Source organism: Sciurus carolinensis, chromosome 15 (genome assembly GCF_902686445.1).
Source record: "Sciurus carolinensis chromosome 15, mSciCar1.2, whole genome shotgun sequence".
Lineage (NCBI taxonomy): Eukaryota > Metazoa > Chordata > Mammalia > Rodentia > Sciuridae > Sciurus > Sciurus carolinensis.
Genome location: NC_062227.1, coordinates 1,025,162 through 1,095,785, shown reverse-complemented (window position 1 = coordinate 1,095,785; position 70,624 = coordinate 1,025,162). Strand labels below are relative to the sequence as shown.

Here is a 70,624-nt window from a genome sequence, read left to right as displayed (position 1 = left end):
CCTAAGTGCCTGGCACAGAGAATTTTCTTAGAACATTGTACTATCTAATTAATTACCACAATGCCTTACAGAGGATAGAGACCTGGACATGACATTGCTGAAGGCCCCCGTTACAGGAATGCAGGTTTCATTCAGCTGACCAGGGAGATTTCTGAGCAGGAAGAGTGGAATCCTAGTGTCTGGGTTTTCTCTGTCCCAAGGTCTTTCTCGGTGTGGCTGCATAGTCAGAGTGCTGCAGGAGGAGGCTGGCGGGGTGTGCACCATGTTGGTTGGGAAGGTAGAATAGCATCGGCGTTGCCTTGGACAGGGGACCCGGGGGCCATGGACAGACCCAGCAGGACTTCATTCTGAAGGCACTGGGCTCGTTCACCAGGGCCGGTGAGCAGACAGAAAGCAGCAGGAAGCTCCCACTGCTGACCCGGGAGTCCAGTGGGGACAGAGCTGGAGCCGGAGTAGGATCTGGTGACCAGAGCAGGCCAGGCCAACCTGCAGCAGCAAGACTGGCCTGTGAGGGCAACTGTGTCTGGGTCTCCCCTGGCGTGAGGGGTGCCCTCCCTGCCCTGGTGCTCCCGGGATCCCATGCTGTGCTGGGGCCCACGGTCGCCTAGTCACGGCCTCACAGAATGAGCATCTTGCGAGAGCCCAGAGCTCCCTGGGGGGAGAGCCTGGCACCACCACCTGCGGGGCTCCAGGGCCTGGCTCTGAGCTGCACGGGGGGACACGCAGCCTGGCACTGAGCACTCCGTGTGCTTGCTGCGGGTGACGCCCCGCCACAGGAGCAGCACGTGTGCTCAGTGTTGCTGAGAAGGGGCATCCGAGGCTCTCTGGAAGGGAGAGGGCCCCAGAGGCTTAAGCACACTGTGGAGGTCTTAGAAAGGAGCAGAGGGCGTCACAGTGACTTGCCACGGCTGGCGCAGGGCCCTTCTGACAAGTGTCGCTGCTGAGACTCTGGTGGAGGCTGCAATTTGGACCCAGGGTCTGACTCAAGACAGGCCTAAAGCCGCCTGGCTCCAGGGTCACTTCTGCTCTTTCCTGTGTGCTCTGCCCTGGGCTCTCCCAAGATGGGCCCCAGCCCTGGAGTGAACTTTCAATGACTTTTTCTGAACAGAGACACAGGGCTGTCATACACGCCCAGGTCCCTGGGGCACACCAGCACCAGGGGATGCACATCTCCCGGCTGGAGACTGGCCAGAGGAGGAGGGATTGGGGGCCTAAGGATCCCAAGGGGAGGCAAGACCTGGGCATGAGCGATGACTTAGGTGCTGTGTCCCAGGGACAAACCAATGCCCTTTCTCAAAGGGGGCTTGCCTTTTCGGTTAAGGTAAAAATCTCAATTTGTTCTTAAACACACACACACACATACACAAAAAAGTGGCGGGGAGGGAAGGAGGAGGAAAAGGGTTAGAAAACTAAAAAACAATTTTTTCTACCAAAGAGGAAGAAGGCAGGAGGTTGGGGTGTATGGGAGCAGACTGGGGGTCGGGCACGTCCGGCAAGCGAGTCCCCAGAGGGACAGCAGCATGGCGTGGTTCCTGGGCCGTGGGGACGTGCAGCCTGGCCCACTGACCACACGCACTATTCCTGAGGCGCGGCGTCACCCACAGCACGCTGAGTGCTCAGTGCCAGGCTGTGTGTCCCCACCCCATGCAGCTCAGACCCCAGGCCCTGGAGCCCCTGTGGGTGTCATGCAAGGCCGTCTGGGGGTCCCGCTCTCGGGGAGCTCTGGGGTCACTCCCTGCCAACCCCCGACTCCAGGACCGTGTGCTCCAGCACAGCACAGGGGCCCCAGGCACACGGAGGAGCACCCCAAACCACCCACCCCACACACTCCACCAGACGGGCAGCCCTGTGGCCCTTACCTGGGGACTCAAAGGAGAAAGGGCCTGTGCCAAGCTGAAGTGGACTCTGAGAACATAGAGTCCCACAGAAGGCAGACCGTGCAGAGACCAGGATCCACGGGACAAGGAAGCAGAGTGAGAGGCACAACATCAAAAGCCCTCAGGACGCCCAGGACTGTGGGGAGACGAACCTCACTTCCTGCTGAGCCCCGCAGCGGGGAGTGCAGAGTGGTTGCCTTGGTGACGTTTCCCGTGCCAGTCTTGCTAAACCGCTTCAAATTGAATTTTCTACTCGGAGAAGCCAGCGAGGTAGTTTAGGCCAGTGGTGTTGCGAGTGAACTCTTAAGAGCCTCAAATGATTGTCCAGCCCTCCCTCCAGAACACCGTGCCCAGCCCGTGCCCAGCCCTTCCCTTCCAGGCAGAGGGAGCTGTGCCTGCGGTGGTCTGGAGGGAGGCAGCAGCCTGGCAGCAGCTGGGAGGCCTGTGGGCAGAGCCTCCAGGGCCCAGAGGCCAGGTTCACAGCCTAGGTTCTGGTGGGCACACGGCCTGGTTCAGGACCCCTTGCCTGGGAGAGGGTCGAAGCCAGAGGACACCACAGTGGGGCCAGGAGTGGAGGGGTCTGGGGTCAAGTTCTAGCTCCTGGTCCTCTGCATGGGCAGCTTTTCTCCCAGGAGCATGTTTGGAAAAGCTTGCTGTTAGCCAGGCCTGGCAGGTGGGTATGCGTACCCCTCCACAGGTTGCCCACATCTCCAGCAAGAGGGTGCCCTGCGTTCCAAGGAGCCTTTGCCTCTGTTTGCATGTCGCAACCCCAACGAGCTTCCCTCAGCGTAAAGCTGACCTCTCTCAATGCTTCTCCACATCGCCCAGCCTACAGGGGCCCCTTGGCTCCAGACTCCTGATGCCGGCTGCCCACCCAGGTGACGGGTTCCCTGTGCACGCCCCACTCCACCCTGCTTCTAACCCTGGGCTCGAGCTGCACCCACAGCCAGGAGCCCCCGTGTCTCCACTGCCCTGTCCTCCCACCCGGCTCAGGGTCCCCTGGCCCCTCCCAGCAGAGACACTCTGCCTCAGGAGCCGCCCCAACGCCCACCCACTCACCCCTCGGTCCATTCTCCCTCGGGCCTGGAGTATCCAGCAGAGAGCATCCAAGGGACAGGCCCTCCGGGAGGTGGGCTGCATGGTGCAGACCAGGACACAGAACCTGGGCTTCACAGAGACGCTTCCTCAGAGAAGAGCATCTCTCTGAGGGACGTGGACAGCCGCCCATGCCCGTGGAGACCTCTCACGCTGTGGTGCTGCGTCCACCAGGTGAATCTCTGCAGGTAGGTCTGATGCGCTGGACGTGTAAGGACCTCTGTGCAGCCCTCGGGGCCCTTCCGGGCGCACAGACCTCCTGCAGCTCCTGCGCACCTTTTCCTGCACCTGGAGACGTGGATCTGAGTGCCTGTGCATTGGGCCCCAGATGGCAGGCAACTAACCCCCAGGACCCCCAGGAGCTGTGACCGGATCCCCAGGCGACAGGAGGGATGCCTGGGGGCAAGGTTTCGAGGTTTCCCCAAGTCTTCAGTCCCCGGGCTTCATGCCGTTGGCCCACAGTGGCAGTGACTGCGTAGTGCATCCTCCGTTGGCCCGCGGTCACGGTAGAGACTTGGCAGCCTCCCTGGGGATCAACAGACAAGGCGACAACCGTCGGCAAGTAGGCTGCAGATGCTTTGAGCAATAAAAGCTTGACCTAATGTTATAAATAAATGTGGATATCACTTACCCAAGAGGAGAAAATCCATTCTTTTCAAGCATACATCAAAGAGCTGCAGAAAAGGAGAAAAAGGCCACACAGGAAGTGCCAGCAAGTGTTAAGAGATGCCAGAGAATTTTCTCTGACAAACCGGTGATTTATATTAGAAATCCACAATTAAAGGTTGTTTAAATAAATTGGTTTGGAAACATTAAAATTTTCCAAAAATTTCCCTATACCACAGGTTAAGAGAAATCTCTACTAGAGATGGCAAAATATTTGGAATGGAAACAAAATTACTTCAGTACCAGCACAAGTGACACTCAGGAAATTTGATTGCTTTCAAATATTTATGTTAAAAAAAAAATTAATTCCCTTGAGCGGACTAGCTGCTCAATTCCAAAGGTCTGAAAAGGGAACAATAAACCTGAAGAAGGCGCAGGAGTAAATAATAAAGATAAGAGCAGATGCCGAGGAACTGTGAAACTATGACTTGAAAGAAGAAAATCTGCAAAAACAAAAGATGAACTTTTGGAAAAAATTCAGTAGGACAAACGTCCAGATGGGCAGGTGGTAGGCGAGGGGCGTACGGCTAATGGTACTAATTTAAGTTAATACCATGAAAATTTTTCCAACTCACAAGAAGATACCATGGACAACTTTCTGCCAACCAATTTTTAAAAATTGGAATTAAATGGATACTTTTCTAGAAAAATATAAAGTTGAATTTAAATGAAATATAAACGTTGGTGTAAAGTTCATTCAAGAAAATACAGAAAACCCAAATAAGCATAACCATTCCAGAGACTGAGCTAGAAATGCAAAGTCTCACACCCTGAAGATACCAGGCTCCAGTGACTTTAGAGGGAAGAAGAGTATTTTTAAATCAATCTAACCTGATTTATGAAAATGTGCAAAAGTCTCAAAGTATTGACAAATTGAGTCCAAAAGTATGAAAAAAAAAACAGAATATGTCGTAATAATGTTGCAGGAATGCAAGGAAGGCTTGAACTCCGTCTTGAAGGGGCCTCAAAGCTGCCACCTGCCCCTGGCCTCTGCGGGGAGCAGCACAGCACCCTGACAGCTCGCCAAGGGGCTGCCCACTTCCCCCAGGGCCCAGAGCCCCCAGGGGAGCCACTGCAGCCCCAGGCAGCACCCACTGACCGCCATGGCGCCTTGGCTGGTTGGCCATCAGGAGGAGGCACCCCCTGCTCCTGGGCTGGAAGAAGAGCCAGGTCCTGGTGGCTGGCACTCTGCCTCGGCCTCTGTGCCAGCTGGAGAAGAAGCACAGCCCCCGCGAGGGCTCTCTGGAGAGTTCCTAGGCCTGGAACCACCACCCGCTGCACCTGCGGACAAGAAGTCCGCCCAGTGATGGCTGGCGGCCTTGTGCCGATTTCTCACGTTGTTGACAAGCTTTAATGCCCTCGCGTCCCTGCAATACTTAACTGGCAGGATGGCTCCTGTGCCCTGGTCTCTGTGGCCCTTGGCACCTGACACACTCAGCCCTCGACACGACTCCCCCACCGTGCATTCCTGTCGACGCTAGAAATGGAGGCGAAATGGAGACGTTGAACACGTGAGCTGCTGATGTCCACCACTACTGGGGCTGGCCACACCGACGTCCTCCCCAGGGGCAGGGTCCCAGAGTGGCCTCCCACAGCTGGGGTCGCTGAGCTGCAGCAAGGGAGCTGGTGTGGCCGGCAGGAAGGAGGCAGCCAGGGATCCTGATGTGTCTGGAAATCCACGGGCACAGCCCCTCCTGGCCTCACACCTGAGGTGGGTCAGGCCACAGGCTCTGGAGGAGCCCCAGCCTGGCTCTCTCTCCAGGGCACGCCTGGCTCTCTCTCCAGGGCACGCCTGGCTCTCTCCCGGGGCACGCCTGGCTCTCTCTCCAGGGCACGCCTGGCTGTCTCTCCAGGGCACGCCTGGCTCTCTTTCTCCAGGGCACGCCTGGCTGTCTCTCCAGAGCACGCCTGGCTCTCTCTCCAGGGCACGCCTGGCTCTCTCTCCAGAGCACGCCTGGCTCTCTCTCCAGGGCACGCCTGGCTCTCTCTCTCCAGGGCACGCCTGGCTGTCTCTCCAGGGCACGCCTGGCTCTCTCTCCAGGGCACGCCTGGCTCTCTCCCGGGGCACGCCTGGCTCTCTCTCCAGGGCACGCCTGGCTGTCTCTCCAGGGCACGCCTGGCTCTCTTTCTCCAGGGCACGCCTGGCTGTCTCTCCAGAGCACGCCTGGCTCTCTCTCCAGGGCACGCCTGGCTGTCTCTCCAGGGCACGCCTGGCTCTCTCTCCAGGGCACGCCTGGCTCTCTCTCTCCAGGGCACGCCTGGCTGTCTCTCCAGGGCACGCCTGGCTCTCTTTCTCCAGGGCACGCCTGGCTGTCTCTCCAGAGCACGCCTGGCTCTCTCTCCAGGGCACGCCTGGCTCTCTCTCCAGAGCACGCCTGGCTCTCTCTCCAGGGCACGCCTGGCTCTCTCTCTCCAGGGCACGCCTGGCTGTCTCTCCAGGGCACGCCTGGCTCTCTCTCCAGGGCACGCCTGGCTCTCTCCCGGGGCACGCCTGGCTCTCTCTCCAGGGCACGCCTGGCTGTCTCTCCAGGGCACGCCTGGCTCTCTTTCTCCAGGGCACGCCTGGCTGTCTCTCCAGAGCACGCCTGGCTCTCTCTCCAGGGCACGCCTGGCTGTCTCTCCAGGGCACGCCTGGCTCTCTCTCCAGGGCACGCCTGGCTCTCTCTCTCCAGGGCACGCCTGGCTGTCTCTCCAGGGCACGCCTGGCTCTCTTTCTCCAGGGCACGCCTGGCTGTCTCTCCAGAGCACGCCTGGCTCTCTCTCCAGGGCACGCCTGGCTCTCTCTCTCCAGGGCACGCCTGGCTGTCTCTCCAGGGCACGCCTGGCTCTCTCTCCAGGGCACACCTGGCTCTCTCTCCAGAGCACGCCTGGCTCTCTCTCCAGGGCACGCCTGGCTCTCTCTCCAGAGCACGCCTGGCTCTCTCTCCAGGGCACGCCTGGCTCTCTCTCTCCAGGGCACGCCTGGCTGTCTCTCCAGGGCACGCCTGGCTCTCTTTCTCCAGGGCACGCCTGGCTGTCTCTCCAGAGCACGCCTGGCTCTCTCTCCAGGGCACGCCTGACTCTCTCTCTCCAGGGCACACCGGGCTCTCTCTCTCCAGGGCACGCCTGGCTCTCTCTCCAGGGCACGCCTGGCTCTCTCTCTCCAGGGCACGCCTGGCTGTCTCTCCAGGGCACGCCTGGCTGTCTCTCCAGGGCACGCCTGGCTGTCTCTCCAGGGCACGCCTGGCTCTCTCTCCCGGGGCACGCCTGGCTCTCTCTCCCGGGGTACGCCTGGCTCTCTCTCCCGGGGCACGCCTGGCTCTCTCTCCAGGGCACGCCTGGCTGTCTCTCCAGGGCACGCCGGGCTCTCTCTCCCGGGGCACGCCTGGCTCTCTCTCCCGGGGTACGCCTGGCTCTCTCTCCTGGGGCACGCCTGGCTCTCTCTCCAGGGAACGCCTGACTCTCTCTCTCCCGGGGCACGCCTGACTCTTTCTCCCAGGGCACGCCTGACTCTCTCTCTCCAGGGCACGCCTGGCTCTCTTTCTCCAGGGCCCGCCTGGCTGTCTCTCCCGGGGCACGCCTGGCTCTCTCTCCCGGGGCACGCCTGGCTCTCTCTCCCGGGGCACGCCTGGCTGTCTCTCCAGGGCCCGCCTGGCTGTCTCTCCAGGGCCCGCCTGGCTGTCTCTCCCGGGGCACGCCTGGCTCTCTCTCCCGGGGCACGCCTGGCTCTCTCTCCCGGGGCACGCCTGGCTGTCTCTCCCAGGGCACGCCTGGCTCTCTCTCCCAGGGCACGCCTGGCTCTCTCTCCCAGGGCACGCCCTCCATGCACACCAGGATTTTGGCTTGGCTGGTTATGCTTGAGGAGGCCACCTCTGCTACTTCTAAACACCTACTGGTAAGCGTAACAATAAGAAAGATTTTTAAATGCAAGGTGCCAAGGCCATGTCTATCACCACAGAAGCATCAAGTTCGGAAAGCCTTGTCACCAGGTGCAAAGCTGCAGCCTAATGCAGAACCCATCTGGTCCCGGGCCCAGATGCCAGTGCAGAGCTTCAGAGCCCTTGGAATTTTCTAAGAGTGTCTGGTGGCATTCATTAGGACCCGCTTCTTCCTGAGTCGATGTTGACGAGGTGGCTTGCGTGGGCCCTCAGGTGGCTCCAGGGAGGTGCCGGTGGCCCTGGGGATATGGAGTGAGACCAACTGGGTCCCACGGCAGTCACGTCACCAGCACACCTGCACAGTGGGGCCTGCCCTGCACCTGGGCTGGAACTCCGGAGCTCCTGGGCAGAGGCCCACGGGTGTGCAGGGCGGGGGTGCGGCCGACCTGGCACGGAGCACCTGCAGGCAGGCCTCCTGGACCTCGCCGTCCTGCCTACCCTCATCTGTGTGTCTCTTGTGTCCTGTGTAACCAGATGGCAGCCGTGATCCTAGGGCTTCCTGAGCCCTACGGGGCGTCCCTGCAGGAAGACGTCTGTCCTGACCATCCTGGGCCCCATGTAGAGCTAACACCCAGGTAAGGACTCCGCTGGGGACCTTCTGCTGAGCTCGGGGGTCTGAGGCCAAGTCCCGCACCTGGAGTCAGAATTGTACCAAACTGTAGGACCCCTGCTCTCATCAGAGAGTTGGTTGACATGCCAGAAAGGAAATTGAAAAGAAGTCTGAGGAGCTTCCAGAATACTTATGACAGCAGCCACCAACCTGAAAATAAGTCACACCGCCAGGTAGCAGCCATGCGGGGCCAGTGCTTCCTGGACACCCCGACCCCAGCCCCTAAGGATGATCCTTAGTCCTGAGGTGCGTCTGACCACTCCCACGCCTGAGCCCCTGCCGGCTTTTCAGATGGTTCCAGGCACCTCGCTGAGGATGCAGGATACTCCTGTCACGGACATGACCGAAGACCCCGAAGACCGTGCACCTGACAGAAGGAGGCTGAGACCCTGTGGGCACCTGGTGACCCCACCCTGCCTGGGGAGGATACGGGGAGTGTGAGTGTCTGAAGTCAGAGGCAGCCAGGGAAGGGCGTGGGACGTCATGGAGCCACATCCTGAGGCCTACCGAGCGGCCCCACTTCACCTCTCCCTCAGTAGTCAAGTCCCGTCCTGGCTACTATGGGGACAGTAAATGTCCCCAAAAGTCCATTGTGAAATCATGGTCCCCAGGTGGCACCACTGGGTGGTGGTGGAACCTTTGCTCCATCATGTGACACTCCTTGCCATGAGCCCTGGAGAGCCCCTGAGCAATAGGTCCACTGGATCCTGGACTATAATCTTCAAAACCATGAGCTCATATAGACCTTTTCTCTTTATAAGTTACTTGTCTCAGGTATTTCATTATAGTGAGGGGAAGTAACAAACAGAACTTTCAAAATGAAGTGCACCTTCCTGGGACCTGGATGGAATCATGAGGCCAATGGCCTGTGTTCTGTGGACAGCTCCTCAGGACCTTTCTTAGGAGACTCTTGCCATGCCTTTGGTTTCCTTTCCCTCCTCACGCTGCCCACATGAAGGTGCCATCTCAGACGTGAGGGCAGAGTCCACACCCTGAGGAGGGCGGAGCCTGGTGCTGGAGGCCTTCATGAATGGAGCAGCCTTCTGGTCCTCCTGAGCTGCTCTCCTTTGGTTTCTCTTTGAGAGAACGACACGCTTTGCCTTTTGAAACCACTTGCTCTGTGTCATTGTGTCCAGTCCGATCCCTCCTCCTACACATTCTGAAGTGCTTCGGTTCTGTTCGCGCTGATACTGGAGGCAATAGCTTCCCATCCGTTCCCTGACTGCACTGTATAAGCCCATGTTAGCTCGTCTCCCGCTAAAGAGCTTCAGGGGATTCACAAACTGGCTGTCCAGTCTGCGGGGCTGTTTTTAATGTTCTGAGAAACCGTTGCAAGTCCCGCCTTGCCAAGGCTCGGGAGGTCTTTGACGCTGTGCGCGTGGCATTGTTATCTTTGACTGGCTCTTCCCACTGCAGGAGGAAGCAGCCCAGGCCCGTTGCTGTGGAGCCCCACAAGCTCGCAGCTCAGCCTGCCTTGGGGACGTGAGAGGCGCGAGGCCTTTGAGAGGTCTGTAGGCACGCGGTGCCTTTCTGCCACTCATGATTAACGCCATCCTCTCCGGAGTGAGTTCCCTACCATGGGAGTGAGGCCTTATAAGACTCAAGCTTGACCCCTCTTGCTTCCTCCCCGGCCCTGCGACGTCATCCGCCATATTCTGAGGTAGCAGGAAGGCCCACCCCCAGCGAGCTCCCCAGACTTTCTGGCCTCCGGAGTCACAGCAGACAACTTCCTGCTCATGACAATCACAGCCTGTGGCTCCCTGTCACAGTAGCCATTCATGGACCAGGCGTGGACCACCGACCAGGACCCTGACTCCCTGACGTGGCTTGGGCAAGAGCCTTCCCCTGGCCGGTGACCTGCGAGTGGGTGGGATGGAGCCCTCTAGGCCACCACGTGGGTCACCATTGCTTTTCCTCCCCCATCCCAAGACCAGGCTAGGGGCTGACTCTTCATCCTGGTGGAGAGGACCTGGATCAAAGCACAGAGCCTCCCAGCCCCAGCGTAGGTGGAGGCAAACTTCTGCGGTTGGAAGTCACAGACCTGTGGGGACTCGGGCTGGCCCAGCCTGCCTGGTGGGAGCTCTGCAGCTCAGTTAGCACACCAGGTGGAAGGAACACAGGAATGACCAGCTCCGACGGGTCCAGCCTGGAGCTACGCAGCGCCGGGTGGCTGAGTCAGTGGCCAGGTGGACCCCCACCGGACGGGAGCTGAGAGTTTGTTAAAAAATTAATCACCTCCCAAATGTTTACTGGAGTTTCCAGTTCTAGCACGATCCTGGAGACGATCTACACGCCCTTCGTGGTCAAGAAAATTGTGGTAAATATGCATTATTACTATTATTTAGCCTTTAGAATTATGATTATAAAGCTTATACAACATTGGAAAATATTTATAATAAAGGTAAATGAAGAATACAAATTTTATTTGTATACCATCTAAAAATAAGTATATATATATATATATATATATATATATATATATATATATGAACAAATACTGGAAAAGACCATGGCAACATTAAAAAAGAAAACACCTAATTTTTGCTGTGCTAAATATTCAAATATTACTTTTTACAACAAACAAACAAAAAAGAAATAAAAATCAAACAGTACATTCACCAGATCAAACTGTTCCAGCACCAGAGCCAACACGTGGCATTTGTGGATCATTGGTGAGATTTACAGTGGCTTTTGAGAATTCCCCGGCTTTTGAGCTCATGTGTGAATGGCTACGAGAGGGACGCCATTCTCTCCTTCTTAGTGAAATGCTGTCGTACTCGATGCTGTCCACCTGCAGACCTCCTGTGCACTGGGAAGACCAGGCTGAAGATCCCTCAGGCAGAGAACCGCACTCCGAGGGCACCTGACATGCTACCTCTGGCTCACTTGGCTTTGCTGGCCCCGCCGTTAGGAAGAGTCTGCAGGACTTCTCATCAAAACGTCCCCCCGTCTTCACGCCTTGGTCTGATGGCTGCCCACCCCACACAGAGCGGGTCACACCTGTGATCCTGCGTGCTTCCCCGGCTCCTGCTGCCAGCTGTGATGTCCTTTCCAGGAGGCTTTGTGTTGCAGGTGATCAGAGGTGGGAGCGCCTCTGTTCCCAGCCCCAGGACGGCGGCAGCAGCAGCAGGGGACAGCACGCTCTTCACGTCCAGCGGTCAGGCCACTGTACTCCTCTCAGAGATGCTCCCCTTGCCCTGCCCTTTGAAAAGGACCCAATGGCCACTTCTCCTTTGGAAGGAAATGCAGTAAGGAAGACTTCTGTGTTAAAACTCCAGTCCCGACCCTTGCTCTGACTCCAAAATACAGTCACCCCAAGTGGTATTTCTAAACAGAGAGAAGAGAGAAAGCAGATCCATTAGGAGGACAAGAGAGGACTTGACCTACCTCAGACTGTCTTCTAACGACTCTGGAAGGTGAATCCTTCACAGAAACCAGGTAGGTCTTCAGCCCCGAGGTGCCAACGCTATGTCCCTGGAGGTTCTGATGAGCTAGCACTTTTCACACTGTTCGTAAATGTCTTGCTTGGGGAAGGGCACACAGTAGGGTGCTTGCTGTTCAGTTCTGTGACTGCTCTGTCATCCTACTAACGTCCACAAAAAGATAGGGGCACTCGCATCTTCGTATTTTTAGTTGAAAAATTACAGTACTTCTCAGAGTTTTTTCCAAACATTTTCCATAGATTTCTAATTCCCAGACGTGCTTTTTCCACTTATACAAACCGTCAAAAATCTACTTTCTTAAGCTTGCTTTTTCAAATTTCTCTTTGTCTACCTGCATAGAGTAAAATAGGGGAAAAAACGGGATCACTTAAAGTTGTTCATCAGAAAACACATCTACTAGTCAGGAGAGGCTGTGTGCTGCTGTTGTAACAAACAAACCCAAACCACAATGACTTCACAAAGCACGTGAACTCCACTGCAGACCCAGGCACCTTCCAGAGCCTCTCCCGCACCTGGTGACACTGTCCTCAGCTGAGGGTCTGGCAGTCAGTGCCACAGGGGTTGTGAGAACATGGGAGGCCTTGGGACGTCACTCAGCCTTGGGACGGGTCACAGTCAGGTCAGGTTGGTCACTGGCTTAGACTCCCTCCTGTTCCTGCAAGTAACCGTCATCTGCCATGTACTTGGAAGAGGAAAAGCAGATGTGGGAAGGCACCATGGATCCCCTCCACAGGTAGAAATGATGCACCGAGACCCTCACCCAAAGGCAGCACTTCAACAGCACCACCCAAGATTAACACAGGTCCACATCCATGGAGTCAACCAACAGTAAGGGGAAAACAAATTTCTAAAATGTCGGTCTGTGCCAAACATCTACAGACTCTTTTATGTCATTATTCCCTGAATAATGCAGCATGAAACTATGTGCACAGCTTTCACTTGCACTAGATATCCTAAGTCATAGAGTGACTTAAAGCAAATGGAAGGATGTGCTTGGCTTATTTTCAGATACCACCCTGTTTTATAGAAGGAACTAGAGCATCCACAGAACCAGTGCCCCCTGGTACCAAGGAACAGCTACAGAATGCCTGCCATAAATAAGAGCCATGGACGTAACTCTAAACTTTTTAAGTAGTACATGAAAATATAAAAAGAAATGAGTGAAATTAATTTAATAACATTTTGTATTTACCCCCAATACATACCAATATGATTTTGTCATGCAATCATTATTTTAAATGTAATTACTTATTTTGCTTCTGCCTGCACTAAATCTTCCATTGCAGTGAACATCCTACGCCAACAGCACATTTTAGTTTGAGCTAGCCCATTTCAAATGTTCAAGCAGCCACATGTGACGGGACAGCACACACCTAGGAAGCTACTTTGGGTCCTAGAGGAGTCGTGATTGTGTTCACTGAGCACTGACTTGCCAGGCGCTTGCAGGTGCAAATTCCCTCATTTTAAAATGAGGGAATTAGTTTTAGTTCTGGAGGAGCCAAATGAAAGACTGCCACAGAGCTCTCAAGGAATTGAGGTTCAGGATGATGTGGTTCAGAAGTTTTCGGAATTGGTTTGCAGGAAGAATTTTTAAAAGTTTGGAGGAAGAGGCTAGAAAAGTTGAGAATGTCGTAAGTGCCGCTGAGTGGCTAACCTGGTGAGAGGGCGCAGATGGAATGCTCTGGGGAAAGAAGACAGTAAAAGACAGGTGCACATGCTTTCAGCTGGGAGTAAGGACCGCTGAGTGGCTGAACTACAGGTCATTCACGCCACCTCTGGCAAAGACCTGCTACGTTTTGTCCGTGCCCTGAGACTTTGTAGCAGCCTGAGTTGAAAGCTGATTGACTAATTTATCTGGCAAAAGAACTTTCAAGGCAGCATAGAATTCAAGCAAGGGTGTAGATACTGCTGGATATTTTTAGCCAAATTTACAGTAAGAATCAGGAGTTAAAAACAGAGTGGCAATGTTTGAAAAGTACAGTTTGGCCAGAAAAAGGTCAAGCTTAAAGTGTGGCCCAGGAGCATGCGGTTCCTAAAGAGATTAGCTCTGCAGAAAAGAAATCAAGCGCTTCGCATCAGGACATCAGCAAAAATGCCCTTGCAGACATCTCAGGAACCAACAAGCGCCCACCCGTCACAGGTTCAGAGACTTTTGTTGAAGAGGGCCTTGGGAACACCCTGACGTCACAGGGCCACCTAGAAAATCGTATGCCCAGGTTCATTTCTCCAAGTTCAGCTGTCCAGGCACTCGGAGGCCACGGCAGCCGTGGTCCAAGCAGGACTGTGCCAGCTGGCAATGGAAACTGGCCCTGTTCATGCGAGGCTGGTTCTGCAGGTGTGCAGAATGCAAGAGGTGTGGGGTCAGAGGAGGCCTACGAGTCCCGGAAGCGGGTAGAGTCAGAGTACCTGCCCCCACAGAGCAGTGTATGAAACCACTAAGAGTGAAGTCTAAGCTGCAATGGAGACCCAGGAAGTTAGAGATGCCAGCAGCGTGGCCCGTATGCTGAGGGCAGTGGGCAGAGCCAGCCCGAGACATGTCATGCCGGCTGTAGCCAGCTAGGCCACAGTGCTGGGGGTTCCCAAGCCCTCTGGAGCCCACATCCTGCCACCCTTTGTCCTGGGTGCTGGACACAATGCTGCAGAGTGTAGTGCTTGCCCAGCTGGGCTTTGGTCTGCTTTGGTCCTTGCTGTTTCCTATCCTCTGCTTCACTGTGTCTTGGACGTATGTAACTTGCTTTCTGATTCTTAGACTCATAGCTAAGAGTGCGTTTAAGAGACTTTGAATGCATTTTGCATCATGAGATGGATGTGAGTCTTTGGGGACCGGGGCTGGAATTTTTGGTTTGGCTCTCAAGTCAACACGTGGAGGCCACGTGTTGACGATCTGCCTCCCAGCCCGTGGCACTGTGGGGCAGTGCTGGAAACTGTAGGAGGTGTGACCCAGCCGTATCTAGGTCGCTGGGGGATGCTGGGACTCTGGCCTCTTCCTCTCTCCCTCCACACAACCTGCCGTGGTGTTTTCCGCACCACAGAGCCAACATCAATGAAACTGACTCACCATGGGCTGAAACCATGAGCCAAAATAAATCTTGCCTTCTTTAATTTGATTTTCTGAGGTATTTTGTCATAGCAATGGAAAGCCGACTAACACAGCCAGGTATATTTCTGGTTGACCAGGGCCGACCTTTGTCTAGCTTAGCAAATAAATCTCTTCCTACTGCCTGGGTCTATTGGGAATCTGCTGTCTTGTCGCTGCCCGAGACACACTTCTGTCAGTCCCTGACGAGTTTCACTTTGTGAGATCCTGGATCCGCCTTTTTCTTCAGCCCACCTGTGGTAGCCACTTGTCCTACACCAGGGCCAGATTTTTCTAGAACATAATGGAAGCTACAGGACTTCTTGTGGCCTAATCTCAGAAATTCAACAGCCTTTCTTCTTCCACATTCTATGAATCAAACGAACAATAAGGCAGATTCAAGGATGGGGACATTAGGTTCCTCTTCATGGTCAATCCAGAGGAAAGGTTTTTAGCATTGAATTTTTCATCCAAGCTTGTTTGAATCATGGATCCCAAACCCACAGATATGGAAGGCGGCCATGTCCCATCACAGCCCAAAGCTCTGTTACTGCGGGAAATGGCGCACACACATTCCGGAGCCAGCCGGAAGACTGCGGTCCCCACTGAGAAGCAACGAGGCTGGACCAGAGGAGGACTGATGTAGGCATCTCGTTCATGTCCTGACTGTCCTGCAGGGACAGAGCAGCGCAGGGGACCAGGGCTCCGTGGTGGAGCACCAGCCAGGGTGGCTGAGTGAACCTCCACACTGACAGGGGCAGGACCTAGCGCCGGAGACCGGGATGCGCATCAGGTTTCCAGAGAGACCTGAGTGCGGGGGCCTTGGGGACCCCGAGAGCCGCAGCGAAGGCAGAAGCTGGTCACAGACACAGGTCACCAAGGTCAGCACCAGCGTGGACACAGATGAGAGTGTCCAAAGTCACAGCCAACATTTCTAAAACCTTGGCAGAGTCTGTGGGGCCTTAAAAACAGAGGGGTGGAGCCAGGACAGGGCAGCTGAGGCGTGAGCAGGATTCATTCCCGGTTTCCACACGTCCACTCTCGCCCATTACAAAGCCCACAGAACACACGGGTGCCGAGTGTAGAAACCAGACAGCCATGAGTGACGTCAATGTTGGCCACACACTGGTCCCTGCAGGGCCGTCTTCTGTCCTCAAAAGCCCAGTCCTCCTGTCACCTCTAGGACATCAGGAAAAATACGCCCCAGAACATTCCTAGAGTGCGTGGCCTGAGCTGGGGATGATCACCCTGCCGTTCACCACCATGACGGCCCAAGCCCACATCGGCCTCCACAGCCGGGCCCTGCTCGGCCTGGGGCACAGGGGTCCGCAGGCTGCTCCGGTAGCACCGAGCGTCGGAGGACAGGGCAGCGCAGCAGCCAAGGTGAGCACGTGTGTGTCCTCCGGAGGCTGAGGCCGCACGGCTGGGAGCTGCTGAGGAAGCATTTGCCCAGTTATGCCCAAGAAAGCTCAGCCTGGGCGTGAGGAGAAACATGGAGAGCCCGCGAAAGGGGAAAAGCCCCCCGAAAGCAAGAAACCAAGCCCTCCACCCTGATCAGAAGCCAGCACCAAGAAAACCCTCGAAAGGAACCCAGCCGAGGTACAGGGCGCGCCAGACCCCGCCAGGCAGGCCGGCCGGGTGGGCTGCCGTCTCCCCGCTGTCGGCTGAGTCGCTCCCTGAGTGTGCACAGGACAGTACGGGGCTGGTGTGGCCTCTCTCCCTCCTCCTGGATGTGGAGCCGCACGGTCGGACCCAGGCCTTCTTCACCGCCCACAGCACCGCCGGGCCGTGACAGCCCACGGGCAGGGGCCCCGAGAAGTGTTCTCAAAGACTCAGAGTGGCCGTGCCCCAGGACGCAGCGGGAGTGTGGGAGGAAGCCCCAGCGCAGGCTCAGACCTCAGGCCGCACGGCTGCCACATGCACAGGGCACAGGCCACACGCTGCTGCGGCACTGGGAGCCCCGTCCCCCTGCTCGGAGGCCCCGGTACACCCCAGGGGGCCGGACCTCCCTGCCTCCATGGACGACGCCCTGCCTGAGCCAGTTCCACGCCCCAGGAGGGGTGGACTCTGGCCCTGGGGGTCAACACCTCTCCTCTGCAGGAAGCGGGCCAGCTGGTGCCCACACCGGAGTGGGCTGGGTGGTGGAGCACCAGGAAGCAGGGAGTCCTCCCAGAAAGCCTGGCACCGGGTTCAGGGTGGCCGGCCATTATCAGGGCCCCCAGGAGCCCAAGGCTGCAGGGAGGCACGCCGGCCACCTGGAGCCACGGCAGGCCTTCCGGATGGTCAGAATGGGCACTAGGTGGGCTGCCTCAAGGAGCAGGGTGCAGAGTGAGGCAGGGTGAGAGGCCTCCTCCAGTGGAAAGGGTGGGGCCACCTGCAGCCCAGACACCCAGAGATGAGCTCCCCCGGGTCTGGGAAGCCCAGCAGAGCGAGTCCAGGGCCACCTGCGGCCCAGACACCCAGAGATGAGCTCCCCCGGGTCTGGGAAGCCCAGCAGAGCAAGTCCAGGGCCACCTGCGGCCCAGACACCCAGAGATGAGCTCCCCCGGGTCTGGGAAGCCCAGCAGAGCGAGTCCAGGGCCACCTGCGGCCTTGGGTACCGTTGGCAGGGATGGTGTCTGGGCTGGGGTAGGGCAGCTGTGCGTCACGCCGGATCTCGGGGTTGGCACAGCGAGTGTGCCTCTCCCCACGTGGGTCGGCCATCTGGGGACCCCGCCCCTCGGCCCCTCCAGCTCTCCTCGCCGTCCTCTCTGGGTCCTCCACTTGGTCCTCTGCGCACAGCGAGCAAGAGGAGGAGGGAACTCAGAGCATGGGCAGCGGGTTTCCTGGCGTCTGCCTGATGGCCAGTCTCGCTTGTGCTCACGTCGGCCAAGCCCAGGGACAGGCCACCTCCCTGCACAGGCCGGGAAGCGTCCATCCCTGAGGCTGGGAGGAACAGGAGGAGGGCCAGAGGGCGGCCCCAGAGGGCAGACAGGAGCCAAGAACAGGGACCAGAGCCCAGGGCGGGCAGGAGCCGCAGGGCAAGCAAGTCAAGGAACAGGAAGAAGCAGGCCCTGGCCACTCAGCGACGAGTGGTCCAGACACGTTGGAACCAAGCAAACAGCGTCCCAGAGCAGACAGGGCATGCTGTCTGGCATTGGAAGAAAGGGGGAAGAAGTGTCGAAGGACGGAGCAAGGACGAACAAATGCTTAGGAAGCCCACGGATGGCAAGCAGGAAGGGAGGGTGCCGTGCCTGGTGCCAGCTCCCTGGGAGAGTCCCAGCGAGCCTCAGCTCCCGCCGGCTAAGCAGAGAGGCCAAGGCTTGCTAGGGCCAGGCTGGCAGAGAAGAGAGACTGGAAGGAAGACCCTGGCCACCTCCAAGCCCCACATTTGTGATCTAGATCATAAGAGATGGCAGGGGACACAGAGAGGCCACACAACCCTGAGGCCGGGTGTGTGCAAAGCAGGTGCCTCGCAGGAGGGTCCCTCCCGGGCAAGACCCGCGCGTGGGGGGTGCGCTGCCTTCAGTCCCTGGACTCTGGATGAAGCTCTGTGTTTCTCATGGCCCCAGGAAGGCCTGGGAAGGAGCGAACCATACTTAAAAGCAATCCCTTGAGGGAAGCCAGGAGACACGGGCTGTCCTGTTTCCCGGGAGGGCTCGACTGGAAATAGACGCGGAAGGCCTGTGGATCCACACCACCTCAGATGGAAAACATTTCCCAGGACGTGTCTGTCTTGAGCATCTCCGAAGGCCAGGTAATTCAGGGGCAGTTAGCCGTCTTCTCTCTGCAGCTTGGCCAGCTCTCAAGGCTGTCTCATCCCACGTCTGAAAAGAACTTCCAAAGTCCATTTGTCAGAAGTTTCCACGGGGGTAACACAGCCCAGAGCAAGACGTCTTGCCGTTTTGGGAAGATGCTGAGCTTCGAATCTCTGCCAGCCAGCGGGACAGCACGTGTGGGAAAGGGAGGAGCTGAGGGCACCCAGCGGCCACTGGGCCCTGCCCCTCTGCAGTGGCCCAGCTCTGGCGCTGCCCGAGGAGGGCCCCTCCCCGGGGCTGTGCTCTGCGGTGGTTCCACTCCAGTTACAGACGTTCCTTCTTGACGGCCTCAGGCTCTCGTGATGCCTCAAATGAGGTCCAGACGGGCGCGTGAGGCCCAGTTCTCAGGTTGGAGACCCCTTCCACTTGCTTCCAGTTTGCAGAATTCGCATGCCCTAAACAGCACAAATAAGGGACATAGTCCTGGTCCCAGTCAGCGGCAGGGTGCCTCCAGGGGACATCTGGTAATCCTGGAAACTCTTCTGACAGTCACTGCTGAGGGAGGCCGCCAGCCTCCAGTGGCCTGGCCATCCTCCGTGACCCTGGGGCAGAGTCTGTCCACGCTGACGACACTGGGCCCCTCGGGGCAGGGGTCTGGGTCTCCAGGCGGCAGCGCCTCAGTAGAGGACCATGGCGAGCCTCTCCTGAGTGCTCAGCTGACAGCCACCTGGCACATGGACGCCCTGTGCACACGGACCAGCAGTCAGAGGAGTCACCCTGCTGCCCCTGGTCAGGAAGAGCCTGGCTGCTGCTCCCTGTGGCAGGGATGAGTGGGGGGCTCCAGGGGACACAGCGGGCACCTGTTTGGGGACATGTCCTTGAAGGGGGTCCAAGACATTGGCCCTTTGCTGTGTCCATTTGTTTCCTGGCTGCATGAGGTGGACAGGTTCCTACCACATCCTCCCACCATGACGTATAGTGCCACCAGGGGCCCAGGGCAGCAGAGCCAGGTGGACACAGACCCAAACCTCCGACAGGGCCTTGCACATGCCTGACCTCCAACCTTTTCTCTTTATAAGCTCGTTAACTCTAGCATTTTGTCCCAGTGACAGAAAACTGACTGACACGATGGTATTTTAATGAGTGAATGAGAGAATCAGACAGAGAGATAGGTTAGGAGAGAAAGGAAGAGAAAATACCACAGTGCACATTTTATAGAAAGGGAAGGTGCTAGTTCATGAATTTTTACTGTGGCCGTAGGCATTTATGAATGTGTGTGCGTGTGTGTCTGTGTGTAATAGAATTTAAGTGCATCTCCTAGGGTAAGCCATAGTCCAGAGAAATTCAGAAGTACTGGCCTGCAGTGACCACACCCACTCAGCACCCCAGAGACCCCAGGCAGGGGCAGATCTGCCGTGGGAGCTGGAGGTGCCCACAGCCCACTGCATGGCCCCTGTCCAGCAACACTTGTCCAGGCACCTTTCAGAAGCGCCTCTTCCTCAATGCACTTCCTTATTTCCCAAGGCTTCCCAGCATCCTCTGGGCCCTCTTCCCAGCATCCTCTGGGCCCTCTTCCCAGCACTGTCTGCAGCTGTTGCCGATGAAGAGCGTGGGTGTGGTGGGAGCCTGCGTGGCTTCGTTCACGTCTAATGACTTCAGGCTGCTGGTGCCCCAGTGTCTCCTGTGCTGCTGGTGTTTGGATCGCAAGCCAAGGGGAAGAATCTCATTTAGACTCCAGAGCCTTCCCTGCCAAGCATGGTCTCCTTGCTCTGCCCTTGGCAGGCCGGGGCTGTGTCTCAGCAGATGACCAACAGCTAACAAAGGGCCAGCTCCCTCTGAGCTCCCCATGAGCACTGGCCCTGTGCCCTTGGGGCTGTTCCCTATTGCCAAGGTGACAGGCATCAGCAGGACCCGGGGGTCAGCACGTGGGGAGCTCAGGGCTCACACCTCCTGGGGACGCTGCTCCCTCCATCAATTCCCAAGCAGTGCCTTGCAAATAAATAAAAGCCAAGTAAGTCCGTGCATGTGGCTGGGACAGTGGCCATGGAGGGTGAGACGTTAATCGTGAGAACGCGAGTGAGCCAACGAACCCAAGTCCCTCTGGGAACCAGAGAAGGGCTCCTCCTGACAGCTGGGCTCTCAGGTTGCCTCCCTACAGGTGAGCAGCCTGATGGGCAGGAGCCTGCAGAACAGTCTGTGGCCTGGGTGTCACTGGCGTACTCTGCTGGAACATGGCTAGTGCCATCATGGGGACGGTGCCTTGTGATGTTACCTGGCACGATGGCACCTGGTGTCATGACCAGTTCACTCCTGAGCTCCCCTCAGCTGCCGCTGCTGAGCTCCAGGGTCAGCCACGTGGTGTCCCTGTCCCTTCCCCAGCAGTCCACTCCCTTATTCTGATAAGACCTCCTTTCAAAATGCCTTCAGCGGCCACATCCTCTCACCTTCCCTTTGAAGAAGTGAGATTCAGAGAGGCTGCCTGTGCCCGCAGCTAAGGCAGGCGGTCCAGCAACGGGAAGCTACTGATAGAAACTTCCAGCATTCCCCAAATTACTTTCTGCTCTTTCCAACTTTCTGCTCAGGTCTGAGCTTTCAATCCAAATATCAACTCATCCTTAAAAACCGGCACAAAACAGCAGCAAAAAAAAAAAAAAAAAAAAAAAAAAAAATCAGATTTAAAAGTGATCTGAACAGACATTTCTCAAAAGCAGACGTACAAATGGCCAGCATCACTAATCATAAGTGAAATGCCAATCAAAACCACAGCGAAATGGTGCCGCCCAGCCCCATTTAGAATGGTTACGTGATCCAAAGGACAAAGCATCAACCGCTGGCGAGGCTGCGGAGAAGGCAGCCCTGGGGCGGGGCTGGAGGGAACTCAGGTTGGCACAGCCATGGTGGAAAGCGAGGAAGTCCCCAGAAGTAGGAATGGCCAGCCTACCACCCTCTGGCCACCACTGGTCAGACCTCGGGAGGAACTGGATGGTACGTCAAGAGGCGTCTGCCCTCCCATGTCCCCGGGACAGCACAGCGGGGTGCTGCCCCCAAACCGAGGACCCCTGTCACCTGGGTGGCATGAACGGCCGAGAACGTTGCTGACAGATCAGTCAGGCATGTTCCGCTCAGGCTTGGAAGCTCAAACCATGGTTCTCAGAGAGACAGTGGGCAGGCTTCCCGAGGCTGGGAGGGCGGGAGGCGGGCGAGGGTGGCAGCAGGTAGGAGTGAGTTCTGGCATGCAGGGCACAGGGCGGGACTGCGGGGACAGCGCCGCTGTGTATCCCACAGAAACTAGAAAAGAGGGTCGAAGGTTCCAGCATGAACGATAGCTGTTTAAAGACATGGCTGGGCTGCGGCTCAGCCGTAGAGCTCTTGCCTGGCATGTGTGAGGCCCTGGGTTCAATTCTTAGCATCACAGATGAATAAATAAATAAAGGTCCATTAATAACTAAAAAAAAAAAAATTTTTAAAGATGGGGCTCATTGTTATTTTTTTCCTCCCACTACCCCCAAAATAAAAATAAATTAAAAAAAAAGACACAGCAACGCCAATGATCCTGATCTGATCATTACACATTGTAAATGTGTACCAGATTATCACACCTGCCCGTAAACATGTAGGACCATTGTGTGTCGGTTTGTAAAAATACGCAACTGGGGTTGAGCAGAAGACGGACAAGAAAGTGCACCTCGTCAAATGGAGGCTGTCTCCCAGGACGAAATGAAGAAGGCTTACAGAGCGAGTTAATAATTTCTTCCATGCAGGAAGAACGTTCCCAAGGCCAAGCCACAGTGCTTCCGGATACTCTGAAGCAGCACAGCGACCCCATCCGCAAAGGCAGCAAGCACAGAAACCTCCTAGGGATTGGTGTGATCCTGCAGGACCCCCGAGCTCAGTGCCCCCGAGCCCCAGCCGCCTCTGGGCACAGGAGACAGCTGTAAAGGGACTCTCAGGGACACTCTTGCCTCTAAACCTCCAGCCACGTCTCCACAACGTGCTTGGTTTTGGCAGGCCGCCATTTTGGATTCACACCTTTTTCAATTCTTCAGTGAATATTTAGGTGTCCTTCTTGGAAGTCACTAAGTGCTTGGCATCTGGATGTTTCCGCCTTACATTTCCTGGGGGAAATTACGATATTCACATAAGGCGCCTTAACGAGGCTGGTGCTACTTCTTGTTATGGTTTAGATGTGAGGTGTGCCGCCAAAGCTCATATGTGGAACAAGTCTAGAACATTCCCAGGTGAAATGCTTGGGTTACGAGAGCCTTAACCTAATCAGGGCATTGATTCGCTGATACAGATTAACTGGGTGGTGACTGGGGGCAGATAGGGGATCCGAGAGGAGGTGGGTCCCTGGGGACAAACCTTTGGGGTTTGTTTTGTCCCTGCCAGGGGAGCTCTTGCTGCTTCTTGTGCCTGTCCTGGGCTGCTTCCTCCACCACACCCTTCTCTCATGACGTTCTGCCACACCTCAGGCCCAGAGCAAAGGAGTCCACCATGCCAGACTCTGGGCTGACCTGCACAGCAGGCCTGCAGGGCTGCACAGGGTCACCAGCCTGGGTCTTCACACAGTAGCCCAAAGGACGCTGTGTGCCCTGTAAGAATCCCTCTTGTGACATACACGAAGACCTCAACAGGAAACAAACAAATAGCCCAATCGATCAATGGGCAAAGGAACCCAGCACCCTTCTCAAAAGAAGAAAAACGCTCGATCAACAAGTATATGAAAAAATGTGCGACATCTGCAGCAATTAGGGAAATGCAAATTAAAACTACACTGAGATTCCATCTCACTCCAGTCAGAATGGCAATTATCAAGAACACAAGTAACGCCAGATGTTGGTGAGGATTGGGGGAAAGGGAACACTCAGACTGTTGGTAGAACTGCCACGTGGTGCAACCACGCTGAAAAGCAATTTGGAGATTCTTCAAAAAACTAGGAATGGAACCACCGTTCAACCCAGTTATCTCACTCCTTGGCATATACCCAAAGGATTTAAAGTCAGCATACTACAGTGACACAGCCACATTAACATTTATAGCAACACAATAGCTAAGCTATGAAACCAACCGAGGTGCCCTTCAATAGATGAATGGATAAAGAAACTGTGGCACATACACACAATGGAATATTGCTCAGCCGTAAAGAAGAATGAAATCATGGCATTTGCCAGTAAATGGATGGAACTGGAGCATATCATGCTAAATGAAATCAGTCAACCTAAAAAAACCAACGTTTTTGGCAGAATGTTGTCACTGATATGGGGAAACTAAATCACAGGGGAAGAAGAGAAGTTCAGTAGATTAGACAATGGGGAATGAAGCGGGGGAGGGGATAGGAACAGGAAAGAGAGTGGAATGGATCAGACATAACTTTCCTATGTTCACATATGAAATTACTTAAGTGAATCCCACCATCATGCACACCCACAAGAATGGGTGGCCATTCCACAAAGGAACTCCTCTGCCCCTTGGCTAAAACAGACCTGGTCATCCCCAGACTGGCCTCTTCAGCCTGCGGGAATTCAAACCAGAAAACCCAGCTAGACATTCAAAACTAGTTTCCTTTGAGACTCCCTCCATTCCCCTTTTACAATCCTCAGGTTGGATCTGCTGCAGCTCCAGTGTCCGGTATGTCCCTGGCAGATGTGAGGGGCCAGGTCAGTACCTCCTCAACCTGCCCCGAGGAGTCCAGCTCGGGCAATGGCCTCGGGCAGATGGAGGGGCACAATGGCAGAACTGTGTGGCAGAGAAGGTGCCCATGTGGCCAGACAGAAAGCCAGTGGCCTGGGATGGAGGAGATGAGACTTAGGAAAAGGGTGCTGGACCCTGGGACCAGCTGGGTGTGCACCAGCGTGGGAAAGACGTCACGGGGGAAGTAGAAATCTAACGGGAGCCCACGCAGGAGCAGGGCCTGCCTCCACGGCTCTGCTCACAGCCGCCCGCTGGCCTGCCGTAGGACCACCAATGCTTCATGACTTCTCTGGAGCCTCACGCAGGCTTCTGTTCATCGCCTGCCTGTCCTTCAGACCTTGGCTTTGACAGCAACCCCAGCACTATGTGGTCCCAAAGCACCTGACCTGGCCCCTAGAGTCAGAGTGACCTGCATATTGAGACTATTTCACTGTTTTGTTGTTTTGTTTTGTTTTTTTTTACCACTCAGCTCCAAGATCTGGAACATATGATCAATAAATAGCTGTTAAGTAAAAGAAAGATGTGTTATCTAATTATGTGCAGAATCAAGACATTCTACAAATTTCAAACAAGGTAAGTATAAGCAAGGTAAGAAATGCGCACCTGGACAGACCACAATAAAACTGCAGAAAAACTGAAAGGGCAAAAAGAAAGCCTTAAGACAGTCACAGAAAAAAGACATCTTTCAACAAGCAGTAATTAGACCGACAGCTGGTTTTCAACAGAATAGCAATGGGAAGCAGAAAATCAGATGACATCTATAAGGGACAGGAAGAGGTTAACCGCCAGCCTAGTTCAGCTTGAGCATCCCTAATCTGAAGATGTGAAATGCCCTAAAGTCATAAATGCTCTGTGTCAGCTTTCCATTGCTGTGGCAAAACTCCTGAGAAAAACAATTCAAAAACAAGGTTTTGGTTCTTGGTTTTAGAGGTTTCAGTTCGCACTCGGCTGGCTCCATTGCTTTCGGCATTGTGGTTGTGAGACAGAACATCATGGTGGAAGAGGTAGCAGAGGAAGGCAGCTCACTTCACATCAACCAGGAAGCAGAAGGGAAGGAAGGCGCTGGGGTCAAGACACAGTCCCCAAGGGCGTGCTCCCGAGGACCCACTCTCTCCAACTAGGTCCCACCTCCTGCAGTTTCTACCACCCACCTACCAATCATCCCCTCAGCTGTGAATCTATTAAGGGACTAATCCGCTGATGAGGTCAGAGCCCCTGTGACCCAGTCACTTCCCCACGACCTACCTCTGGACACTGCTGTCACAAGGCCCAAGCTTCCGCATGCGCCTTGGGAGACGTGCCCGATCCAAACCACAGCCTGCTCCAAAACCTAAGGGTTGTTGAGAGTCAACGGGATGCCAAGAGAGGAAGATCCCGCACCAGGGAACTTCGTTTCATGCCCAAACATTAAAAGCACTGCATAAAATTGTATATGGTGTATAGATGATGAATCTGTGTTTGGATTTGCTTTTCACCTTCCCCAAGTATCTCATTACGTATGAGCAAATATTCCAAAATCCAAAAAGTCCAAAGTCCAAATGACGATGACTTCTGGCCCCGAGCATTTCGGATGAGGGGTCCCCGGCCTGTGGCGCAGTGCACGTGTGAAAACTTCCCCTGAAGGAGTGCCAAAGACATCTGCACATTAACAGAAGCCGAACAGGTAAGGGGAAAGCAGACCACGTTAAGAGAGAGGCTGAGAGGCGGACTTCAGGACAAAGGCCAGAGAGTAAAGAGCAAGGGCAACCAGGGAACAGCACTCATGCTGCCTGAGCAGCGGGAGGAGGGGCGGCTTTCTTGGGTCAGAACCACGTGAGTCACCGTGAAGCTCATAGAACAAATGAGGAAAAACACCTGCCCCCAACAGTTGCTCTCTTCCAGAGTTTTTGATCACCTCTATTCCCAGAGGAAAAGACTCTTGTTTCCAAGGATTTCCCTACATGCGGACTTTAAAAGACAAGTTCCCATGAAATTCATTGATTCTTAAACCTACTGATGCCACACAAAGGGAAAACTAAGGGACGGCCTGGGCTCCCAGTGGGGTCTTCTCTCCCCGCTCCCCCAGGGGAGAAGGAAGTCCCCCAGGAACTGGGAGTGAAGAGGGGTCTGACACCTCAGCCCCCGCAATGCCTGCTGCCCACAAGTTTTTAAATTTTCATTCCTTCCCCCATTGTGTTAATTAACCTCCTGCTACTATAACAAGTAACTGAAATCAAAGTATGAGGAAAAAAAGTTTCTTTTGGCTCCCAGTTTTGGAGGTTTCAGTTCGTGATCATTTGCCTGTTGCTTTTGGGCCTATGGTGAGGCAGCACCTCATGGGGGAGGCAGCTGGCAGAGCCAGGCTGGCCAGGAAGTGAAAGAAGGAGCCAGGGAAGGGACAGGGCCCCACAGTGTCCTCCAAGGGCAGGCACCCAATGCCTGGAAAGCCTCCCACGAGGCCCGCCAGCTCCCAGGATCGCCAAGCCGGCACCACCCTCAAGACGGGAGTCTCGGCCGTTCCAGACCCAGACCACGGCATCGCCGGTCTTCACAGATCTCTTTACTACGGGGGTCTTGAACCAGAAGGGACCCTGGTGGTCCTCGGTTCCAACGTTAAGGAGTAGGAAACTGAGACTCGGGCAGGTGAGGGCTCCTGGTCATCACAAGGTTAGGGTCCAGGCATAGCCGTCACTCAGGACCGTGACGGCCAGGCTGCTGTGTGTCCAAGGCACCTCACGTATAAATCTTCATTCCATCAGCACTGCAGAGCCAGAATAGGCCGTGATGCTGAAAGCCAGCCACCACCAACCTCCATGGCCTAACCCAAGAGAGGCTGGCTTCTCGTGTGCAGCCTCCCGGGCTGCCTGCTCTCCAGGACAGCTCCCCTCCTCATGGCGGCTCCAGGGGTCCCGTCTTAAGACCCTCCTCTAGGGACTCCCTGCCTTCTCTAGAAGCCCTGCCCTCCTCTTGGGATGCCCCGCCCTCTTGGGGCACCCCTCCCTCCTCTGGGGGCACCCCGCCCTCCTTTGGGGGCGCCCCTCCCTCCTCTGGGGCGCCCCGCCCTCCTCTTGGGATGCCCCACCCCCTCTGAGACTCCCCTCCCTCCTCTGGGGGCGCCCCTCCCTCCTTTTGGGGCGCCCCGCCCTCCTCTTGGGATGCCCCGCCCCCTCTGAGACTCCCCGCCCTCTCAGCACTGCGGGTGGCACTAGCTCAGAGGCTCCGAGTCTGGCCTTTTAACCCAGAGCTGCCTCCAGCCCCAGACCTTCCGGGAAGGTTCCAGCCCCCAGCCGGTGGTCTGACCGGCGATCAACCCCCTTGGTGCTCCCTAGGGCTCTGCCCCGAGTCGTCCCATCAGCAGGAGCTCAGGTGTGACCACAGGGGCTCCTTAGGAGTAGAAGGCACTGCCATCACGAGGAAGCAGGAGCTCTGGGCCAGGAACCGAGGACCGAGACGCGGAGCAAAGGTCAAAACCTGTCTGCGGTTGGTGGAGCCGTCAGATGGCCTTCAAAACAAACAAGGCCAAAGCCGTATCTGATACTGCCACCCAAGCGGGCCAAGGAGGGCCCGAAGAGGGGTCCCGACTCAGGACGGGTCCTTGACCAACTAGCTGGAAACAATGTGGAGAGCCTCAGACTGAGGCACAGCAGGGGTCCACTCTGGAGAGCCCGAGCACCCTCTCCAGGGGGCACAGCCATCCCCAGAGTGAGGGGCGCCTTCCCTCCCAGGCCAGCTTTCCTTCCAGGACTGTCACTCCCAGAATTTCTGGGAAATCTGCAAATTTCCACTGGGTCTTGGTGACTGAAGTTCACTCACTTAGGAGCACTGCCTGTGGGGTGCTGGCGTGTGTTTTAGAGTGGGCTCGGCAAGGGGAGACCTGAGTCTTCAAGAGGCCTGGAACCCGGGTCCGCTCCAGTCCCATCTATGGAGCAGACGGTGGAGGCGGCAAACGTCCCCAGAACAGCCAGGGCACCACGAGCCCTCATGATGACCAGTCTGTCCCCACACATCTTCCCAGGCCCGTCCATCACAAGCTCTCCCCTGAAGGAGCCCGGGACCCTAGAGGGCGGGGTGCCCCCAGAGGAGGGAGGGGTGCCCCAAGCATCCCAGAGAGGGCGGGGCATCCTGGAGAGGGCGGGGCGTCCTGAGAGGCCAGGGAGCGCAGCCAGCCCTGCGCGAAGCCTGCTGTGCCTCCCCACCTGGCCGTTCCTCTGTACCCCTAGAACTCCCGACAAATGGTAAGTGAAGCGAGGCCCCGCAGGGCGTGAGAATCCCAGGTCAGACGGAAGCGTGGTCTGCCCCTGGCACTTGGCATCCGGGGAGCGCAGTCTTGGGGTGCTGAGCTTAGCCTGGGCACCTGCACCCACCCTGGGCCATGGGCGTCAGAACGAATCGGGTCGTACTGCACTCGCCTGGCACTCAGAGCGCTGGGGCCTTGGTTGTGGGCGTGGAGCGCCCCACACATCTGGGCTGGGGTTGCAGCTCAGGGGTAGAGCACTTGCCGAGTTCGCGGGAGGCGCTGCCTTTGATCCTCAGCACCACATTAAAAAATAAATTAAATAAAGATATTGTGTCCATCTATAACTAAAAACTGAACAGAAGAATCCCACACACCTGGTGTCAGCAGTATGAGCAGAAAGGCAGTTTCCCCTGTGGCAGGATCTGCCTTTCTCAGTTTACAGGCTGGACTCTGCATGCATTTTAGAAAAAGTGTTTCTTTCCAAAACCGAATTTGGGATTATTGTATTCTTCTTTCTTTATTCCTCTGTATCGTTCTCTGATTTTTTTCTGCGTAAGCTCTGAATCTATCTACTATTTATTTTGAACTTGACATGATGAATTATAGATTCCAACCGAGTTGTAAGCAGGGCAATCATCCTGGGGGTGGGGGAGAAGTCCCTTATGTCGGGAAGCAAACTCATTGCAAGTAACAGAAGGTACCTTCTAAGATTTGGGTAATGTGGCCTTGGCATTTCCTGTACCCTGTGCCGTTCTAGAAAATTCAATGAGAAATCTCACCTCCTGTGCTTCCCAAAGCTCTGCCCGGGGACACCCTCCTTTCACTAGGATGCTCGTGGAGAAAAGTCAGATAGTGAACATCCCAGAAGAAGCCTGGCAAGAGCAAGCACAGTGAGATTCCTACTTCAGGGAACACCCGGCTCATGTGGATCAATGGAAGGTACCACCAGTGTGAGACATGGCCACTGCTCTCCAACTCAGATGGCAGTTGGACAACTGTTTGCCTCATGTGGGGCCATACCCTTTAAGTTCCCTAAAAAGTGTTCCTTGCCTCTCCCAACCCACTCCCAGTCCTATTCTAGGGACAAATTTCCCCTTTACATAGACTAGCTCAGTGGTCATGGAGCTGGGAAAGGGGTCACCCAGAATTGAAACCACGAGGCCCTTGGTCTAAAAAAAAAAGTCCACTCCAATCTACCCTACAAAAATTGTACAGAGTTCAAATTGCTGTTTCCGGTGATTTTTGTCATTGTCTTTGTTTAATTTTTGCATCTTTCCTAAATAACTCAGAGGTATGTTTTTCCTTTAGACAATAGTGAAGAAATTTAATTTTAAAAGCTAAAATGAGCCTGGCCCAATAGTGATGGTGCAGACCTGTAATCCCAGTGACTGTGGAGGCTGAGGCAGGAGGATTTCAAGTTCAGAGCCAGCCTCAGCAACTTAGTAAGGCCTTAAGCAACTGAGCAAGACCCTGTCTCAAAATAAAAAATAGAAGGGCTCAATGGTTAAGTGCCCCTGGGCCCAAGTATTCAATCCCTGGTGCAAATAAGAAGAAGAAGAAGGAGAAGAAGATGATGAAGCTGATTTAAAAAAAAAAAAGAAAAGCCTGCATTGGAACTAGTTGGCAGAAAGTCCTGTAGGATTGTTAGGGCGTCCTAAACCTCAGCGGCTCTGCCTAGGGCCAGGCAGACCTCCACAGATCCGAGTGCGCAGTCAGCTTGAGGATTCCCCTTGCAGTTCTATAAAACAGCGTCCAGGGCCGACTTAGGACAGCAGCCGACATAGGGCACCTCCAAGCAGCCTTTCCTAACCTCGTGCCCCCAGGAAATGAAAGGGCCAAGGCTGGCGGCCCCTGCCCCACACAGTGGGAGAGTCTGCAGGGCTGTGTGGGGCCGCACCTGCTGTGGGACTTGGGGCCAGACAGGCCTGGAGCCGCAGGTGGCCTCGCCCAGCATGGCTCCGGCCTTTGGACTTTTTCATTAAAGAAGCCATTTTTCACGGAGACATCTATGAGGAGCAAAGACAAGAGCCGATTCTTTCCGGTTGCCTAGGGACGCACCGCAGAGTGCGCGGGACCGCGCAGCAGGACAGGTGCGCTGCGCTGCCCAGCGGGACGGAGCCCTCCAGACCCGGCCGGCGCTGGAGGCCCGGGCTGCCTGGAACCTGCCAGCACCCGGGGCTGTGTCCAGCCGGGGCTGTGTCCAGCGTGGGGGGCACGAGGGCGGCAGGTGTGCCCCCGACAGCCGTCCCCCTGCAGTAAATTCCATAATTACAGGTCACCGAGTGGGCGCCCCTTTGAAGTGAAGGACTTTCTTGTCCTTCCTGCAGCGGAGACAATTTGGCTGAGATATCAAATGCAGATAGTAAAAATTTAATTAACAAATCAAAGCCTTTATCTGCAGTTTTCAGAACTGTGGCCAAGAGTTGCTTCCATCTCCAGAGCTCCAGTCGGGGAGGAAGAGAAGAAAGCAGGCCCCTGTCACGAAGAGGGCTTTCCCTGGCGATCACTCCAGATAAGGCCTCTGGCAACCCGAGGCTCCCAGGCCCGCAGGGCTGCAGTTCCAAAGCCCTTTGTCTCCTCTGGTTAACCCCTTGTGGTCGGGGCTCAGGATGCTTCTCAAGACAAGCCGCTGGTGCAGGGGCTGTAGACACAGTGCCCAGAACCCCGAAACTCACCCTCCAAAGCCTTCCGGTGGGGCTGTGTGACCACATCCTCCCTGACACACAGCGAGAAATAACATTAGTGCTTACAGCCGTCTTTGCGATGGCCAGTGGGAAAACTGAGGGCCCAAGGGTGGAGAAATCAGTGCTTCCAATGCCTAAGTCCAGACAAGTCTCGTGACACCAACGAGAGGAAATGACGTGAGGCGGCACGCAATTCACAATTACAACACCAGTCCAGTCTTGTGAGTGTTTAGATCTGCGTAAAATCATCAGGGTGTGGCCTCTGAGAGTGTTGGAGGTGAATTCTGCTTCCACTTGTGTGTGAGTGTGTTTGTGGCTGGACCAGTGCTGGTCAGCGTGTAATCTCGGATAAACTGGACCATACCTGGTGGCGACGGGTGGAACGGAGATGAATGAATTCCCGTGGGACCTGCGTGCCCAGCTGGCCATCTGACAGAGAGGGGCTACTGCACAGTAGGTGACTACAGGGGTGATGTCCTATATAGCTGGAAGAGCCAGAGGAAAGGGTTTTGAATGTTTTACTGTGAAGAAATGATGAACGCGATGGATGTGTTTGACCCACTTTGACATTACAGAGTGTATATGTGTGTCAGAATATCACAGGGGACCCCATCAGCATGTACAGTTTCTACATTTTTATGTTGCAGTAAATTAATTAATGGCAAGGAAAGATGGCATGCACAGGATAGAAGAGGCAGGGACCTATCTCTAGGAGATACCTTCAGCCATGAAGGCAGAGGGACGCCAGAGAGGCCCGACCAGAGGGACTGTGGGAGCTGGTCCCGCACTGTCCTGCAGTGTCCAGGGACTGTGGTGGACTCTCACTGCTCTTGTGCTGACACACAGGCCCTGTGGACTGGCCAAGAGTGAAGGGGCCGGGAGCAGAGAGGAAGCCCCTGGTACCTGGGCGAGACAGCAGGGCGCACGCATCAATCCCATCTGCTAGGAAGTGATTCTCACAGGCTGTTAACGAGGCAGAAGTTCAGTGTTTTGGTTCAGATGTGAGGTGCCCCCAGATCTCTTCTGTGAAACAATACGAGAACATCCCCAGGTGAAATGATTGGGTCATATTGGGTCGAGTGGATTAACTGGGTGGCAACTGCAGTCAGACAGGGTGTGCCCCGGGGGGGGAGGGGGCTGCTAGGATGTGCCTTAGGGGTCATGCTTTGTCCCTGCTTCCTGTCGTGTCCTGGGCTGCTTTCCCGAGCCACGTCTTTCTGCACCATGTTCTGACTTGCCCTGGGCCCAGCGCGATGGCACTGGCCATCTGAGGCTGCGACCTCTGAAACCAGAGGTGCTAAATAAACTTCTCCTCTCCAAAGTCCTCCTCGTCAGGCCTCCTGGTCACCGTGGTGGACAAGCTGACGGAGACCCTCAGGCGTCTCGTGGAGCTGATCTGTGGGGGTGTGGGCGTGGGGAGTCACGGCCGGCCGTGAACTTCAGTTGCCATGGGCGACTCGGGCAGCAGGCATTGAGGCTGAGTTGCAAGGTCAGAACCCCCACCGCCCACCCAGAGGAGTGGCACTGCCCCTGGGGGCTCCCTGGCCTGCTCCTGGTCACGCAGGACCATCACTCCAGCAAGGTGAGGCACATGGAGGCCAGGGAGGGGACGGGGACAAGTAACCCAGTGCACCTCGTCCTCATCGCACCCTGAGAATGGCGCCTCTGGTCTGGGGGCATTTCAGCAGTGCCAGCCATCTGGTGCAGTGTCCCTTAGAGTGAAGTGCTGGACCATCTGAGGCCACTGGAGGGACCTGGCCTGGAAGCAGTGGGGGGGGAGCACCTGCCAGAGGAGTCACCAATTCCACTCTGAAACTCCAAGCCCACATCCATCACCAGCCACCACGGAGGTCTCCATTCCAAAGCATGGAGACGACCCAAGGTGCTTCCGACCCTCAAGTCTGCTCCTTACTGTCATGATGTTGTTTAGTTGACCATCGTGCTGGAAAAATGGACGTGCCTGTAACATGGCCCGTGGTTGCAAGACATCTCAGAACATGCCATGGCATCCAGTGCCGTGTGGTGGAGATGTGAGGTGGCCCCAGAAGCTCAGACGTGAGGCAATGCAAGAGGGCTTAGAGGAGAGACCACTGGGTTGTGAGGGTCTTAACCCAATCCCAGCATTAGTCCCCCCATGGGGATTAACTGGGTGGAGACTGTAGGCAGGTAGCGGGCGGCTGGAGAAGGTGGGTCACTGGGGGTGTGCCTTTAGGGTTTGTATTTGGTTCTTTGTCACATCAATGGCCACGTGCCCTGACCACGTTACAAGTGCGCTCTCTCTCTCTCTCCCTCTCCCTCTCTCTCTCTCTCTCTCTCTCTCTCTCTGTCCTTCCTGGTGCCACGGCCACGGTGCCCAACTGCTTCCCTCCACCACACTCTTCGGCCAGGATGTCCTTCCTCACCTCAAGCCCCCAGGAAGGGAGCTGGCTGTCTAAGGACTGAGACTCTGAAACCGTGAGCCCCCAAATAAACTGTTCCTGTTCTGATTGTTCTTGTCAGGCCGTTTGGTCTCGGCTTACTAACCAAATACATCAGGTCGTTTAAAGCGCGTTTCCTCCCCAGAGGTCAAAGGCCTTCATTTACTTCCATAACTCCCTGGGTCTACAGTGTGTTACATGGACGGGCTCCTCTTGCAGCTTTGACAGGTGTCCTGCCGATCCACGTGCACTTGCTTAATGAACACGGGGCTGCCGAGCCAGGGCCAGGTGTGTGGGTTCTTCCTGAATGGCACCTTCAGGAGCAGCCTCCACCACGCACTCCTCACCATGGCGGGCTGCCCCCACAGGCCCGGGAGCAGCGGGGCCGCCAGCCCTGCAGCAGGACTTCTGCAACCCCCAGCAAGGTGAGCCTCTCCTCTGTTGAAGGTGAATCTCTCAGGTGTTTAATGAAGGATAAGATGCCCCCTCCCAGGGCCACCATCAAGGATACACCCCAGTGACCTGAGGCACCCCACTAACCCCGCCTCTCCCACCTCCAGTAGCGCAAGCTGAGGACCAAGCCCTTGTCCTGTGAGATCTGGGGACGGCGCAGGTTCGCTGTGGCAGGGATTGAGAGAGGATCTGTCTGCCGACTGTCTTCCTGGGAAGCGCCAATCCTCCTCACCCTGGACTGCCACCGTGCCCCAGGGAACACCTCTGCTGGGATAGCAAAACCACACACCTGTGGTCGCGTGCTGCTGCGCTTTGCTGAGAAGCCGAAGGTGGGATCTCAGGACTCACGGTGCCCAGGGATGGTGTGCGCTGATTACAGACCTGCCGAGACCCGGAAGAGAGGCCTCCGGAGGCAGGAGTGATAAGGAGGGAGGTGATGGCCATACTGATTATAGTGTCGTTATTACGTGTGCATTAAAAGGAAAGAGAGTGTGCTCCTGTCCTGGGTCCACCAAGGATGTGTCCAAGGAGGGAGCACGGACAGGCCTTCCAGGGTTGGTATTGGGAGAGCCCGGGGGCAGGCCAGGACTGAGCAGACTGGAAGGTGACAAGGCTCAGTCTAACCATGCTTTTCAGGGTCTTGTGATACCTAAGGAGAAAAACTTTACTTCAGTGGGCACAGCGATGGCTGAGTTTGGATGGGTGGCAACAAACTGGAGTGAAGCTCACAGACCTCACCCTTTGCCTACTGTGTGCCAGGCACCGTAATAGTCTAGACTGCATAGTAGGTTAGCATCTCGAGTGTTCCCAAAGGCCCACATGAGCCAGGCGTGGTCCCCACCTGCTGAGATGGGGAGGTGGTGGGCCCTGCGAGAGGCGGGGCCCAATGGGAGGTCTTCGGTTTGGGGGGTGCCCCTTTTCTCCCTTTCTTCTAGTTCCAGCCATGAGGTGGGCAGTTTTGATCCATCATGAGCCCCCTGCCATGATGTGCTGCCTTGTCACAGACCACCAGCAGCGGGGCCAGTCGACCACCGACCGAGACCTCCAAAATAAACTGTTCTCTTTATAAGTCGGTTGCCTTGGGCATTGTTTACAGGAAGGAAGGCTGGCTAATACATTGCCTCACTGGATGCTCGGCACCTCCGAATGCCTCTCATGGCCAGTTTAACAGGGGAGGAACCTGAGGCCTCCGGAGAAGGAGGAGATGCTGGGCTTTCCAGGGTCACTAAGAGGTGGCACTGGAGGAGACCTGGCCTCTGTGGTCCCAGGATGTGCACATCAGCCTCGGCTCCTCTGCCATGGACTTATTACCACAGACTTAAACTCAGATATTATTGTAGCACAAAGCCACAGCTTTTCTCTTTAGATTTTGCAAGAACCTGGGAGAGCATTTTTGTTCTAAAGACGTGGATGAGGACGTAGGCGGGCTTCAGCGAGGGTGTGCGCTGCGGCAGCGGGGAGGCTTCCACACCCCACAGGGCCCACCACTGCCCAGCGGCACCACCCTGGGAACCAACCTGGAGCACATGGCCCCTGGGGACCCTCAACAGCCACGCTCTAGCTCGCAGTCATTGCAAGAGACGTTACAGTGTCCCGCGCACAGTAGACAACAAACCATGCCCCAGCAGGGCCTTTGTCTCAGGGCAAGGTTCAGACCCTCTGTCCGAGGACGATGAGCACCCACGGGGCGGGGGGTGGCTGGCCTGGGGGCCCAGGGTCCTCTGTGCACGCTCAGCACAGTAAGAACCCCACAGCTGTACCCGTGGCCCAGGACACAGTCAAAGCTGACATGCAGGTGCCCCTGGAGAAGGCCACTTTGGTCTCCCTGGCCTCGAGGTTGGTGGGCAGTGCAGAGACTGGGCCCAGGGTCAGGCAGTCCCTCTGCAGAGTGGGATACCTGGTGCTGAGGCTGTGCCTGCAGGATCAGCTCCTCCTCCTGCTGTCTCGGCTTCTAGTCTGCTTCCCTGCCCAGGGTCAGAGGGAAGCAGACCTACAAAGCCACCCTCAGAAGTAGGTACGAAGCCACGGCCGACAGGCAGAACTTGGGACTCGGAGTGGCGCCCCATAGTCCTAGGCTCGGCTCAGCTGAGACCAGCATGACCCAGGGCAAGCCCCGTCTTAAAACTCCAGCTTGAAGGGCGCCGTGGGCCACCAGGATGGTGTCTGGGAGCCAACCAAGAGGAGTCCTGGATTTGGGGGCTGCTGTCCCTGCGAGGCAGGTGCCAACTTCAACAGCAAAGGCAGAGCCTTCTGTAAATTCCTGGTGCTGGAGGAGCAGGATTCAAGTTCAGGGCTCAGCAGGCAGGAAAGGCCAATCACCCAGGCTCCCCCAAAGGCTTCTCTCGGGAGGATAGTGAGGAAGACATCACGTCCTCCACAAGGACCAGAGCCAGACATTCCCCTGGGTCACCTGGGCCCTTTCGGCTTGAAAGGATCAGTAACCTCCAGAAGCACAGGCATCCAGAGACTGGATGGTGGTGCCCAAGGTGATAAGGAAGCTGAAAGGTGCCCACCACACCTGGTACGTGCTGTGGTGGGACTGGTGTGAGCGATCCCCGCACAGCCGGTCACACCAGCGTCCAGCACACAACATCACGCTCGGCTCAGAACACCTGGTAACGAGGTCGAGAGACCTGCGGCCAGGTCTGCTTACTGCACCAGACTGCTATGGCCGTCCTAGAGCAAACTCTCTGCTTAGGGTTCGAGGCTGACTGCAGAGGAGCGTGCTGTGTTACAGCCGCAGCACCCGCTTCACTGCCCCGATGGCGACCAGGGCAGCCTGCACCAGCTGGGTGTGTGAGCAGCTCCAGGACCCCATCAGGGCCACTGCACCCTGATGACGCGTTCCTCGGAGCGTGTCACTGAGATAAAGCAAAGCAGGACTGTGGATCCTCCAAGGGCAAAGAAATATTCCGCGGGAGCAAGAGAAGCAGGAAGGAACAAGGACACTGATAGAAATGAGCACCAACTGTGTCATGCTACGTCCCGTAGGGCTTTAAGTGCATGTGGAATTGAAGCACTGGTGGCAATGGCACCGAGGAAGGCAGTCAGACCCAAAAACTAAAGTGGTCTAAGGTCCCCTCACTCAGCAAGTGGTGAAGATTGGGTTACGTCAACCTTCAGCGAGTCAGGAAAGGATGTCGTAACTTCAATGCTGGTCACTGAAAGAGCAGTATAATAATGTGCCCCAAACCAAGAGGGGATCCCAATGGGCTGAAAAGGGACAAACCCAAGAGAAACAAGAAACACGAGAGAAAGGAACATGGAGTACTTAGAAAACTAACAGCAAAATGCAAAACTCTAACCCAAATACATCAGCAGTCACACTAAATGTACATTCATATTCCATCTGAAAGACAAAGACGGTCACACTGCAATGGGAAAACCCCTGAACAGTCTACCTACAACAGACTGCCCACAACAGTCACACCTGGAACCCAAGGTGACTAGGAGGTGAAAAGGTGGGCAGAGAGACCCTGCAGAATACCCAGGCAAGATGGCCAGCTATGCCCATCAGAGGGCAGGCCAGGAAGCCGCCTGGGCACACAGGAGGGCATGCACAGCCGTCTCCCAACAGGAAACAGCAATCTCTCCACTTTCTTGACGAGGTCCTAACACAGAAGGTGTCCAGCCTCGGGGCTGGTGTTCATCCTGTGTCCATCCCATAAGGGACTCGCAGAACCTGACTGTGGACCACACTTCCACAAGGAAGGAGGAGAAAAGAGGGCCGTGCAATAGTGTTAAACGGGCAAAATTTTAAACTGGCACTTCACAAGGAGAAAATATCCAAAGGGTCCGCAGACCTATTTAAAAAAAGGGTTCAATTTGATTAGTAACCAGGGAAATCTCAAATTACTGTTTTGTGTTAGGTGATACATGCACTGTTTTTTGAGGGGGAATGTTGAATTAAACCACAATAGGATATGGGTGCCACCAAGAGAATGACTGAGATTTAAAACCCGCGAACACAGTGTTAGCCAGCTTTCCATCACTGTGACAAAACACCCGAGATAATCAGCTCATAGGAAGGAAAGGTTGACTTTGACTCAGGATTCAGAGGTTCAGTCCATGGTCATTGGCCCCATTGCCTCTGGTCCTGTGGGAGCACAGCACCTCATGGTGGAGAACTAGGAAAGGGGACACTGCTCATCCCACGGGGCCAAGGGACCCAGCTCCCAATATCCCCTCCAGGACACGCTCCCGGTGACCCGACTTCCTCCCACCAGGCCCCACCTCCTGAAGGCTCACCACCTCCCAAGAGCGCCATAGGCTGCAACCAAGCCTTCTGCTCACAGGCCTTTGGGGACACTGCAGATGGAAGCGTCAGCGACACGGAGAGCCAAGGGGCACGGGGAGGGCTCCCACTGCCTCGTGAGCGGGCGCACGTGCTGGTGCAGACTCAGGGCTTTCGGCACATCACTGGGCTGGACGTACACACGCCCTACGGCAGGGCGCCTGCACCCTCAGTGTGCATCCAACAGAAGTGGCTCCCGATGTCCTGTGTGTCCTGGGCGTGCCCACAGCAAACTCATCTGCAATACCCAAACGGAAGCTGTCCCCATGCCCGGGCATCACGGGACACGGACGGTGGGAACAGGTTGTCCACACAGCAGAGCCCTTTCACATGCAGTTCCAGGCAAACGGGGGACCATGCAGCCGGTGCCAGCCTGGCCCGGCCTCGCAGCAGGGACGAAGCCCACAGCTATGCGGAGCAGAGGAGCCCGTGTGGAAGGAGCATCCTGTGTCTCTGTTCGTGTCCAGTCTAAGAACAGACCAAACGACCACGCTAGCAGAAGTCAAGACAGTCGGGGCAGCACAGGGACTCCAGGAGCTTCTTGAACTGGTCACCGGGTTAGCCAGCTTTGCCGTGGCCAATAGCCTGGCCAAGGCAGGACTGGAGCCACAAGTGGTCGCTGGCCGACAAGAGTGTGGTGGGCAGAGGCAGAAGGCCAGGCCTTGGGTGCGGGCAGCCCCTTCACGTTGCAAATCCCCGTCCCTCAGAAGCAAAGGATCCATTTGATTGAATTGCAACAAGTACAGAGTCAAAAAAAATAGCACTGACAGCTGACTGTTGGCATGGCCAGCAACGGCCTCTGGCCTCAGTGCCCCTCCTGGTGTGCATTCCTAACGAACAGCAGGGGCGTGACCTCGGGTCGCTGAGTGGTCTTGGGTCTCTGGCTGGCCAGGCCTGAAGCAGGAGGACCACCTGGTTCCCCAAAACTGAGTTGCTGTTTCCCAGGCTGGGAACTGGGCTCTGGGGCACTCGTGCCCTGAATTTCCCCAGTGGCCCGCAGGGACTTGGTCTTGACGCTGTCTTGGACACAGAGGAACCTGCAATGAGGCTGCAGAAGGCCAGTGGAGCAAGGTCCTCAGTTATGTGACCGGGCCCCGGGTTCGGGGTGGGGCTGGCTAGAGCAGCGCCAGTCTCCATCCCCGAGGCAGGAAGGATGTGGACAGGGAAGGGTTAATCAAGGAGACAGGCAGAGGCTCAGGAGAGTGAGCCGAGGCACGCAGGGGAGGCCGGGCCTCGGCTGGCACAAGCCACAGAGAGGTGGTGAGAGCCAAGGGTCCTCTGGTGACTGGGTCTACGTTGCGAGGCCACCGTGCCGCTGTCTTGGGCACTCTCTCTGTGAGTCGGTGAGGAAAGCCTGCGGGAGCGGAGGCCAGTCAGCCATGGCAGGAAGCAGGGAGTTACGCTCTGTACCGGGGTCAGCCTTACAAGCTGGCAAGAGACAGAGTGAGCCACTGGCCAGCGAGAGGAACCGGGGCCAGCAGGCCAGGCAGTGCCGGGGATGCAGGGGACTGTGGTCCTGCTAGGCCACGTCACACAGGAAAAGAAGGAAAGGTCGTGACGTGGGGTGTCGCCACCGTTAGATGAACAAACCTGTAACCAGCACCCGCACAGTGAGGGACGCCTGGTCAGGAAGAGGGAGGGCGATCTGGCTCTTTGAAATAGCCTCCCCTGGTCTCCCTTTTTATTAAGCCCAGACGGCAGAAGAACGGTTGGGGAAATTTTATTTTTCCAGTGCGGGGAGAGAACCTAGGGGCGCTCTACCACTGAGCCTCATTCCCAGTCCTTTTTTGGTTTTATTTTTTTAATTTTGAGACAGTGTCTTGCTAAGTTACTGAGGCTGCCTTGAACTCATGATCCTCCTGCCTCAGCCTCCTGAGTCTCTGGGAGTGCACTGCATCTGTCAGGAACCATGTGTCCCAACATGCCCGTGGCCAAGGCTCCCTCTGACCCCCAGCCTGTCCTCGCCTCTTCAGTCCAGCCTGCTATGCTCTGCACGCTGCCCAGCTGGGATGCCCCTTAGTCTAACGCCTCTCCAACACAAGGAGGCTTGGTCATGGAACTGAAATCACCAAGGGCGTTGAGGCAGAAAAGGAGTCCCGTCCCACAGCGCAGCACCCCATGAGCTGAGCAGTCGGGCAACCCAGAGGGTGTTTTCCTCATCAGCAGAGCATCCTCGGGCCCTGGACGTGGGCTGTTTTTACCCTACCACTGTTTTCCATTTCGACATGGCTCCACAAAGCACCCGTAAAACCCCACTTCTCCTACGGTGGAGGCAAAGCTCCCCGCCCCCGCAGCCCGGTCTCACACCTTTCAGGAATGTGACAGGACCCGAGCTCTGTTCCCTAGATCAACGCTTTATTAGAGTGAAATCTGCAGATGAAAGGGGTTGGCTAGGTCCTGTGGTGGCCTGCCAGGAAATCTGCAAAAACTATTTTCATCTTTGCTAAGGGGTGAAATATTTATGTCTTCCATAAGCGCAGCGATTGGGGCAGGAGCATGCTTATGAAGAGCCAGCCGAGGGTGCGTGCACACACCATGAAGTAACGGCAGCCCAGGGGCCACGGTGCTGCCACCATGCGCTCCAGAGGACCCTGCCTCCTCCACAGGCCTCTCTCAGCGTGACCTCCTCTTGTTCCAACGTCCTGTGCCCGCGATGGCCGTGGCTCTCTGTGGCAAGCTGGCTGTGCACGTCACATGACTATAGCTGATGGTCCCTGCCTGAACGTAAGCAGGTCCCAGCTGCAGGGTCAGGGCCCTCAGCCCAAGGGTCCAGCAGGACCCCACAAAGTGCCAGGCAGAGATCCTGGCTGCGTGCCAATCCAGTGCCCAGGATCCTGCAGGCCCTCTGAGCCCCTGTGCCAGCTACAGCTCCACCCACACACACCCCCCGTGTGGGCTCCCAGGACAGGTTAGGGTAGAGCAGTCACCCGAGCAGAAGGAACCCCTCCCCTCAGGGAGCTCAGGTCACAGGGACCCTGCAAGCACCCGGGGTCCCAGCCCGTCTCCCTGCTGTCCACACCGGTAACACCAATGAGAAAGGTAACCTGTCGGCCACAGCTGGGTGGCAGGAGAGGCTCAGGCGCCCAAAGAGCAGGAAGCAGACAGGCCACTAAAGAACAGGACATGCCTGCAGTTCCTGGCAGAGGACCACGTCCAGCAGTTCTGAACCTTTGGGCCTTTGTCCACTCCACGTGCCTGAAAGTACTGTCTCCTTGGGTCTTGGGTCCATCTTGGGATGCATCTCACCAGCCCCCGGTGCCCTGAGTTACAGGTGGGCCACCCTGAGCTGGCCCTGTGCGTGAGCAGGACGTGGCCCCGGGAGTACCTGTGGACGGTGGGGCTGCCGTCACCCGGGACAAACCCAGGCCAAGCACACCTGGCTCTCGAGAGGACCCCGGCCAGAGGCTGCGCAGGTGGGTGTGTGCCTCACGTCGCCATGGCTGCTGCTCACGCCTGGGCCCAGGAGCACCACCAGCCAGCGTCCCATTGAAATGCTGAGGCTTCAACAGTATCCCTCAAGTACTCTCAGCATCGATTAAAAGTCTAACCATCTCACGTTGTGCAACCCACACATTTTTGTTTTTAACTCTTTGATTGCTATCATCCAATACTTGTGGGGTAGACGGTGACCTAGACATATTACGTATTGTGTTGTGAGTAAATACACTTACGGGGTAAAATGCGTTGTCGTGACATAGTACACCTTGTGGTGCCAAGAGGAGGACTTATGGGTGCCAGGTGACAGCGTGATGCGTCACATGTCAGGGTGATTTACACATTGTCACCTCACATACTGATCATTTCTTTGTGGTGAGAGCATTTAAAATCCTCTCAGCAGCTGGCACAGCAGTGCATGTTGGTAATCCTAGTGGCTCTGGAGGCTGAGGCAGGAGGATGGTAAGTTCCAAGCCAGCCTCAGCCACTTAATGAGGCCCTGAGCAACTTAGTGAGACCCTGTCTCAAAATAAAAAATAAAAAGTGCTGGAGATGCAGGTCAGTGGTAAACCACCTCTGAGTTCAATCCCAGTACAAAAAGAAATTAAAATAAAACCCTCTCAGCAATCTCGCAATACCCAGAATATCACGGTTAACTGATCTCACCGTGCGGTGGATCACCGCACAGCCCTCCCCGTCTGACGGAAACTTCACGCCTTTGGCCAACGCTCCCCTCTGGCCATCCACCCAGCGTCGGGGAACCACCTTCCTACTCTACTTCCATGAATTCAGTCTTCGTAGAATTAAAGTGTGAGTTAGATCACACAGTCTTCGTCTTTCTCACCCCGATTTATTTTGCTTGGCAAACGTCTTCCAGGTTCACGTGAAAGCGTGCCCTTCGTTTTCCAGGCTGGTTGCACAGACGAGCCACGCTCTGTTCATCCTCTGCTGGGCACGGGGACGCTCGGTGGGTGTGCATCGTGCTGCTGTGCCCGAGGGGGTGCACACATCTCTCCAGCACACCTGCTCCAGGTCTCTAGGGTGACACAGGAGTGGCATTGCTGGGTCCCGGGACAGCTCCAAGCGCCGGTTTCTCCGGGAGTCTCCACACTGTTTTCTTAACCGCTGTGCCAGTCCCTTTCCTGGCCAGTGCACACCCTCAGCCACCACCCCAACAGATGAGTGAACTCGACCCAACATGAGTCAACTTCACGTTCCCCTGATGATCGGTGACATTCAGCATTTGTTTCAAATATGTTCACCATTTATATAGCTTTTGAAAAATGTCTGTTCCAATTCTTTGCCCATTTTTAATCTTTAATGGCTTTTGTTTTTTTACTATTGTTTGGAGTTCCTTGTATATTTTGCATATTAGCCTCTTATTAGATGTATGGTGTGAACATACTTTCTCCCACCCTGTGGCTGTCCCTCCACCCTGTAGCTGTCCCTCCACAGAACCCCTTCAGTTTGATGGAATCCTTTCTGTCTGCATCTTGTGTGGTCAGGGCCAAGAAGTCTTTGCCCACACCAACATCATGGAGTTTCCCTCCACATGTTCTTCTAGGAATTCTCCAGTGTGAGGTCTTTCGTTGAAGTCTTTAACACATTTTAGGTTGATTTTTGCATGTGATGTGAGATAGAACTCCAATTTCATTCTTTTACAGTTTGTAGAAAACTAATGTCCCGTTTTCCCAAAGTATTTACTGAAGAGACGCTCCTTTCCCTAGTGTGTGTTCCTAGGACCTTGAAAAGCAATCCACTGCAAATCTGCGGGTTTATTTCCAGGTTCTCTATTCTATTCCATTCCTCAAAGTGTCTGTTTTTATGCCAGCATCATGCTGTTTTGATAACTATAGCTTCATAGTGTATTTTGAAATCATGTATTTGATGCTTATGTTTAATATTTTTGCTCAGTTTGGGATTTTTTTTTTCCTGTGAAGAATGCTTTGGAATTTTTATAAGGATTGCATAGACCCTGGAGATGACTTTGAGTGGAACAAACTCTTTAAGAATATCACATCTTCTAATCCATGAACATAGGCTATCTTTCCATTTCTTTTTATTGTCTTCAATTCATTCATCAATGTTTTATATTTTCAGTCTCCAGATATTTCATCTGCTTGGTTAAACTCATTCCTAAGCATTTTAATCTTTGATGTTATTATAAATGGGATTTTTTTTCTTAATTTCTTTTCCAGATAGTTTGTTGTTAGGGTATAGAAACCTGTTTTGTTTGTTTGTTTGTTTGGTGCTGGGGGTGGAATTTAGGGCCTTACATGTGCTAAGCAAGTGCTTAACCACTGAACTACATCCCCAATCCCCAGCTGATTTTTTGTTGTTGTTCATTTTCATCCTGAAATTTTACTAAATTTATTTATTAGTTCTAACAGTTTTTGGTGAAGTCCTTAGGCTTTTCTGTATGCAAGATCTTGTCATTAGCGGAGACAATGTAACTTCCTCCTGTTGGAAGCCTCTTATTGCTTTCTCTTCATAACTGCTCTGGCTAGGACTTCTGGCACTCTGCTTTTTGTCATTGAGTGCTCGTTAGCTGTGAGCTCATCATGGTCTTTGCTATGTTGAGGTAGATTCATTCTGTATCTAATTTGGTGAGGGTTTTTATCATGAAAAGATATTTAATTCTGTCAAAAAGCTTTTTCTGCATCCATTGAGACTCAAATGAATGAATCCAGAAATGTAAGAGGAGACAGACACTGTGACTGATAGCACAGAAGTACACAGGCCCGTGAGACTACCATGAACAATTCCATGCCAATGCATTGGGTAGCCTAAGAGAAGCAGAAAAATTCCAGAAACACTTGACCTACCTGACTGAGTCAGGAAGAATTAGAAAATCTGAGCAGACCAATAAAGACTGAAGAGATGGGATCAGTAATAAAAAGTGTCCCATGGAGAAAGCAGAGAACCTGATGACTTCTTCAAAGAACCTGTTAATTCCACCAACCACATAAATAAGAACGGACACCAGTCTTTCTCAAACTTGTTTAGAAGTTGGAAAGGATGGAACACTGCCAAGCTTTCTATGAGACCAGCATTACCCTGACATCAAAAGCAGACAAGTATACTACTACAAAAGAAAATTATGGTTCTATTTCCCTGATGAACAAGGATATAAAGATCCTCAGTAAAATATTAGAACACCCAATGAAACAGAATATGAAAAGGATCATTCACCACAATGAGGAGAGAGTTATCCCTGGGATTCAAGGATGGTTTAACACACGCACATCAATAAACATGAGGCACCACAGTAACAAGATGAAGGATGGGAACCATATGGCCATCTCAATAGACACAGAAAAAGCACTTGACAAAATTCAACCTTGCATTTTAAGCATAGAAGAGATGATTATTATGATTTTGGGGGGTATTTCTGGGATCTTCCCAATGTTTCCAGGAAGGGACCAGGGAAAGGACTCAGGCTCTTCCTGAATCCAGCACGAAGGGCCGTCACCCTAGTGATGGGTAGGACCTGGTAATCAAGGCATGCCTCCCTCCAATTTGGAGACAGGACCAAGGCATCCATAGGTGCCAGAAATGGTACAAAAAGAGCCACAGAAGTTATAAAACTCCAAGTCTCACATCACGGTCAGCCATGTCTCTTTCTTGGTGAATTGATATCGTGTGGAACTTTGTCCAGTTTTCTTCCTGGCTCCCTTTCAGTAGCCACAGTCTCTATGACCACCCACCAGTCTCTACTGATGCCCCCCTAACCTCTTTCTAAACTTGAGAAAGAATGGACACAGGCCACCTATGGACCATGGCTATAAGAAACAGCTTGTGCCCCAAATGGTTGAGAATCAAGGACAATTGGAGTTAGGCAGGGATGGCTATTCACATCTATGTGCATGTTTAACCTGCATGTGTATGAACATCGTAAGTTAAAACACACGTTTCTACGTATAGTCATGCATCATTCGGTGATGGTGACATGCTCTGATAAATGCTCTGCTGGTCTACTTCATTACTGTGGAGAAACATGGCAGGGCCAAGATGGCCATGATGTCATGGAATGGTGCACTCTTATGGGACCACCTTCACAAAGGCAGCCTGTCGTCGACAGAAATGCCGTTCATCATGCAGCACACGATTGTGCAAGTATTTATGCAAATATGCATATTTCTACATAGAAATATATGTATAATTATATAGTCATATAATTATGTAAAAGTACATATTTTTTAACTTATTCCTGTGTCAATGTTTGAGTATGTAGCAACTCAAAACAATGGATATCTAGATTTTATTTGTTGAGATGACTGAATTAAAACTTTATAACTTCAGTTAAGATTTAATAATTTTTCTTTTCCTTTAGAGACAAGAAGCATTGGAACTTTTCTTAAACTCAACTACAACTGTGATTCATGGAGAGATGTTCCTACAATAGGTAATTGCAAAAGAGTTGAAGGGGTCAAGAGAAAGGATTTTTGTATGCACGTTGGAAGCAATGTTTTCTTAACGTCAGAAGCATTGATCTGTGAGATGAAAGAAGGATGACAGCAGGTCACCTGAAGTGTGAACTATATTTCCAAAGGAAGCAAAAACATGGCGGTCATGACCTTGCTCAAAGAGAACCTCACGTCAGCCCCAGGCAGTCCACTTGACCCAGAGAGCAAAAGTTTATCATGATCAATAACAATGTGTAATGAGCACTTACATTTGCCTGGTGCTTCAGGAAAGACTTCTCCTATGTTGATTCAGGGAGAGAAAAATCGTGGAAGATTTTGAAATAGGCAAAAGAGACCTGGGACATCTTTTCAACAAGGATGCGGGAGGTCCCTCCCAGCTGTGCTTCTCTGTTTGTCTTTGACTAGCCTGTTCTACAACTCTGCAAAGATCAACACGAGCTGTGGAAAGCAGCACATCACCTAGTCCTACCCGTAAGAAATGCAAACTCTGTCCAGCAGAAAGCCACGGGACATCAACCAGTTTTGCCAGCAGTTCTGCATCTGCAAACGGACACAGCTTGGGTCGGAACCCATGTGTAAGTCCACGTTGTCATTGTTTGACTGTAGAGACGTGGTACTCAAGTTCTGTTTTAAACCAGTTGTAGCATCTAGTGGACCCCTAACTAAGTTAAGTAAAATCTTTCACACGTGTTCATTTTGTAATTCTGTGAGAGTTGCGATTGTATTCTTTCCTGAAATTTAGTCTTTAATCTCCCTCTAATCTCCACAATGAAACTATGAATAAAGGAGCAGGTTTGATGGGGCCTTCTAGCAAATGAGGGAAGGCACACCTGGAAAGCTAGCCAAACACAGCTTCAGAGAAAGGTGTTTTAGCATGACTTGACCTGAAGGCCCTTTCCATACCCGCCCCCTCCAGCACCTGTACCTCCTGAGCATAGGCAGGAATTCGCCCCCATGCAGGAAGTCGTTCCTGCTGGAAAACCATCCTGAGATAGAAATCCCTGGTATTGAAAGGACCTGTCCCTCTCTGAAATGTTAGCCTTCTCCCATGAAAGCCACTACTTCCTTCTCTACAAGAGTCTTTTGACAGTTCGAAAGCAGACATCTCATTCCCTTTGGTCGCATCCCGATAAAATGTAGTAAAATGTAGTATCTGGGATGATATCACGACCCCTCTGTGTCTGGTCTCAGTCCTCTTGAGCTGGTAATGTCTCTCTAAAAAGGAGGTACCTGGCGCTGAGTACCAGTCTGGGCTCAGCCGAACCCTGTGCCCCAGGGCTGTGTGGGATGTGAGGAAGCCCCACGCTGATCACTTGGGGTACCTGTCTTCTGCTCAGATTCTCCTGAATGAGTGAAGCAGCATCGATTCTTTCTTATTTGTATGTGTATTAACCATGTAGAACGGTTTTTAATGCACATGAACTGTATTTTCTCTCTACATATCTCCTTATTTCTAGTTTGATTCTTTAAACCTCTTATTTCAGAAGCAATCAGTAATCCCTTTCATTCAGTTTTTTTATTGGGAAAAAATCCTACTGACTTCTATTTATATTCGTAAGTTATGTTTACATGAACCAAGTCACTTTAACGATTAAAAACATATTACACTCTGATGGCCAGATTAGTCAAGCATGAGATAAGGAATTCGTTTTGACACTGTAAACTAGGGGTCCATCAACATCCGTGGCTACTCCTCGTACCCGCTTTGGAATGCATAATGATGAATTCCACGTTCCTGACAGCCGGCCAGTGTGGGAATCCAGGGTGGTGGTGACAAGAGTCCCCGTCTCCACAACTGCTCATGGAGCTGCAGATCAACCTCAGGAAAGCAGAGCCCCCACGTGCCGTGGCCGGTAAAAAGTGATCAACCACCCTCCTGGGACGGCTGTGGAAGCCTAGCCTGTTGTCAGTCCTGATGGGAAGGAGAGAAGCACAAGGCGGAGAAGCAGGACCCGTGGTCACCAGCTCTTCCAAGCTCCCCCACCCCGTCCGCCGTCTCCTCAGCAACCTCAGCCCCCTCTGTGGAGCTATTTCAAGGGCAAAAGGCAGGCCCCCTGGACATTAGCTGCTGGCTGTACCCCTGCCTTCACACCACGCCCACTCTGAGCCCCGAACTCCGGCGCACTCCGGTTGCCACAGCAACTGCTAGGAAGGGCAAGGCAGCCAGTCACTAGTCCACTAGTCCACTGGTCCTCAAGATACTCAAGCTTAGGGCTATTTTATTTTATTTTTGCAGTGCCGGGATCAAAGCCAGGGCCTTGCGCACGTTAGGAAAGTGCTCTCTTCTGAACTGCTTTGTGTACCACACTGACAGATGAAGGATGTTCTGACTTCCCATACGGACAGAGGTCTGAAGAAGTAAGAAGGGTCGCTCATCATGCGCGGAGAGGCCCCTCCGTGTCTGTCGCCATTGTAATCATGGGGACACAGACACGGAAAGGCTAGGCGATAGGCCGGAGGGCACCAGCAAGGTCAAGGGTGAAATCAAACTTAAGAGTGAGCCTTTCAGCATCATTAGTCACCGTCCCAAGTGAGCCTCCAGAGCGGCCATTAGATCTTGTGACTTCCCCATTCAAAGTGCATTTCAATCATCAGCAATCAAGAAAATCAACTGAGGAAGATCACGGGATTAAACCGTGCCGCTGGGCTGTCGGACGTAGATACACAGCTAAGTCTTCCAAGGTCCTTAGCACCTTCAGCCATCCCCTCAGCCAAGCCTGGGGCTCTCCTTGCCTCTCACTGAGGCCCCACCAGGGCCGAGCCACGGCCTGAGGCCAGCCTGAGGCAAGAAGTAGCCACAGAGCTCCTGGACCCCATCTGCCCTGCACACTGACGATTCCTCCAGTGACCAGCATCCGTGTGTGAACTCCTTTAGCTGATGCCAAGGAAGCCCCTTCACCCCTGCAAGGGAGCCTCTGGAAGGCAGGAGAGATCTCAGCGGACGGGAAAGCAGACCCGCAGCCCTGGTGCAGCGATTCAGCAAAACACTAGAGCACTGGACGGGCGTCTCCGATGGGTCAGAAAGGGAAACCCCTGCAGGACGCACCTGAGGCTTCCGTGAGGGAATAAGCCCACGGGGTCGAGGAGGTGCCCAGGGACGTGGAGAGTGCTCCGGGGAACCTTCTTCCACAAAGGCCAGGCCAGGAGCTCACAGGGTCCAACACCAGGCCATCCATCACCAACCCTGGCCCACAGAGCAAACAAGCCCCTGCGGTCCCCAACGCTGGTGGCAGGAGCTGCAGGGCAGGGCACAGTCCACACCACACAGGAGCCAGTGGTGTCCAGGCCGCTCAGATCAAAGATCGGTACGGAGCAGAAGGAAGTTTTGAATTTGACCGGATCTTCCTGGACACATTATAAACAGGAATGGTGTGTTTCTTCAAGGCCATGGGGTTGTGCTCACGGGGGCAGATTTTTCAGGGCTGCCTTCAAGAAAACCCACCAGGATGAAAACTAGCCCTCAGAGCAGTAATCCACCAGGCCTGCGGCGAGAGTTCTGATACAAAGAAAGAGAGGGCAGACAGATTAAAGTAAGCAAACGAATTCCTTGACACAGCCCTTATGAGTTTTGACACTTTGATGGGAAGAATCTGTTACAGTGCTTAAAGTTCCAAGCCTCGTCCCGCAGGGTATGGGGCAAAGGGGCAAAGGGTTCAAAGTGAATAATTACCTGTTATTGATGTATTATATTTAAAAACCCTGGCTCAGGATTAAAGACACTCTCAAGGCTGTTAACAGCCTGCAGTAAACAAGTCATGGATCAGAGAGGAGGGAGAGAAAAGAATTTCAGGAGGATTTCCTCCACCCTTCTGGAGCCTTCTGTAGGTAAGGCTGAACAGGCAGAGTCGCTTCTCCCAGAAGAACATGTTGAGACCCGGAAAACATCACTGGTACCCGTGGGACTTTGTGTCAGTCCTGAGAGTCTCCCCTGGGAGCGTTAGGGTCTTTATTAATCATCATAGTCTTGGCACCACAGAAGAACTGGCAGCCAGCAGGACAAATGTTGAATTCTGTTCATTCACTGAGCCTCATTTCTTTTTTGTTTATAGTTTCTATGGGAAAAAAAAAATGATTTTGCCAGTTAAGTAACTGGTGGCTCTTCCTTGGGGACAAGCCTAGAGAAGGGACATTTTCATCAGCAAGAACCCCAGAAGCAGTCAGGAGAGGACGGACCTGGGAATGGATGACCCTCTTGTTCCCCTTCTGCGGTATCTGATTCTGTGATCTCTCAGCTGAGGACCATTATTCTAATGAAAAACACTTCCAGGAAATCAATCCAAGACAGATTTAATTTGATGTGGAAAAGAATTTCAAACGCACATTATGTCCTTCGGAAATTATGATCCGCTTCAGCCTTCAAGCACCCAGATCTGAAGATGCCAGGGCTTTGAAGGACACGGGGGCGGGGGGAGTGCTCTTTTGGTTTTGCTTTTTTGTGTCTTTTAAGGAAAAATGAAGAAGAAAAAGAAGAACCGTCCTTCCCTGGGGGTAGGTTCTGATCAGCATCCATATGAGGCGCTGATGGGCAGCCGGCCACGCGCGCCCCCTGGAGGTCACTGGGTTCTGGCCCAGCTCGGAGTCCTGAGGGTGCCTGGCGCTCAGGCCGGCTCCAGGTCCTGCTGTCCCGTGGAGCAGGGAGGGTGCCGGGTGCTCAGATAGACTCCCCTGTCCCCATGTCCTCACAGAGGACCAAGGGTGCCTGGCGCTCAGGCCGGCTCCAGGTCCTGCCGTCCCCACCCCTCCCCTGAGCTTGGTGCTGAGAATCACCTCCTCCTGGCCTTCCCGAGTCCATGCTGGCCTCCAGGCCTGAACAATGCAGGGCCTCCAGGAACCAGTGACCCAGCCGGTGGCCAGACCTGCTCTCTGCCCCCTCCACCCCAGAACGGGACAAAACGCTAGATTTGCAGAACAGAAAGAGACCTAGCAGACTCTGCACATGAATTCTGGAATTCTAAACCGAAAAGAGGTGTGTGCCTTGCCAGGCCTCTGCTCTCCTGGCTCCTCAGGAGGATCCCGCCCCTTCTGTGGGTCTTGCTCTGTGCTGGCCCCAGGGCTACACCTGGGCCGGGCTCCTGGCCAAGAGCTCTGCAAATAACCCTAAGAACTACTGTGGTAGACGTTTCCTCCATTTCTATCTTTACTTTGGGGACGTGCACACTCTGAGCCCGCAGTTGGGTGGCATTCATTACATTCACAGGGTTGTGCAACCAGCATCCAGTTCCAAAACTTTTCACCACCTCAAACAGAAATTCAGGAACCATTAAGCAATAAGTCCCCACCCTGCTCTCCCGCCCCCGGGGCAACCTCTAATCTACTTGTGACTCAGTCGCTCTGCCTACTCTGGCTATTTCCTATAAGTGAAATCACACACCCTTAGTCCCTCTGTGGCGAGCTGTTTCACTCAGCGCGACATTTTAAGGTCTGTCCACGTGGACACATCATGGGATTTCTGTTCCTGTGTGGCAGAATGCTGTTCCGTGTGTGTGCACATTAGGTTTTGTTTCTGCATTCATCCGTTGGTGGCTCTTGGGTTGCTTCCCTCCTTCAGCATCCGGACTCCAGCTGCCGTCAGCATTGGCGAGCACTCGGGGTTCAAGCCCTGGCCGCAGGGGGTGAGGATCGACCTGGGCGTGGGGCTGCTGGATCCTTCCCTTTACTTGCACTTAATGGATGGATGAATGAGTGTTGCCCGCAGAGACAACGCTTGGGGCCAAGGCGTCAAGGCCCGGTCTGGCCTATGCAGCTCTGAGCCTCCTAAAGCCATTTGGAATGGTGGCACTGGGGGACCCAGCGATGAGGCCACCAGGTGGACACTGGAATGTGCCAGATCTAAGCCTGAGCAACTCCCAGGTGTAGGCCAACACGCACACTTTTCTCTCCCTGACACTAGGGACGGCCTCCGGCATGGTCACTTCTCTTCCTTCTGCTCAGGAGAGACCTCAAGCCAAGGGAGGTACTTGTACTATCAGGAAAAGCATTCTAAACATTCTAATGCCTAAGTAAAGACCCAGCTTCAGAGCTCTGATGGTGCCACCCCGTGACCTGCGTCCCAGCAACAGTGACAGAAGGACCTAGAGATGGAAGGGAAGTCAGAGAAGTGGCCTGAGCATCTGTTCACGGATGGACCCTCCCCACAGGGTCACAGCTAACCCTGGTGACATCTGCCACCCGCCAGCACAGAAAACAAGGAAGAGGAGTGGACACGGCATAGGTGACGACTTTGTTATGGTTGGGACAAGAGGTGCCCCCAAAGCTCAGGTGTGAGACATGCAAGAAGGTCGAAGGAGAAATGACGGGGTTGTGAGCGTCTTAACCAACCCTTAATCAATCCCCTGATGGGATTAACTGGGTGGTAACTGAAGTGGGCGGGGTGGCTAGAGGAGGGGCTCACTGGGGCGTGGCTCTGGGGAGGTATTTGTATCTAGCAAGTGGAGTCTCTGCTCTCTGATCACCATGTGAGCTGCTTCCCTCTGCCACACTCCTCAGCCATGGTGTCCTGCCTCACCTGGAGCCCTGCGGAATGGAGCCCAGCTGTCTGTGGACTGAGACCTTTGAACCCGTGAACCCCCAAATAAACTTTTCCTCCCCCACGGTTGTCTGGTCAGGTTTTTAAGCTACAGCAGCAAAAGAGCGGATTAAAACAGACTCGACCTTCACAGAATGAGAGGTGGTTCTCAGGGCAGGGGAGAGACAGCACCCGGGCTCAGAGAAAGGCCTGGAGAGAAAGACGTGGGAAGCGTCCTGCACAGGACCAGAGGGCCCAGCAACGATCAGCTTCACGGAGTGCAGAGAGGACTCACGGAGTGCAGGGAGGACTCACGGAGTGCAGGGAGGACTGGGACCGGAATTCTAAAGAATTCCAACTTGTAAGAGAAAAGTCACTGGAGTCCGAAGGCCTGCAGACCTTCGAGTGGTCAAGGGATACACTCAAGGGTCAGAGGCCAGGTGCAGTGGCCACACCTCTGATCCTAGAGGTTGTGGAGGCTGAGGCAGGAGGATCTCCAGTTCCCAGTCAGCCTCAGCAACTCGGAGAGACCCTAAGGAACTTGGCAAGGCCCTGTCTCTAAATAAAAATTTAAAAGGGTTAGGGATGTGGTTCTAACCCTGGATTCAATCCCCAGTACCAAAGAAAGAAAAGAAAGGATCAGAGGCTCCGATGCCACCAAGACCTGGCAGGAGCTCAGAGCTTGCTGGACTTCGACCACTGGGTCACTGGTCTTATGGACTCCCCAGGGAAGCAGCGGCAGGGCACCCTTGATCCACCAGGGAAACTGACAAAGTCAATTAGGCGTGGCCTCCGCCTTCGGTGACAGATGGGGCACATGCACACAGCCAGCAGCTGATGAGCAGGCGAGGAGCCCAGAGCTCTGTGGCAGCAGCAGGGGGCTCCGTCTACCCTGTGGGGCTCAGGTCGGGCTGAGAGCCGAGGCGGCTGTCATGGCTGAGGAGTCGACTCATCTAATCACGCGGGGTGGGGTTGCCCACGCTCCAGTGAATTCTGCACATCAGACCATGGAATGACAAGAGGGCCACCGCCAGGTTCCCAGGCTTGAGGACCGTGTGACCTGGGCGGGGCTCTTCTCAGCCAGCGCACAGGACCACGACCTCGCTGCCATTGGGTGCTTCAGAATTCGGATGAGCTCACACGGAGGACACAGTGCTGTGGAGACCCAGGCCAGTCTGCACGGTGGTGGGCTCTGGCCCGGGGAGGCCGAGCTCAGACCTGCGACTGAGGAGTGGAACGGACGCCCCGCAGGCCTAGACTGCAGAGAAATGAGTGGGAGGGAAAGGAGCCGAGAGCCGGCTCCACCGCATCCTCCTCGGCCCAAGGAGGCCTGTCTCTGACTTCCACCTCTGCTGCCGGGAACGCAGGAGCTGCCACAGTCCAAAGGGGTGGCGCCGGGAGCGTGTGGGCCCAGACCTGTCCCTCGGTCCAGTCGTGCCCTCTGCTCCTCCAAAACTCCGTTTTCACCCACCACTATTATTATTATTTCACCAAACTATTCCCTGAGGTTCTACGTCTCAGAGTTTGCAGACTTGGGACTGGATTCTGGCCTTGTCTTGCTTCCGCACTGCCCGCCCAGGCTGGACCTGCCCAGTGCCCGGCCACAGGGCTCCTCCCCCAGGGCCTTCCTGTCCCCTGCCGAGACCTCGCCCCTGCATTCCTGCACACTGCCCAGGGGGTAGTGACAGCTGATCACAGGCACACCTGAAATCTGAGTCGTAAATAATAAATTTTAAATTTTTGAATTAAATTCTGCAATAAATTTTAAATTTCTTGAAGGTATAGAATCAGATTCCTTTGTGCTTCCCACAGGGTACAGAGTATTGCACTCACTCCACAGAGGGACTGGAAAATAAATAAATGAATGAGTACAACAGTGAATGAATAAAATAAAACAAAATCCAAAATTGCAATGATTCTTGGGAAAATAGGGATGTTTATTGAAATGCTCTTAACCTGCACTTGAACTGCCTTAGGCCATCGTGAAATACGGGACTGTTTTCTTTCTTTTTTTTTTTTTTCCTGTGGTGCCGGGGAAGGAAATCAGGGCCCCATCCTGCTGGGCAGGTGCCCACCCAGGTCCCTAGAATGCGTGCGTTCTTATTCTAGATGTAACTGGAACCCAGAGGAAGGAGGGGCCTGGGGTCGGTCAGCATGGGACCCAGCAAGGCCCCTGTGAGAAGCTGGCCTCCCTGCTGGCCTCACCCTGGCAGGTGGCCCTGTGTGTCAGACCCGCTGGGTCTCCCGGTAGGTCCAGAGGCAGGGGGCTCCGACTAAAGTCAGGGATGGAGCCAGCAGCTGTGAGGCATGTCGACGGCACTGGACAGGAAGGACACCTGGTCCAGCAGGACCAGACACTCAGGGGCACCAAGGGCACCGCTCTGATGGGCTGTGCTGTGCCCTGCCCCACCGAGCCGCGGTGCCGCGATGGAGGTGTGGCTGACCCTGGTTTCCCGAAGAGGACACTGAGGCACTGGAGTCCAGTTCTCACCAGGAGAGCCGAGACCCAGAACTTGGGCTGAAGAAGGTTCACGGCTAACATAACGACCTAACATGGAGGCTGCTTCAAAACAACCAATCGTAATTTCTGCCATGAATCATTTCTTAAAGGGAAAACGGACACCTTCAGTGCCACCGCCCAGCCACGTCACTGCATCGCACCAGGAGGGGTGAGCACACGGTCGCCTGGCGTTCCTGAAGCTAGGTAACTAGCTGGCTATGGCATACTGCTACTATTGAAAAAGATTAGATGGAAGTTCAGATGAAAGCTAACCAAGTGCCAGGCACTGTCCAGGCACTTCCATGTCGCCCGATATTCACCGACCTAGAGAGGGGATATCTTCCCCAAGCACTTCCATGTCGCCCGATGTTCACCAACGTAGAGAGGGGATATCTTCCCCAAGCACTTCCAAGTTGCCCAATATTCACCGACCTAGAGAGGGGATATCTTCCCCAAGCACTTCCAAGTCGCCCGATATTCACCAACGTAGAGAGGGGATATCTTCCCCAAGCACTTCCATGTCGCCCGATATTCACCAACGTAGAGAGGGGATATCTTCCCCAAGCACTTCCAAGTTGCCCAATATTCACCGACCTAGAGAGGGGATATCTTCCCCAAGCACTTCCAAGTTGCCCAATATTCACCGACCTAGAGAGGGGATATCTTCCCCAAGCACTTCCAAGTCGCCCGATATTCACCAACGTAGAGAGGGGATATCTTCCCCAAGCACTTCCATGTCGCCCGATATTCACCAACGTAGAGAGGGGATATCTTCCCCAAGCACTTCCATGTCGCCCGATATTCACCGACCTAGAGAGGGGATATCTTCCCCAAGCACTTCCATGTCGCCCGATGTTCACCAACGTAGAGAGGGGATATCTTCCCCAAGCACTTCCAAGTCGCCCGATATTCACCAACGTAGAGAGGGGATATCTTCCCCAAGCACTTCCAAGTCGCCCGATATTCACCAACCTAGAGAGGGGATATCTTCCCCAAGCACTTCCATGTCGCCCGATATTCACCGACCTAGAGAGGGGATATCTTCCCCAAGCACTTCCATGTCGCCCAATGTTCACCGACCTAGAGAGGGGATATCTTCCCCAAGCACTTCCAAGTCGCCCGATATTCACCAACGTAGAGAGGGGATATCTTCCCCAAGCACTTCCAAGTCGCCCAATATTCACCGACCTAGAGAGGGGATATCTTCCCCAAGCACTTCCATGTCGCCCGATATTCACCAACGTAGAGAGGGGATATCTTCCCCAAGCACTTCCAAGTCGCCCGATATTCACCGACCTAGAGAGGGGATATCTTCCCCAAGCACTTCCAAGTCGCCCGATATTCACCGACCTAGAGAGGGGATATCTTCCCCAAGCACTTCCATGTCGCCCGATATTCACCGACCTAGAGAGGGGATATCTTCCCCAATGCACAGCGTGAGGAGGCCCAGGGAGCTGAAGCAACCGCCTAAGGTCACCCAGCCAGAGACTGACGGGCCAGGATCTGAACTCCTGCTCTTACCCCTGCCCCACGTGACAGGGGTTAGTAGGCGCTGTGTCTGTTCTCTTTATCAGAAACTGGGACCCTCACTCTCAATTCGCTTGGGATCCCTGGGGATCCTCCAGCATCCCCCTCTCTCAGCCATCACAGCAGGGGAGGTGGCTGGACCCTTGCCCTCTAAAAGCCCAGACGCAGCCCCTGCAGATGAAGCAACTTGCTTCAAGTTTTGTTGCACCCCCCGGAACATTGCTATGGACTGCTGGTGTCCGTCACACCCTCCAGACCCAGCTGTGTCCACAAGGCATGAGGCCCGTGGTCAGCGACATCAGCACAGCCAGCTCTCGCCACAGCCAGGGCTGCCCTCTCCTGAGTGAGGCCTCATGCCCACAGGTCTTCCTGCGCACCCAGAGGAACTCTGCGCAAACGACTTCCCTTCCTGCGTTAGATTGTCGGATTCAGAGAACCAGATTGACAGTGCTTTCTTTTTTATTAGAGCATCATAGTTACACACAGTAGTTGGGTCCAATGAACAATCGTTCACGCGTGGAGTGGGATTTCAGCCCCGCCCCCTCCTCCCTCCCGTTCTCCTTCCTCTACTGTCTCCCTTCCACTCATGTATTGATTTTTTTGGTGATTTCCACTTAGACATAAAGTTGGAATTCCCCGTGCTGTGTATATGTGCACGCAGCGTGGCTCTGTTGAACCTGCATTCCCTCCCCTTCCCCGCCCCTTTTCCCTCGCTCCTCCCTCGCTCCCTATCTCCTTCTACTCCACTGATCTCCCCCCGGAACCCTATCATGTCCTCTCCCCCTTCGCCCCTTATTTTGCTCTAGTTTCTAAATATGAGTGAAAACACTGACCCTTGACTGTGTTTGGCTTATTTCACTTAGCATGATGGTCTCCAGTTCCATCCATTTACCAGCCAATGCCCTAAGTTCGTTCTTTTTATGGTTGAGTAAAACTCCATTGTGTATATACACCATGTCCCCCTTCGTCCACTCCTCTATCCACGGACATCTGGGCAAGTTCCACAATTCAGCTCTGGTGAGTTGTGCAGCGACAAACGTTGGAAGGCCTGTCTCCCTGTATGTGCTGATTTTAGTTCTTTTGGATAAATACCAAGCAGGGGAGAGCTGGGTCCTATGTAGTTCCATTCCCAGTTTTTTGAGGAATCTCCACACTGCTCTCCAGAGTGGTTGCAGTAATTTGCAGTCCCACTGACAATGTGAGTGTACCTTTTCCCCACGTCCTCTCCAGCATTTATTATTATTTGTATCCTTGATGATTGCCATTCTGATTGGAGTGAGATGAAATCTTAGTGTAGCTTTGATCTGCATTTCCCTGATTGCTAGAGATGTTGAACATTTTTTCATTTATTTGTTAGCCATTTGTGTTTTTTTCTTTTGAGAAATGTCTGATTCGTTCTTTTGCCATTTATCGATTGGGTTATTTAGGGTTTTTTGATGTTAAGCCCAAAGCTTGCATTCTTAATGGGGGAGACATCGCCCCCACGGGAGCCACCAGGGATTCTTGGACAAAAATAAAATAAATAAAATGAAAGTCAGCACAACTTAGATACTATGCTGGTTTGTGGTCCTCAGAGTTAGACACTGCTCAACAAAATTGTATTTCAGAGTATTTCATTCCTCTCACTGGGGAAAATTCAAATTTCATTTCATTTTCCTTCTTCAGGAGGTGAAATGAGTCCATGTTTGAGAAGCTCAGGGAGTGAGACTCTCCCCGCATCGAGTCCACGGAGAGGCGGCCATCCCCCCGCACAGCGCCCTCCCCGAGCTGCCCAGAGTTCACGGCTCACCCGCAGCCACGGTTCCCCACATGCGTTTCCAGATATGCATACGAATAAAGATACATAGTGTTCCCAAGGGAAGAACTGGGGACACCAGAGCAGCCCGGGGGACGCGTGGGGACATGCAGTGGAGCAGTTCCTCTGCTGCACACCCCTCCCGCCCTCAGCCCCACCAGGGCACAGTGACCCTGAAGGTGAGCTGGGCACAGCCCGAGCGGTGTCCTCTCGGAGCGTCTTTGGGGATCAGGGCACATCTTGGCAAACGCTACTGCAGACGGCAGGCCGCTGAACCTCCGTCCAGCCAGGGGTGAGGATGCTCTGTCAATGGTCGGTTTCACTTCTTTCTGCATCTGGAACGTTCTCGCCTTCAACTCTGCTCCAGTGGAGCCTCAGGAAAAGCTACTCAACAGAGGGTGGGAAAGGCAACGAGTCTCTCCGTGCGTATCTGCTCATGTCGCAAGCCACATACTCAATCACCCTACAGCACCCAGCGCACACCTGCCAGCCCCAGAGCTGAGTGGGCGCTCCCTGCAGCCCACACTGCTCGTTCAGCAGGCGCTACCTTAACAGCATGGACCTAAATTTAAAACCGCAGAGCAGCGAGATGGCCGATGGGCAGTAGCCCTTTAACAGAGTTCTGGGCTGCAGATCTTCCTTTTCTCCAGGCAGCAGGACCATCTCCTCTGTCCAGCACTATCCACATGCCCCAAACCCATGCTGTCACCAGTCCTGCTTCAGAGTCCTGCGTCAAGCCTAGGAACCTGGATACTTGCCAGGATCGGTTTCCAACCAGGAGCCCTGGGGGAGGCACCCAGGCTGTCATGGACACCCCCTCCCTTTACCCTTTTGCAGCTGGTGGCTACTTTCTCAGCATAAGCTTTTGCCTTGGGCCTAGCCTGGTAGCCACCCGCATCCCGGGCCGACAGGACAGACATGTTTCCTGCTGGAAAAAAAAGAGTTGGAAGGCCTGTCTCCCTGTATGTGCTGATTTTAGTTCTTTTGGATACATACCAAGCAGGGGAGAGCTGGGTCCTATGTGGTTCCTTTACTTTGCAACCTAAAGCTATCTTGATTCTGAAGACTTCACAGGCATTGATTTGATCTCCCTTATTTCAAACTTGCACCCACAGCTGTGAGAAATCCCAACTAGAGCATCTTGCTTTATGTGGCCTTTTCCATCACTCCTGGAAAAAGTCAAGTCCAAGATTAAGTTTCCATCTTCAGGACCATTAAATACTTGCATCAGAATTCTTGTTTTTGTTTTAGTGCTTTGTTTGAAGAACAGATTTTTTTAACGTGTGCTGTGTGCGAGGGCCAGGGCTTTGAATGATGTTTCTTGCGATCATCCCCCTTAATCAACACCACCAGTCCCCACAGCCTCCCCGGCTTGCTCAGCCATGTGTCGGCAATCAGCACCATCAGGCGCTTCGCCTGGCCGGCATGCCTTTCTGGAGTTTGAATTCAATTTCTGCAACCTTGAGAAGGCACGACAGAGGAAGGAATCTGAATGATCCGTAGAGCCAGATAGCTGTCCCCCACCTGCCTGCCTCGGGATGTCTGGCTGCACGTGCACCCACGTCGTGCTGGGTTCTGGCCTGGAGGTGTGGGGGGCGGGCTGGGGAGGAAGCAGCTCACCGTCTGGCTGAGTTCTGTCTGCGTGGGAAGACCTGGGCACACGTGGCCAGGAGCAGAATGACCCCAGGAGGCCTGGGCTCAGGGCTGCTTTTTAACTGGCCAGGGCTGTAGCTTCACGTCCTCCAACATCTGTGGGACGTCAGGCAGGGCAGCGTCCTGCTGGTCCAAAGAACCAGAAGTGTGCCCTCACGTGGAAGACAGTCCAGGTGCGGGCCTCACCCTGCACACCTCCAAGACGGGGCTGCCCAGGCACCTGGAAGCTGGAGGCAGAACTTCTGTGGGGAGCTGGCCACTGTGGAACGGAGCACGTCTGTCATTTGGAATCCTTGGGAATTTGCAAATGAAGACAGCGATGCGACTCTCTCTCACAGCCACACACAGAAGCTCTCCCCAAGCAGCACACGCGTCCCCGTTACTTCACCTACCTTTGGGCGTCCGTATCACGTAAAGCCATTTGTGAACCAAACCAGAAGCTTCCCCTTCTGCTGAAGCTGGCCCTGGAGGGTTCCCAAGGAAGCCGGGTGGAGGTTGGGAGTAAAGGTGACCGACACAGGCAGGAGCTATGAGACCTGAACGGCAGGCCTGCAGAACTTACCAGTGCTTTGGGGATCTGTACCGACTCAGACGCTCCCCAACTTAGGAGAAGCCCCTGCAAAGTCCAAGGTACCGTAAGCCAGAGTGTCTGATACTCCTAACCTGCCGAACATCACAGGGCAGCCTCGTGGACACTCACTGCAGGGCAGCGTCATCTCCCCTCAAGGCTGCACAGCCCACCGGGAGCTGCAGCCCACTGCCGCTGTCCACTGGGGGCAAGGGTTCTGGACCACGTGCTGCTAACCACAGAGAAGCTCAGAATTCAAAGTCAGCTTTCTACCGAGTGTCATTCTCTCACGCCAGGGTCAGTCAGACGGCCGAGCTGACCACCGGAAGTCGGCCTGTCTGCACTTCCGCCTGATGAGTCCGCCTGTCGTGCACACCCACGCCTGGCTCCCAGCTCCTGGGGCTGGTTCGGTGGCCTGCTGGCCTGTGCGAGCCAGAAGCTGTTTCTCTGAAGGAGAAAAGCTGCCGCACAGCCCACCTGGGCCTGCTCGCCCCTCGCCCGGGAGCCCACCTGTCAGAGGCACAGGAAGTGCCTCAAGCCCGCGCGCCCAGGGCCACGGTGGCAGAGCGGATCACACAGTGCTCTGCACGGGGCCCTTCCCTCCTAGGACACGCATCCCGCCAGCCGTCTCTGATCACCCACAAATGCTCACGGTGACCACCAAAGGACACCGTGTTCCCTGGGTCCCGAAAGGTCGTGATTCTTTGAGTTTCTTTTGTAGAAGGTGCTAGATGGAGAAACTCACCTTTGACCTTGGAAGGGACATTGTAACAAGCTTCGGGCCAACGGAGCCTGGAAAATTTCACTGAGAGGACAGGCTCCCGAGTGTGGTGGGATTTGTTTCCGCCCATATTCCGTGTGTCTCCTCAGCGTGTCTCGTGAGCAGCCTCAGCTCACTTCCCGCTCACCAGCTCCAACCAGCGTGATGCCGGCGGGAGCCCCGTGCAGGTAGGACGGCCTCCGTGGGTCAGACCCACAGAGACGGAGGTGTCACCTGCCCAGAGATCAGCAAAGGGGCGCTGCTGGCCCTGCCAGACCAGGGTTAGTGGCCGCTGGGCAGCTTTGCTGATCACAGCAGAGAAAAAACTCCTGCAGCTTCACAGCTGTGTGCCAGATGGTGGGTGACGTGCAGAGAATGCCCAACTAGATGGCCACTGGGGTTGGTGTCGCCACTGACCAAGTTACTAGGGACACCTGTTGGTTCCTAAAGTCCATCTGCCTCCTGCACAGATCAGACAGAGATGTGGTGAGGAGTCACTGACCGGATTTCAAGTGCTTCACAGTGGCACTAATCTCTGCAATCCCTCCAGAGATGCCATGTTTCTTCTGGTGTGCTCCTCTGAGGAGGTACAGGCATTTCTAGAATATTCCATTTGACCATTCCACCATAATAGCCCTTGGGTCATTCCCCGAGTCAGGGAAACGATGGGATTCTGCCAGTTGCCAAGTGCAATCTATTCCACGTTTGGATTCCAAAGCTGGGGCGTGAGCACAGGATGAATTCAGACACGCCCTGGCCCCCCGTGGAATGAACCTGAGTCAAAGCTGCAGGGGTCACCTGGTTCCCGCAATCCCCCAGTCTGGATCGTGGGCCACAGCAGCATCTCAGGTCCCTCGGAGGTGGTGTCCATCCAGAGTTGGTGTCCAGTGATCCCTCAAGAGTCTCATGCTGTCCCCTCCGCAGTACATGGTCATCTGAAAAGTGGCCAGAGTGCCTGTGAGAAGGTGGGAGTGGCAGATTGATGGCAAATCCCTGGGGCTTCGGAACTCTCCCCACTGACCTCCAAACCTGCGCCAAGACACCATCTCTTTACATCCAACACTGTGCTGTGCATCTGCAACGTGCCCAAGGCCCACGTGCCGAAGGGGGATATGGGGACCTCAGCCAACTCCTCCGCCTCCTCTTCATCCTCCCCTCCTCCTCCTCCTCCCCTTCCTCCTTTTCCTCCTCCTCCTTCTCCCCGTCTTCCTCCTCTTCCTTCTCCCCCTCTTCCTCCTTTTCCTCCTCTTCCTTCTTTTCCTCCTCTTCCTCCTCCTCCCACTCTTCCTCCTTTTCCTCCTCTTCCTTCTTTTCCTCCTCTTCCTCCTCCTCCCACTCTTCCTCCTTTTCCTCCTCTTCCCCCTCCTCCCCTTCCTCCCCCTCCTCCTCCCCCCTCCTCCTTCTCTCCTCCTCCTCTCCTCCTCTTCTCCTCCTCCTCTTCTCCTCTTCCTCCCCCTCCTCCTTCTCTTCCTCCCCCTCCTCCTTCTCTTCCTCCCCCTCCTCCTTCTCTTCCTCCCCCTCCTCCTTCTCTTCCTCCCCCTCCTCCTTCTCTTCCTCTCCCTCCTCCTCTTCCTCCTCCTCTTCTTATCCTCCTCCTCCTCCCTCTCCTTCTCATCTTCCTCCTCCTCCCCCTCCTTTTCATCCTCCTCCATCTCCTCTTCATCTTCCCCCTCCTTCTCATCCTCCTCCCCCTCCTCTTCTTCCTCCTCCTCCTCCTCCTTTTTCTTCTTCTTCTCCTCCTCCTCTTCATCCTCCTTCTCCTCTCTCTCTCTCTCTTCTTCCTGGCCACCATGAAGAGCCACATGCTTCTGCCAAGACTCACTGCCTCACCACAAGCAAATAGGCAACATGTCAACCAAACACAACCACAGACTGAAACCTCCAAAACTGTGAACCAAAATATACCTTTCCTCTTATTAGGTTGCTTTATCTCAGGTATTCTGTTACAGTAAAGGACAGTGACTAACATGATTGGTTGTCTTGAGGGTTGGCTATAATGAGGGAACACTGACCAATAGCCCCTGCAGGGTCTCCTCCCAGAGAGGAGGGATGCCTGAGTCTGCCCCTAGTGAGATGGGAGCCCCTGCTGAGGGTCTTTGAGTAGAAATCTGTTTGCACCTTAGAAGAAAGACTGTATAAGCCAGATATTGTAAATCCTCTTCATACGAGATTCCTAGGACTACTCTAACAAATCAGCACAAACCAGGTGGCTTGACACAACAGAGACAATTCTGTCACTGTTCTGGAGCCTAGAAGCGTGAATCAAGGTATCAGGGTCGTGCTCCTGTTGAAAGGTATAGCAGGAGCCTTCACCCTTCAGCCTGTGTGGCTCGGGGCTCCTGCGGTGGCCCCTGGGCCTCCATGTCTCCCTGGTCACACACGGCCCTCCCTCCCTGTGCACCTCTGCACCCTCTGCTCCTCCTAAGACCCTCGTCGTGGGACTTAGGACGTCCTCCTCCAGTGGGAACTCCTCCTCACCTGTGACCTGTGCAAGGCCCAACTTCCAGATAAGCTGCCATCGTCAGGCCGGGTGGCCGTGGGCTGGGGTGGGTGGGACACCCATCCCGAGTCCTCCAACAGCACTTCTGAACTCACTGCTCGGCCCCACCCCCAGCTCCACAGAGGCCCATTTGTATCTTATTGTTTGGGGCTGGAACCCAAGCACCAGCGGTTTCAAACGTCCCCAGTGACTTTCACCGGTGTGGACAGTGGTCCCCATGGTGTATGACGCTGTCCACTGGCCGGATCTGCTGTGTTCTGGCACTGTCTCTGGTTCTCTATTCCATACTGTCCCCAAAACACTCCTCTTCCTTGTGTATTTCTGGGGGTGGCGGCACCCCGACTGGCTGGCTCTCATCTCCCCCTCACACACGCAAGGTGTGCAATCACCCCAAAAACAGCTCCTGGGCTGTCATGCTCCCTGGGCAACCTATCTCCCAGAGGCTTGGCTGTCCCCTTGAAGGGACGCCCGCACACCCTGCCATGCCCACCTCAGCCCCAGACCTTCCTTGCTCCCCAACAAGACTCACCCACTGCTCCAGGCTTCCCGTGTCACCCGCCGGGCCCTGCTGCCTCCCCTCTGGACACTCTGCACTCCGCCAGAATCAAAGACCAACGTCCACAGCCAGAAACGTCGCTGGTTTCTCGTCCTAGTGTTAAAACAAGGAAGGCCTGTTCCCCACGGTTGAAGCTTCCGGTTGCAGAAGCCGCTGTGGCATCTCCCGTTGGGACCCGTCTTTGCAGACCAGCTGAGCCGGGCGCTCTTCCACCCTGAATGCGCACAGCACGGGGAATGGCCCCATGCCTCTTCCTGAAGTAGCGCCTTGCTGCAGAGGACAGCGGGGGCCTGGAGACCGGCAGAGGCTGGCGGCGGCGGTGTCCTCTCACCTCAGAGGGGAGAACCAGCAGCCGGGGGCAGGGCCAGCCCGCTCCCGGCAACTAGCGCATTACTGCTCATGATTCCCAACACCCTCCTGGAATCATCTGCCACCAGAGAAGGCCAGGTTTAGGGTCACCTTCGGGTCCTAGAGAATCCAGTCCATGTCAGCTTCACACCACGAGGCACCCTGGACGCTTCTCTTGGTGACCTTTCATCTAAATGCACCTCTCCCGCTCTCTCCTGGTTCCCTGCTCACCTGATCACGCTGAGTCCCGGATGCTTGTTTCCTTCCAGTGCTTTGCTAGGTTGGTAACTCTGTGAGGAGACGCCCGGCCCACCCTGGAAAACTGTCTATGCACGGGAAGCGCACCACGGGCCCAACGGGCAAAGCAACCCGGCCGTTGCCCCAGGGCTGCTACCGGGAGCTGTTGCAGTCCTTCCCCCGCTTCCCACAGAGGGAGGGCTGCAGGGCCAGGGGACAGATCCGGAGCCAGTGAGTGGGAAGTAGCCCATCGCCTGCCCCTGAAAGAAAGCACCCAGCCTTGCCCTCACATTTCTGGGGTTGGCGTCCAGCACGGCTAAGCCTCTGCAGGACGTCCCCAGGTAACGCAGGTCCTTCCTGGGCAGGAACTCTCAGGCCTCTGTAGAAACAGGTCCCAGCAGAGGCCACGGAACAGGGGACCAGGCAGGGAGCGATCACTCAACCAACCCTGCCAGTCACTGCAGGAGGAGGAGTGGTCCCGAACCCTGTGCCTGAGTCCCCAGGAACAAGAAGGCTCAGACTGGGTGCTCTCTGTTGGTCCCCACCCTGTGCCTCAGTCCCCCAGGAACAGGAAGCTCAGACTTGGTGCTCTCTGTTGGTCCCCCACCCTGTGCCTGAGTCCCCAGGAACAGGAAGCTCAGACTGGGTGCTCTCTGTTGGTCCCTACCCTGTGCCTCAGTCCCCAGGAACAGGAAGCTCAGACTTGGTGCTCTCTGTTGGTCCCCACCCTGTGCCTGAGTCCCCAGGAACAGGAAGGCTCAGACTTGGTGCTCTCTGTTGGTCCCCACCCTGTGCCTCAATCCCCAGGAACAGGAAGGCTCAGACTTGGTGCTCTCTGTTGGTCCCCACCCTGTGCCTCAGTCCCCAGGAACAGGAAGCTCAGACTTGGTGCTCTCTGTTGGTCCCCACCCTGTGCCTCAATCCCCAGGAACAGGAAGGCTCAGACTTGGTGCTGTCTGTTGGTCCCCACCCTGGCTCTCAGTCCCCCAGGAACAGGAAGCTCAGACTTGGTACTCTCTGTTGGTCCCCACCCTGTGCCTCAGTCCCCAGGAACAGGAAGGAAACACCTCCACCTGAAGGAAACTGCTCCACTTGCAGGAAACACCTCCACCTGAAGAACACACTCCAAACCAAAGGAAACACCTCCTACCTGACAGCAACACCTCCACCGGAAGGACACACCTCCACCTGACAGCAACACCTCCACCTGAAGGAAACACTTGCACCTGAAGGAAACACCTCCACCTGAAGGAAACACCTGCACCTGAAGGAAACACCTCCACCTGTAGGAAACACCTCCACTTGTAGGAAACTCCTCCACCTGAAGGAAACTCCTCCACCTGAAGGAAACACTTCCACCTGTAGGAAACTCCTCCACCTGCAGGAAACACCTCCACCTGAAGGAAACACCTCCTCCTGACAGCAACACCTCCACCTGTAGGAAACTCCTCCACCTGTAGGAAATTCCTCCACCTGAAGGAAACACCTCCTCCTGACAGCAACACCTCCACCTGTAGGAAACTCCTCCACCTGTAGGAAACTCCTCCACCTGAAGGAAACACTTCCACCTGTAGGAAACTCCTCCACCTGCAGGAAACACCTCCACCTGAAGGAAACACCTCCTCCTGACAGCAACACCTCCACCTGTAGGAAACTCCTCCACCTGTAGGAAACTCCTCCACCTGCAGGAAACACCTCCACCTGAAGGAAACACCTCCTCCTGACAGCAACACCTCCACCTGTAGGAAACACCTCCACCTGTAGGAAACTCCTCCACCTGTAGGAAACTCCTCCACCTGCAGGAAACACCTCCACCTGAAGGAAACACCTCCTCCTGTAGGAAACTCCTCCACCTGAAGGACACACCTCCTCCTGAAGGACACACCTCCACCTGCAGGGGAGTCGCCTCTTCACTCATCCCAGGACAGAGTCTGAGGGATGAGTGAAGAGTCTCATCTTCATCGCCTGAGTCTCCTCACCCTCAGGTCACCAAGAGCAAGACTCTGCAGCTTCTGTACAGCCTTCCGGAACTCCAGCCCCAGCTCCATGGAGAGCACTCTGCCTCCTGTTACAGCAGATCCCTTCTGTCCTCCCACAGCAGGGGTCCATTGCCGGTCCCTGCTGGCCTGTGTCCCCTCTTCTCCACTGACCTCCCCAGTGCCTATGCTTATTAATGTCTCAGCTTACATTTGCTGAGAATCCACAGGAAGGGAGCAAGATTTCCACCCACCGGGGAGCAAGACCCTGTGAAGCCCTTGGGAGCGCTGCAGCTGGGAGGGCTGATCTTGCGCTCTTGCCCCAGGCGTGGCCCCTCTGGCCCCGGCTTCCTGATTTCATGCATTAGAGCGCTGGTTTTCTTCATGGCCGTGTTTCAGGAGCACCCGGAAAGACTTCTTTAAATCTTGGTGCCCTGGCCAGCACCCAAACCAGTTAAACCAGAAAGCTTAGAGGTGGGCTCCTACTAGCAGCCCAGGCTGAGGACAGCCAAGCACCAGGGGGTGCCCAGCCCCACAGACAGCAGTGAGCAACAGCCGCAAGACAGACACAGTCACGGAGGCAGTGTGACCCTCCGCCCTGGGCTCTGCAGCCAGTTAAGTTGGCGAGCAGTCCAGACAACAAAGACATTCTCCCAGGGTTTGAAAACGAGGGTACGTGAGAATTGCACCAAAGCTGAGTGTCTCCCCAACTCTGGCAGAACCTGTTTGTCTGAGCAGTGACGGGGCTGTGGCCGTGGAGTGGCCTCTCTACCTGCTGGAAGATGGCAGCTGCAGCCTGGGACAGGAGCTGAGTCCCACAGGCCTGCATGTCGCCCAGGGGGGCGTATTGCACGTTCCCCTGGGGGGAAGGAAAGAGCACCCAAGGAACAGGGAAGATGGACAGGCAGGGAAGGCTGGGGCAGAAGAGGGGCTGGGGCAGAAGGGGGGCTGGGGCAGAAGGGGGGCTGGGACAGAAGGGGGGCTGGGGCAGAAGGGGGGCTGGGGCAGAAGGGGGGCTGGGACAGAAGGGGGGCTGGCCCCAGTTGCCCTGGGCCTTGCCACCATCTGCGTCCTGCAAGGGCCCTCCCCTGCCATCCACAGCGTCCTCCTCCTGATCACTGGACTCGCTCGCGTCTCCTCAGCACACTCCAGCATGGTCACTGAGGTCAGGTTCCCTCGCGGGAGCAGCTGGAACCCCTGCTTCGGTGCAGGTCCCAAGCAGCAAATGACCAGTGATGCGATGCTAAGCACAGGTTAGGTGGACCGGAGGGCCGGGCCAGGGACACGGGACACTCGACCAGAAGGATCTTGTTGGTCTCTTATCACTCAAAGGGATGAGCTTTGACTTGGTAAAGTGACGAACCTGACTTTGCGTCAGATCAGCAGCAACTGAGCAGCAGCTCTCCTCTCTTGATCAGGGACCTGTCAGCGAGCACAGCGGGGGCCGATGAGGCCCAGCAACCGGCAAGGCAGCCCAGGGTCCTTGAAAGCCGGGTTTCCGAACGCGGGCCTTTGGAGAATCCTTGGTCTAGCTAATTGGTTCCACGTGCAGAGTCTCAGAAGTCGTGACTGAGGCTGATGGACAGAATCCCAGCCTGCTTTATGTCACCCAGAAAGCATGACCTGACCCCTCCCAGCTGTTCCTCTTCCTGCAGGACCCCAGCCTTCGCGGCAGGTCACATCACAGAGGAGACTAAGGGAGCCCCTCCTCCTCCCCTCGCCTGGGAAACGGGAATCAAGAGAAGTCCTTCTGACTTCGGGACAGCAGCGGAGGCCTGAGACTCACTTTCTGGTGATACTTCACTCTCCCAGGAACCTGACGGCAGACCCCGTTCAAGTGAGCCACCGACTGGACACGTTCCTCCACCACCAGCGGCCGTGGCGCGTGCCAGGGCTCTTCTCAAGGTGCCGCCTCGCGCAACCTGGCGCCTGTTCGGTCTACGGGCTGCCCTTGGTTATGACGCCACCAGGCCAGCTCACTTCACCCCTTTCCAAAGCCGCGTGCCTTGGCAGTCCTGAAGTCCTGCCTTCCGAACCAGCCCCTCCAGCTTGAGGGTACCGTCCAAGTTGGTGGCTGGCCAGGTCCGGGCCAATCCAAGCACCAGACTCATCTCCACCTGTGCTCAGCATGGATGCCGTGGTGTGGGTGAGCGTCCCCTGCACTCAGCGTGGATTTCCACTCCTTGGTTTATGCCCAAAGGACTTAAAATCAGCATACTACAGTGACACAGCCACATCGATGTTTATAGCAGCTCAGTTCACAATAGCACGAAACCAACCTAGGTGCCCTTCAACAGATGAGTGGATAAAGAAAATGTGGTACATATACTCAATGGAATGTTACTCAGCCTTAAAGAAGAATGAAATTATGGCATTTGTTGGTACATGGATGGAGCTGGAGAATATCATGCTACATGAAATAAACCAATTCCAAAAAACCAAAGGCCAAATGTTCACTCTGATATGTGGAGGGTGACTCACAATAGGTAGGGGGTGGTGTGGGAGAAGGGGAGGTTCACTGGAGGGGGGAAACGGAAGGGGGATGGAATGGGAGAGAGTAGAATGGACTGGACATAAGTTCATGAATGCATGACCAGTGTGACTCCACATCACGTACAGCCACAAGAATGGGAAATCACACTCCATGTATGTGTGGTACGTCAAATACACTCTACCGTCAAGTATAACTAAAAAGAACAAATAATCAGAAATAATTAGAAAAAAATAGAGTTCTTTGGCAAGCAACAGAAACTGATTTTGGCTAACTTGGACAAAAAGTGGGTTTACTGGGGGACACAGAGGCTCATGGAACAAGCTCAAGAACCAGGCAGAGGCAAATCTTCTCGTTGTGTCCACTCTTGGGAACTATGCGCAGAGTCAAGGATCTGGGCAGATTTGCTACACCCAGAGTGGGGGAGCACCCTGGCCCTGCGCTGGACAGGGTTTCCACTGGCAGAGGCTGCCAAGGTGGTAAGCGGGGCGGGTACGTGGGTTAGAGTGGAGGGGGTCATTTCCCAAGGCAAATTGGAGATGTTCTTACCAGAGGAGGGCCTCGGAGGGGGTGGGTCAGACACCACACCTACCATCTCCCCAGCTTGCAGATAAGGACACTGGGATGCCAGGAAGTCCAGTGATCTACCCAGAAAGCCACACAAGTGAAGGACAGACCAGAGTGCCTCGGGGACACCACAGCCCTGCAGAGATGGAGGCCCCATTCCTGACTTCTGTCCAGTGCTCACCTGAAGCTAAACCAAGCTTCTGTGGGTCTGGGTGCAACCGGTGGCTTTGGGATCCTAGGACTCTAATTCAAGCCATGTGACCTCCACCCTGCCCCTCTGTCCCCTGCCACTCACTGTGGAAACGGCAAGAGCAGCAGGCCACCTTGAAGACACCTGGTCCAGCCGCAGACAAGCGCTCTTCTCTTCCTCCCACTTGTGTTCAGCATGTGGTCTTCGTCACTGGGCTCCAACCTCCTGTCCCCGCACCCTGCCCGTCATCTGCAAGGCTTCGGGACGGTGCCCTCTGCTGACCTGGGCTTTTGTGAAGCAGAGAGCCAACCACCAACAGAAGGCCATTTGGTGTGGGGCCAGTGGATCCCTGTAAGTGATCCTGCCGGGGACTTAGGTGCCGGGGGAGGACAGAGCTGTGTGATGGGAGTAGA

At 54.7% G+C, this 70,624-nt stretch overlaps 1 long non-coding RNA gene across 3 annotated transcripts; it reads right to left on the bottom strand.

The window, feature by feature from the left end:
- Nucleotides 1-10,721: 10,721 nt before the first annotated feature.
- Nucleotides 10,722-65,956, bottom strand: LOC124965838 (uncharacterized). 3 transcript variants are annotated; one of them, XR_007105242.1, is made up of 4 exons: nucleotides 64,982-65,956; nucleotides 64,376-64,495; nucleotides 61,332-62,281; nucleotides 10,722-11,939 (listed from the first exon to the last, which is right to left on the bottom strand). It is a non-coding gene; the product is annotated as an uncharacterized LOC124965838 (long non-coding RNA). The 3 variants fall into 3 exon arrangements; XR_007105243.1 differs by lacking the exon at nucleotides 10,722-11,939 and adding an exon at nucleotides 49,835-50,090; XR_007105241.1 differs by lacking the exon at nucleotides 10,722-11,939 and having other exon boundaries at nucleotides 57,895-62,281.
- Nucleotides 65,957-70,624: the final 4,668 nt, after the last annotated feature.